Here is a 70,796-nt window from a genome sequence, read left to right on the forward strand (position 1 = left end):
ACACAGTGCGGTTTGGGATCAATTTCTACACACTGAAATCTCAAATCTCCAGTGTGCCCTGGAATTCATCCCCAGCCAGCAGCAGAGCTCAGGCTCCAAAGTCTCTCACAGGAATAATTAAGGGCGTGTGTGGAAAAGACAACAGATACCAGAAAATGATACACAGTAGATTTGGTCATAGTCTGTGAATCAAAAAGAAAATGTAAAGAACTCTCCTGTATGGAAGAAGCATAAACCAGTCACATACCAGGAACAGCCTGGACCCTGACGTACAGATAAGTCACCTGGAAGGGCAATTCCAACTCAGGTGCAGTAATTGGCAGTTAAATTCCCATGCCCCCCAAACAACTCAGCGCACAGGAAATTCATCCTTTTATAAACTTCATTATTTTTTTAAATGTGCAAATAGAAAAGCATCACACATCGAAATTAACCAGACAACCTTCCTCCACACTCTGAAGCTGTGTTGCTCAATACAAGTGTGGGATTATTAGAACAATCAGAGCCACACCTACCAAAATTAGGGGCGATGCTCCTTCGGGAGAGACGCAGTGGGGAGATTTAGGGGGTCCCCTCTAGCTCTTCCTATCCCTGAAGCCTAACTTGACTTTCTCAATTTAATTTCACTGTGTGGTTAAAATATATATATCGAAATGCCACAAGTCGTGGCAGGTAGGAGTCATTTTATAATAAAGCCGAAAGGAAATCAGTAACACAGAGGCCATAATTGTCTAACATAGATTGCAGTTTCTTTTCAGTTAAAAAAACAAAAACAAAAAAACAAAAACAAAAAAAACATTGTAACTTTAAGGAACACCAATTTCATGTGCAGATAAAATTGGATAGAGAATCAGCAAATATTCAAGTCGTAAGAATAAAAGAACTGTCTTAAAGTTTGGGAATATAAACTCAAATGTTATCTTTTTAACTCTAAGAGGAATAAATTTACTATAACCAATAACTTTTTAAAATAGTATTTTCCATCTTGCTTTCCCTTAATAGTCACTATTCATTTGAATACAAGTTTTCTAAATCGTATTGGCTACCATCTAAATCAATATTTTATATGTTTCTTTGATCACTTGTAAATAAAACCACTTACAGATTTCACAATATTAATACTTAATTTTATTTTAGCTTTGGTCAGAAAAATGCACTAGACCTACATGCCTGTCAGCATGGAACTGACCATCTCTCATATTCAATTTGAGTCACCATAATTGAATAAGTAAATGAATGAATGGATTAAGTATTTGAATTATTGATGGCCAGGATATGTGTGAAATGTTTTATATAGTACGAAGATGTTTTTGTTCTAAATTGATGCATTGCATTAAGATATTTCTACATCAAACTAAACAAATCAGAAGATTTTATTTCTAAATTAATTTATAGCAATTAAGCACTTTTGAATTCATCATCACAGACTATGGATTTTAGCTTCAATTAATTCTCCAACCCAAACAAATATTATCCATGACAAGCATAGACTAGCAAAAGCAAAGGCTGGAAATACATTGTTACTCTGTCTTCTCCAAATCACTGTAGATGTAGACTAGCTCAGGGTCTGAAGCCTTCACATGTACAGTTTGGAAGATGTTGAAACTTGTGTGTGTGTGAGAGAGAGGTGATCGTTTTACTTTAAATTAAAATAATCTGAAGAAACAGTGAAGTGCCAGTGGATGTGGTGGCACATGCTTTTGTGTGCAGCACTCAGGAAGCAGAGGCAGGCAGATCTCTTTGAGCTGAAGACCAGCCTGGTCCACACAGTGCCAGCCAAGGCTACGTAGTGAGACCCTGTCTCAAGAAAGAACCATAAGAAAAAAAGAAAGGAAAGAAGAAAAAGAAACAGCGTTTTATACGGGTAATCAAGTTACCTGTAAGAACTCAAAATACAAAGTATACTTGGTTAGCCGCATATCCAAATAAGCCAAAATGTACAGGTCACCCATTCCATTCATCTTCATGTCCAGGAAACTTAATGAGAGATTTTGAAGGGGATCACACCTGTTGTGTTGCTAATTAGATAACAAGAGTAAACTAAAAAAAAAAAAAAAATTCAGATCTGTTAATTAAGATCTAGTCTGATCCCTGAGGGGAGGGGTTGAGAGAGTAATTTTCTTCTGTATCAATTACATGTACTTAACTTTTAAGCCTTCTTGCACTCTGTGGAACAGACTAGTTTTAAACATATTACCCTTTACATTTCAGAGTGATTGTCTTTAACCTGTCTGCTGCTTTTTGTGTGTGCCTACATTGAATCTAGAATGTGGTTTATATTAAATTCTCTTTTGCTCTGAACTGTAACCCAATAGAAAGAAGAATTCTGCCTAGAGATAGATTAAAAAAAAAAAAAAGATATTCAAGGAGGGTCTAGCCACCAGCCTTTTTTTCGACCTAAACACAATTAAACCAAACAAAAATGATCTTAGGAAGGTTTCAAGAAACAGAAGTGGATATTGGATGTATTCCCAGAATGCAAGCCAGTTCACTGAGTTAGCTGCGCCCCCTCTTCTGGAGTGACACCTCCTGAAGAAATATTAAAACTGTCATGTCTTTTCTTAATTTGCACTCCTGATCTCATCCATCAGTTTTATTTGCCCCAGAAACTGATTCCCTACAAATTGTACAATTGTCAATAACTACAGGAATGTAAAAATTAATGAGCCAGGTTAAAAGCCAAGGCTAAGGAAAGTTTATTAATTATTTGTCACATATTTATTTTGCTATGTCTAAATGCAAGAAAATCTACAGAATGTGGTTTAGAAGGGGATCTAAGCTGATTTTAGATATTCGCAAGGTGTTTTTCTCTTTCTGCTAGAGTATTTGGCATTTATAAAAGAAAATGTTCAGATCCAGGAACCTCGGAAATCAGAGAACTTCCCAAGTCCCAATAGATTTGTGAGACTTCAAGACTCTTTTCACTGGCTAGGCTCAGTCAGAATCCTCAGTATCCCAAGCCCCCGCCAAAAACTACTGAGTTAGGCAAGGGTCCCTCCCAATATTGTCCGCAATCCTCTTTCCCCTTCACCACTCGGATCTTTGATTTAAAGGAAAAAAAAAAAAAAAGTCACTTATGATGGTGTTTCTCTACCCATGTGACCAAACTGTTCGCTCTTCAAACACAAACTTTCCTGCACTGTCAGTTTTATTTCTGGTTCATAGCGACCATTTTTGGAGAGAGAGAGAGAGAGAGAGAGAGAGAGAGAGAGAGAGAGAGAGAGAGAGAGAGAGAGAGCGCTGCACAGTTTCTTTACCCGGCAACTAGCAATCGTCCGACATTAATTTATAGGTTTATTACAAATACCTAAGGTATTTACAAGCCTGCGCTGGGTCGTGTGTGGCAGGGGAACATCTATCTGGTGAATAGGCGGTGTCACACGGTAGCATGCTCCCTTGTCAGGCCTGATTGTGTTTTAGGCAAACATTTGCGCACACATAAAGGCAAAGGTCAAGGACTGTTCGGCCCCAGTGTGCGCCAATTCACCCAGCGAACCAATGCGCAGAAGTTGCATTTTATGCGCTGATCCCGCCAGACTGAGGCGCAGGAGTCCCTGTCGCTACCAAACAAAATAGCCTCCGATCTTTTTCCCTTGTCGATTTTTCCCTTCTTTGGCTGCCTATCCAACTTCTTGGGCTTCCCCGGGAATACAACTGGCAAAGACTTGTTTGTCAATATCTGACTCAACTCTGCCCAACCGCTGGTGCAGCTGTTGTTTGGTCCACATTTCTGGATAAGGAAAACTGACGTTAAACAGAATCCAGCCCGCAGTTAACCTTTGCAGAGAGCTTACTTAAATGAAAGCCCACTCCGAACTTGAATCTGAACTCACAGGCGCTCGTACACACAGCAAACTAACAATCGTATTCAGATCGCAGAACTGACTCTTAAAGCTGTGCACCTTAGGACAGAAGCGCAGACGACTGCGTATTGGTAATGCAGGTCTATGGAATCGAGCAGCGCACTGGAAGCTGCCTTTAGGGCCACTTTGAAAGTAAAGGGCATCTCTTTCCCGTAAAATATGCTTTCCATTCTAACACGCACACACCACCTTCTCACGGATCACGCCTAGTTGGTTTTCCCAGCCCCTAGAAATAGGATACAAATGGTTTTCGAGTGGATGTCAACTTGAGTAAGTTGGAAGAGAAATAGTTTCAGTGTTAAACAGACGGCGAACCCAAGCTCCAACCCACAGGGTTTTGCATCAATAATCATCTGGCGAGAGCCAATGGCTGGTTTTCCAAATAGTCCATTTAAGGGAAGAGACTTTTCCCCTGATAAACCAGAGTCACAGCTGTGCGTGCTCATGAGCAAATAGTTTACACGTGCAAAATTCATTCCTACGAGCCACAGGCTCAGCTGTGGAGCAGTGCTTGCCTGGGGCTAGAGAGTCAGAACTTGTTGCCTCTGTAGACCCTCCAAATACTGGACATTCGGGGCTTGGCGGGCCTCTGGGACTTGTTGACAGGGCTAAAAAAAAAATAAAAGAAAGGGTCACCCACAAAATCCGGGTAAAGTCGCAGCAGACAGTCGCCTCTGAAGGAAGAACCTCATAATGGCTCTCTAATCTCTACAAACAAGGAAACTCTGCCCACGTGCAATTCCACTTCATCTTAAAGCCAAAAGGAATACAGAAGGAAAGGCGACTTACCCCGACCTGCCACAACGCTACATTTTGAGTGTCCTTTAAACACTTTGAGTCTTCCTTTCGGGCTGCAGACTTTCTTTCCTTTTGCCAAAACCAGCTATCAAAATCAAACTAGCTGCTGCTAAAAGAAAAAAGGGAAAAAAAAAAGACAGGAAAAGAAAAAAAAAAAAACTAAAAGAAGAAAAATAAAGCCAGTTTCTATTAACAGAGCAGTTCTAGCTATACTTTGTTTCAAACACTTCTTTCTCCCTTCCCAAATTTCTTCAAACACCACCTGTGAAGCTTCTCAAGCTTAAAGTTTGTGTGGTTTGTGCAAGCAAATCTGCTAGTGTGTGAGAGCGAGTGCGAGTGTGGGAAGTTAACTGCTTTTAAAAAGACACCGTTGCCTGTTCAAGGCCAAGCAATAAAAAACGTGGCCCCCATCTTTGGGTGTGGAAATTTTTACATGCGACTCTCATTTCATTTAACTTTTTTTCCCCCCAGAGCTGAGAAAAGCTGCTAGCTTACTTTCAGCGGACTTTGCTCGTTATTCATCTGTTGAGTCGCCTCAGAGGCACAAAAGCAGATCCAAGGCGTTATGAAAAATGGCCTGAGCTCGGAGAATGTCACAGTGGTCGGCGTATTATTTTAGCCTTCTTAAAAAAAAAAAAAAAACTCAGGGAAAGTTTGCTTTTGATGAATTCAATAAAAGCAAAGCTGCAACGGAAGAGATTTTCAGCTAAAATTATACAGCATGGGGCAAAGCTTAGAGCAGCCAGATGGCCAAAAGTAGAGGGGTCCTCTCGGTTTCAAAACCCAGATCTAGAATTCCCTGGGCTGAGCCTCTTAGTTTATTTAATCCCATGTGTATCTTTAAATTTAAAAAAAGCCCCCCTCGCTCTTTTTCCCACTTTATTTTTTGTTCCCCTCCAGGCTCCCCATGGCATATGTACTGGTGAGACCCCTGCCTTCGAATTTATAGAAGTCACTTTTCAATTCCTCCCTTGATTATGAAGTTAAACTTTTGAGTAGCCAGCCTGAAGCCATGCTAACGCCAGAGGCAACAGGAGGGTTCCTTGAAAGTCCTAGTTAGGGTCTGGGTGTAAATTCCTCCAACACCTGACTTGGCAAAGAAGCTGAGGCTTTTAAATTCCATGAACAATATGTTCATCACAAAAACCTTTCCCCGGGCATGGAAGTGCTTTACCTTTCTGTACTACACTCGGGAGCCTCTCCTTAGAGCTATTTTCTGGGTGAATTTATTTGTATCCGCCTCCCTCCAACTTTCCTAAGGATGAGACGTACAGACTAGAGTAACTGCAGTGGCCACGCTGACCTCAGAACTGGGCTGTAGAGTTCGAGTCTAGCCAGGCCCCTCCCCCTCCGGAAAAAATATGAGGCGTGGGGTGGTGGTTCAGTGAAGTGGAAGAGTCAGTGTTTGCTTTGGAGTTGAAACAGAAGGCCGGACACAGCCCTCGAGGCTTTTCTTCTAGGGGTGCGACCGCCCAAAGTCAAGCGCCAAGCACCCTCCCACTCCCAGCACACAGTGTGAGGAGGTTTAACGACGAATTGACAGTTTAGCTTCCACCTCCAGGAAGGCATCCCAGCCTGACTGTATTCTTCAGGCTAAGTCTGTCAAGGGGCAGGCATTGAGAGGGGAATGGTCAGCCCAGGCCTGAGTCCAGGGAATCACCATCCACTCTGTTAAGGCCAAATCGAAAGAAGGGGCTGCCAAGGCGAGGACAGAGCAACAGAAAGAGGAATGTCAGTTGGGGAACGGGAGGGAGCACTGGGCTTTCCAGAGCCTGGGAGGTGAAATGGAAGCCGTCCCTGAGCCTCAGTCTTCCCTCGGGAGAAAGAGCAGTGGGTCGCACACTTGGCTCTGCTCTGCTGCGGGGTCCTGCTCTGCCACTTACACACTGAGTGACCCCTAGCCGTGTCCCACTACTCACCCCTCCATTCCCTCTGCTGTAACTGCAATGTATATGGATATAAAATGGGTGTGATATATAATCTGCATCAAGTGGGTGGGAATGTGCGTTTGACTTCTTTTAAAGGAAACTGTGAGGAAGGTGTATTCAGAGAGCACACTAAGCACTTCCTTGGCTGTTAGGGGGTATGGATTCCGTTATTTTGTTACAAATGGTGGTTAAGTTTTACTGCAACTGAGCTGGGAAACCTACAGACTCCGCAGCTTCCCCTGTACAGGTTCAAACTCCAGTAGCCCAACAGAGGTTTCTCCCACCTTGTGGACCCCTACTCCCACTCCCTCACCCCCGCGAGCTGCAAGGCTCGGTCCCTGCAGGCAGGACCCGCTCACTCCCCACTTTTCCTTCCCAAGTACTAACAGCCAGGAGACTTGAGCTACCCCTATTTTTTGTCCTTAATCGTTGAACAAACACTGAGAGAGACCTCCAAAAGGGGGCGGGGTGGGGGGAGGACTGAGCGATCTCTTTTCGAATTTTGGGAAGTAAAGTAACCAGCCTCTGGCTGGAATCCCCTGAGGAAGAAGAGGACGCAGCTGAAAGCGAGCTCCGGTTCACATCTTGACACCATCTCTACCCCACCTCCCCACCCCACCCCCCACCCCTGCCCAAGCACCGTTTCTTTGTTTTGTAGTAGTTCTGGGGATGAAACCCAGGGCTCTGCCGGTGCTGAGCAAGCACTCAACCTTTAAGCTGCCCCCAGCTCTTCTCTCCACCCCACCCCGCCCCCAGAGGATGCTGGGAGAAAATCTCTTCCCCTGAGAAGAGCTGCCCTCGGTATGTTGGGTGCAGGCCTGTGCCATCAACGAGCCTTACAGGTCTTGGCCGCGGTACTCTCCATAGTACTGTGATGGACAGCCTCATTTACACAGAGCCGCTAAATCACTGAGCTACTACCTGACCGGATTTATGGAGTTCTGGGTCTCTTATCCGATCTGAAGAGGACTACGCTTTATCAACGTTTTCATTCCTGGGTCCACACAAAGATCCCAGGGCAGCTTGGTCATCAGACTCCTAAACCGAGCTTTGGAAGCGGAACATGAACCCTGGTCCCCAAAGGAAGCAGAACAAAGAGTCTAACCTCAGCTCAAGCTAGCTCTGGCACGTGCCTAGGCGGTGGAGTAAAGTGCTGCTGGGTTTAGATTCAGCCAGCGTCTCCCCATCACAGCCTTCCCTACTGCCCAGACTCTGGACACTTCCAGAAACAGTTTTTCTAGAGGCTCTCACCTGTAATACTTCAACATCAATGGAGTGGGACAGAGAGAAAACCCCACATAGACCATTCTTGGTTATATGTAGTTAAGGAAAAAACGCAGGTAACTATGAAGTTATCTTGTAGTTTAAGTTCAGAAAACCAAACTAGGGAAACCAAGCTACGGAAATATTTGTTGGAGTGGGATGGAACTGACTTGAATCTCTGTCCCGACAAATCTTTGACTTACTGAGCTGAAGATTTCTCAGGATTATTGCAACTGGGTCCTTTCTGCACGACACAGTGTTAAAGAAACTAAAGGAAGCTCTTTCTGTTTAGCAACAGCACCAGTTTCGGGAGCAGCGTGCAAGGCAGTTGATTTGTCTCAACTTTTGCAGCACCCCATTTTACAGCGCTACTGGCCCCCAATAATTTATCCAGGACAAATATTAGCCCCTACTCCCAAGCAGCTGCCTGGCTCTTTTCATTTGCTGCTAGTTTTCTGTCTTAGGGAGCATCAATCACAAAGAACTTGGGTGTTGGGGGGTGAAGTTCCCACCTAAGGTGGGCCCCTGGCATTAATTGTCCCAATAAACCGAGATATAGTGTGCATAATGCAATGGTGCAATATGGCATAGTCCACGTGTGTGACTTAATTAAGCCATTTGCAGCTTGATGCTGCAAGTCAACGGGTGTGCAAGTGGATTAACAATTGCTGGCTCCCTTATCCTCAGGATGGCGCATAATTACTTTACTAGGAGTACATATCAATTTTTGATGATTGCAGAAGCCATGCTTGCTTCACCAAGAAGTTTCTTAAATAACTCTCCATAGCATGTTTTTTAAAAGTGGTGCCGGGAACTATTTTAAAGTCATTCCCAACATTTTCATAGGTTTTAGCTGTCACTTTTAAATAAACCATTGAATCTCTCGTACATTATTTTACAAAGAAGCCAAGGCAAAATTTTAATTCCCTGCTTGATGAGGAAATTGACAAGATTCTCCACCCCTACTTGTCATTCACCTGGACAGTGCTTTGTTGAAAGCAGAGCTGAAATAAAATAAAGAAAGCACCCCTTATAAGGAAAGTCTTGTGGGTGGAGGGGGCGGCCACTTTGAGAATGCACTTTTTGCACCCCTCACTTCGCAAACACATCTACATAACTTGTTCCCTCTAAATATAATTGGAAAGGACTGTGAATGCCCTGCAGTCCTGAATCACTTCCCCACCTATGCCAACACCCAAGATGTCCGGAGTGACGCACAGTTCTCATGGACCAGTCTAAGGAAAGCACGGTGTCAGGTGGCCCAGTGGGAGTCGTGTGTGCTAACATGGGTTGATGAAGTGTGAGAGGACTAATAAAATCATGCAACCTAATGACAAAGATACTGACACTCCTACTTCCCAGACTCCTGTCCTTTGTTGAGAGTCAGATGGCATTAAAGCCCCATCTCTCCTCCATGCTGGCTGGGATGGGTGGCAATGATATGCATTTGTTCCATGTGATTTACTACTTGAATCTTAAGTCAAAGCTGATCGTTTGACCTCTCTGGATTGAAGTAAATTCATCATCAATAATTTTATTAAAAAGCTGAATGACCATCAATCATAATGAGAGCATGGTGAGGCAACATTTTTTCCAGAGAAGCATGTTAACTTCATGGACATATGATTTTGCTATGGTCTTTTTTTTCCTGCTCTGTGCTAAGCCGACACATACCTGGAACTTCCTCTGAGGTTTCAAGATCACTGCATTACCAGTGGTTAGTGCCATTTAACTAGATCCAGAACAGGGTGAGATGGTCTCTTTATTTAAGCACAGTTCTAAGTGATGCCTTTTTGATTCAAGAAATGGAGTGACAAATGACAAACTGTATCTCAGCCTATCTAAAGTAGATTTTACAAAATCCTGAAAAGTGAAATTGGATTAGGCCTTCTCTCCCCAATTTCTAAACATGTCCTGTAGGTCATGTGACACCACTGCTCTTTGGAGACTCCCTGTGTCATAGCATTGTGAAGTAGCAAAACAAGAGTAAGTCATGCCTCATTAGAACATTTAGGGAAGGTAAAATTTCCCCCATAGTATTTGAAATTGAACTTGACCTTAATTCTTTAAAATTAAGGCTGAAGGGTCTCTGTTTTGAAGGGTCCCTTATCATAGTAGATTTGTTCTCCTACCTGAAGCAGGTGATGTTTCTGCAAAGACATCTGAATGACAGCGGGAGTGGAGGACAAATCTAATAAAGCCTAATAAAGCATGAGCATTGAAATGTCATTAAACTTACAAAGATGAGACTCAAAATCACCAAAAAGGTAAATGTCTTCATTAGTCTGATCTCTGAAGACTGTCGAACATTTCATTAATTTATAATTTATGATTGTTTGACAAATATTGAAAAGTATGTAAATATGAGTGGGATAATGTCTTTTCTGCGGGAGATGAGGAAATGACCCAAACTGTACGTGCCTGCAAGATTACACACAGGACCCAGCTCTCTGCTGTCAAACTGTGCCGCCCCTTCAGCCAACATATTGTGCAAGTGACAAGTGAAATAGTGCAGATAAACCAATGGCTTAAAACGTAATAAAGACAACAGCCATTTGCATTTTTTACATTTTATTACAAAGGTAATTTACTATGACACATTTCTGAATGTAATTTATGAAAACATGTTAAAGCAATTACATCGTGTATACAGCTCTCAGAGCTACAGACTTCAGATAAATAATGACATTATAGATCTTCAGAGATTTTCACTATTAAAAACATATCATAAAAGAGAATCCTTTATTTCAAAAACAGATTCTACATAAGAAGATAATGTCATTAAAATTTAAACTTAAGAATAAAATCTTGAAAAACAATATAAATAGATGAATAATATTCTTTGCTGGAGTTGTAAAATTAAATCTTCATGGTGACAACTTGCTCATTTTATAGGGTTTATTATCACTGTACATTTTCTTTCCTGGAGCCAGTATGAAGTGCAAAGTATTAAAGACTTCTTCAGTGAGAGATTCAAGAGGAATGTGGTATTTCTTTCTCAAGACTCTGAGATCATCATTTCTCTGCATGTCTCTGCTGTAAGTCATAGAACTGTTTCAGCTTTGAAAAGTAAAAGAAAACATAATATCCTGATGGCTAGTACTGCCTGAATCAATTCTTCCAGCGCAGCAACCTGTCAGCAGTTATCAGAATGACAGAAATTTCCATGAAGGGAAAGACAAGAAAAGTTTATATAATAAAGCATAAAAATAAAAACTAGAACTATTTCCTTCCGTCTCTTACTCCTCATACATTAATTTATCTTGTGGTGTCATCATTATATATTCTAAGCCTTGAGGTGATGATTAGTTATTTTATATTCAGCCTCCAACTGTTTTTTGCTGTGTTGTGGTTTATTGACTTTTTGAGGGGTCCTCCTTTTTTTTTGTATAGGTACATAACTTTCTTTAAATATGTTATCTTCAAAATGTATTCATAATGCAAGTCTGAAATGGATCTTGCTCTTGCTTATGAGAAAATGTCCTGGATTTATTCCACAATCATCAAACAATTTGCAAGGTTAAGGCTGCTTCTTCACTTGAACTATCTCCAAAGGGGACTTAACTACTGTGACAAGTTCATAGCCACAATTTGCAGATAGTCAAACAAAGCAAACAGACCCCAGACATAGCTTAGGTCCCACCATGTGATCTGAAACAGGCCATGGCTGTTCCCAGGGTTATCCTTCAACTCAGAGGTCCTGGTAATGCACACATACTGGCCTCCAAAGCTTCAACCTCCTTCCCAGTTTGAACACCCTCAAGGAGACTTTGAAGGGTTTCTACAGAGTCCAAATTCAACTGTCATAAGTTTGACTGTTACTAAATATGGTACAGAGTCTGCCTTCTGAGGAGGCCGGCATTTTCTGAACGTAGGGAACAATAAACAGGTACTTGTTCCATTTGGCTTCTGAACAGATATTTCATGACAGTCAAAGTGAATAATACACTGACACTCCTATCACCTTCAAACAAAGATAGCAGTTCTATCCCCCCAAAGACTGTGTATGCCAACCTTGGGTAGACAGACAGCTCTAGATTAGGATATTAACACTAGCCTCACATTTTAGGAGTAGGGATGCCCTTCGACCTAAATTGAATAGATTCCCACTTTACCACCAAGGACTGCCCCTGCCTCCACTACACCTCTCTGCTAGCCTAACTCCTGTGGGAAATTGGTCTTAGAGGTCTGTCCTTAGCCTCCAGTCCTGGACTAGGCAGGAGGATGGGGCTGTTAGTTTTCACCCTGGTTAAGTCAGCCCTTTGCTCTAGCCTTTTGTCTCCCTTGGAATGTTTAGGGGTTGCATATGCTTTTGTGTTGCAAACAGCAAGGGGGGTCCCCAGGAGTCTTCCATCCCATGCCTGGTTGTGAGTTCTGGTTTCCCTAGACAACTGTGGTCAGCAGGAGGACTCCTTCCCAGCTCCAGCCTGGTACAGAGGGGAGTTGAAACACTCCAGGGCTCAAGCAAAGCTTCCTACTTTTTGAGGAAGAAGGGAAAAGACTGAGGAAGGTGAAGAAAGAATAGGTTTAATTATTCATTTCACAAATGGTAAACTACTTGTATGTGAGGACTATGAAAAAGAGAACATGTAATGGGGAAGAGAGAGAAAGAAGATAACCATTGATTTGTCAGTTCCGATGTGCAAGCACACGCTCCCCCAACCCCCAAACAAGAAGGAAACCACAAAGCCTCAAAGTGGTTGTCACTCAGTTCTCTGAACACACATGGGTTTCAATCTGTACAACCATCATTGTAAGGACTTATGTTATATGCAAATATAAACTTTTTCATGTGCTATCTTTTTATTCCTTCTCCTCTGCTCCCTAGACTTTCCTTTCCAGATAGTGAAATGACTTTAAAAGTAGTCAAAGGAGAAGAAAAAACTCAACCGTTGCCACCCAAGAAATGATAAATAGCATCACATAGCTAATCGCTGGCGGGCGTGCTTATCAATTCATAATCATTTATTCTTGGTGATGTATGGCCCTTACTCTTAAATCTGAAAAGCTTCTGTTTGAAGGTGTGAATAGCTTTCCTCCTTTCTTGCAGTAAACCCTCCTACATTAGCGGTGATGGATCTCATGTACAATTCGTCCCAGAGTGCTATTTTACGGGGGGGGGGGGGGAAACACTGGCTTTTGGAGATTAACTGGGGAGTCTGTTACATATTAATGAAGTCTAGAGATATGCTAACGTTTTGGTAATTTAGTTATTTGTGTCTATAGCCATCGTCGTTATTTTCTTTTAGACCCCTGCGGTTGCTATCCATCGAATTAAAAAGTGGTCCTTGGAATTATTTTATCTGCTGGCAACTAAATGCCCTTTAATGTGGAAAACAAATGTTGACTTCTTTCTTGAAGGATTCATGCTTCCTCGCCAGACGGCAATGTATGTTAAACTGTATTAGTGGGAGATGTTAGTTTGCATTCTGGGAGACTGCACTAAAGAAATAACTGACGAAAAAAAAAAGAAAGAAAGAAAAAGAAAGGAAGCCAAAATTCTTTACTCTCACACACACTGACACACAAAATAATCTCGATAAGAGGGGTAAGTAAAACTCCTGATAGAAAATGTATTTGAGCCAGAGGTTTCTTCAGGGAGTTTGGAAACCTAAGCTGGACCAGTGTTGGTGTGGGGCTGGAGAGGGAGGAGCAAAGCAGTTTTCCACTGATTTGCAGTGTAACAATTAATATGCCACCAAATGGGACGTCAACATCATTAAAGCCTGTGTGCTCCCTTATATATGTTGAATGAATTCCACTCCCAAAGAGAAGCAGCATCTTACAAGGAGATTGCTTTGTGACGCAGTATAAAACACTAATCTGTTCTTCCTGTTAAAATTTTTCTGGGGGCCTTTCCTAGACTGCTTTCTGGATTTCCCGCAAAATATTTAGGATTTGTCCGTGGACGGGGGACAGGAAGCCTTTTCCCAGTGTCTCCCGGGTCCCGAGGCTCTGCGGAGGCAGAATGGCAGCTGAGTGCAGGAAAGGGCCAGAAGGGCAGAAGGAGTTATGAAACCAGCTCTCGGAGAGGAGTGAATGCCCGCCCATGCCTGCTTTAAGAGAGGAAAAATGAACTGCTCCTTTCCATTTCTACAAGTCTAAGAACCCTACTGAGTTAGGAAAGACCCAGAACACCTGGGGAGGAAAGTCAGCCCCGGGGCTCAAGCAAAGGAGCTTTGGGTGGATGGCCTTCACTCCTGGCCCGTCCACTCTGGGTCCTCCTCTTCCCCCTCTCCCTCCTTGTGGTCCTCCTCCTCCTCCCTCCCTGCTCCCTTCCAAAAAGCCCAAAGCCCAGAACTGGAGCTTTGGACCACTGGGGCCTTCCAGCAATTGCAAGAACCTGCCAGGAAGCACTGAAGAGAGACAGCGACAGACTGGGCGCGCCCCTTTTGTTTTCGGGGCGCGATTTATGTTCTTTATAAAGATGGGGTTTGGAAAAATAGAAAGGGCCTTGAAAACGTTGTTACAATGAAAAAGGGACAAATTAGAAGACATTTTCGGTGATCAAAGGCGAGAGGGAGAGCGCGCATGGGCATTGACAAAGCTTGACTTATTCACTCCCCTCTTTTGCAAGCAGGGGCAACAAGCGTGTCCCCCATTGACAAGAAGCCCTATTCAGACTGCAGGTGCGAAGTGGGCCAGCGCGCCCGGCCACATTATGTCAAGGTTGTTGGAGATTAGTGTTCGGCCTTAATAACTAAAGCGCTTGATTTACATTGGAAAAAAGCCCCTTCAGCCGTGAAAACAAAATCGTTGAACGCGTGATCATTGCGAGGGCAGCTGATATCCTAATACTCGCATTGTTCTCGGTAGAGCCCAGGAGCGTCCTGGCCTCCTTCGGAAGGGCAAGGCCTGAGCTGCTGGCCCTGGACCAGGTCTCCAGTCAGAGCTCCTGCTTGGGCAGGCCAGGAGAAAAGGCCCGTGTGACGTTTCACCGAGGCCAGAGGAAGGGAGTCAACGTGTGGGCTGTGGACTTTGGTAAAGCTGAGTACAAACTGCAGCCTGTGACGTAAGTCAGGGCCTTAAATAGTCTAGAGTCCTAAAAGGCTGGGAAGGCTCGAGCTTCCCTGTCAGGAGAGGCCGGAAGAACTTCCCTTGAAGTCCCTTAGCAAGAACATTTTTATTCACAGGTGAGATTCGCTTTGTGGTAACTGGGACCGAAGGACCCAGGCACACCCACCGAGAAGGCTATGAAGTTTCCTGCAGACTTGCCTTTCTGCGAGAAAAACCGACTGTAGAAAGCCCTGCAGCTGCAGACAGGGCTTCTGCAACCTTCTTTTGTCGTCCCCCCCGCCCCCAGGATGGAGGAGGAGTCCACCTTGGCCATGGCACTGGTGCCCTCTGCGGTTATTTCAAGGCAGATTCCATTGCCCCACCTACTCTCCGTGCCTCCCACAGACCCTCCTCCCCCACCCATGAGAAGGGTTCCAGAGAACAAGAGACCTGCAGTAAGGACCCAAGAGCAGGCATTTCACTCTAGACATATATCCATTCTAACTGCCTATCTTTTGTGGAAGTCAAGCTACTTATGGCAATTTCCATAAGATCTGTCTGTGGGGACAAGGTGAGAAAGCTGTTAACTATTGTCTGGCCTTGAAAAGGTCGTAAGTCAGGGCCTCCGTGGCTGACCTGCCAGAGGAAGGTATAAAGGCTTTATTCATGCAGCCGTGGCAATGCTCTCGGCTCTCACAAAAGTGTTTTTATGATTCGATTTTTCTTACCTCTTTTCTTAATTAAAAAGCTGAACCATTAGAACAGCACCTGCATCACGTCCTGACAGTGCCTGCATACTAATCCCGGAGCCTTTACAAGCAGTAATTATAACATAAAATCAGAGGTTGAATAAAACAGAAGGATTTTGCTCCCAAAGCCCCGCTAATCCCCTTTTAAAAGGGTCTGGTGAAATAATTCAGAACAGTTTCCGGAAGTTGGATTACCACTCCTTTTAAACAAAAAACAAAAAACTTTTTACAATGAAATGATATTTCACACTTAAAGGAGGCTGATTTTCCACAACAGTATTTTAGTTGAAAGAAAGTTGGCAGCTTTTGGGGGCGAGAGGAAACATTTCACTACTGATTTCTTACTCATTAGACACAGCAGCAGAAAACGTAGGGGAGGTTGTTTTTTTTTTTGTTGTTGTTGTTTTTTTTAAACATTTGAACCATCTTTGTCAGGTGAAAATGTCCACAGTGTGAACAGCAATTGCTTAGATGCATCAGGGAACTCCACTTGTTTTGTCTTTATCTTAGAGAAAATAAAACAGTCAGGCACACTTTTTATGGCTTACAAATACATGTTACATAAATAATAATATAAGTAAATATATAAACATATATATATTTGGGCAAAACAGTTTTAACCAAAGTTCTGGTGCTATTTTTTTTTCCAAGTTTTAATTAATACATTGATGAGTACAAACGCTGGATGGCTATTAAACACTGAGTAAACCCTTGGAAAGGACAAACAAGGGCATTTACACTGTCTGTAGTTTCTCACTGGTTTTGGAAAACACTGCCATGTCCATCATCTGAGAGAAAATTCACCCATCCTTCTGATCTGTTATAGATATCTGGTGATGTTGTGGTGGATCAGCTTTCTCTCTGCTCTGTCATTGTTCTACAATAGTAGGGCAGAGCCATGTAGTTACCAAATTCTGTGGTTTCCTTCCACAGAGTTCTCCTAAGGCTGGCTATCCATTGTAAGGTCAGAGCCATGTATGTCCCTGGTTACTTTATTTTGAATTGATCCATATTGTTACTTTGCATTATGGTTCTTATAAATGACAAAAAAAAGTAGGTGATACAAGTTTCAATTCTATTTTACTGGACATATTTAGATTACATTAGATTGCACCGTGAGGTACTTTTCTTTCTAATTTATTTTTCAAAAAGCTGCTTTGGCTATTTGGAAAACTACTGGGCTATTAAGACAGGCAAAACTTTGGATACGCCTTCCTCCAATTATCAAGTGAATTTCTCTTTTCTTGGGTAGTTCTGGAGCCTGAGCTCAATAACTTTCTGAGAAAGTTCTCCTTTATTCCCTTCATCAGTGATATTTGGGTGAAAAGGCCAGGCTGTCTGGACAACACGATAAGAGGCCAATGACAAGCAGAAAGTAGTGCTTTAGAACAACTGGTCACTGGGTGGCTGAGAAGTTACTCATTTTTCCTGCAATGAAGATTTAGTAAAATGAAACCATGACTGATAAAAAAAGGCGCTCTCACTTTCCTGGAAATAATACATTTGTGTCTGACTTCTGTCTCCAACTGACCTGTCTTCAGCTGGCTCTCACTTCCCACTTGCATTTTCCCTGCCCTTTACAAAGTCTTGAGAAGCCCACATGGGATGCACAATGACCTGCAGAGACTTACAATTTAAAAATCAACACCTGGGTGCATGGGGCCATGGAGTTCAGTACAATGTCAAAGTCTTAACAAGGCATAAGACTGACATTAAAGCTATCATGTTCTTCAGATTCTTTTCTATAGTAAAATAAAAAGCCATTCTCATTAATTTTTCTTAGTCTTTTAAAAGATTATGCCTCTGCTTCAGTGCTGGGCTATATTAGGATCTAAAATTCTCAGAAAAGCAAAATTAAAGTAGCCCCAGAATTCTAATCAATTCTCAGGGATGCCTAAGTATAGCACACAGTTCCATGAAGCTTAGAATAGTGCTAAGACTTCCACATCGTGTAGAAAAGTCCCCAAATAGCTATCTAATTCCATGAGGAGCTATGGGGCACTTCTGAAAAATGGAGTTAAAAAAAAAGCAACAGTTATAAGTAGCATTTATCTCCAAATGTTTCCGAGACTAGCTTATTTAACACTCAAGCTTACTAAAGATGACACAGTATTAAAACAAACAAACAAACAAACAAAAACTACTGAGATGTTGGTCTGATTGTAAAGATACAGGAATTGAATCACAGTGAATTTGTATCATTCATAAGGACATGGGGCTGGCAAGCCACAGACAGACTGCTGCTTCCCTTCTAACATCACTATGTTGCCAGCAGAATTTGTGCCTGGTGCTCTCCCATGGACTAACAAGAGAGAAGGCTGAGCTGATGCAGAGAGGGTTGTCATAAGCAGAATGTGTCCCTGAGCTGCCTCAGCCCTAGAAAATAAATGAAGTAGTTTCTAACGTGAGGCTTGCCATAGACACTTGGAGCCCAGAGAGTTCAATCTTTGGAAAGAGGTTGTAACATTTTACTCTTTGTGAAAAAGATAGATAGATAGATAGATAGATAGATAGATAGATAGATAGATAGATAGATAGACAGACTTTAACAAAGCTAAAAGGAAGTGGTTAATTCTCCCAATGGCTTGGAGCTAAGTTCCCCTTTCCTCAGCTCCTACCAACAGTTCTTTTGCTGAGACCAGAAAGTTTCAAAGGCAGAATTTTTTCTTCTTCAAAAGCCTACTGGAGGATGTCAATGCAGCCACTTTCCAAACATCCTTCTTTCTTTCCACCCTGTGAGGTGGCTCTGGCACAGAATAGGCAGTGCTTTACCAGTTTGCCATTAGCCTGGAAAGGATAGGAAAGTATAGGTTGGATGGGTTAGGATCTCCTCTCCAGTCCTGGCTGGGCAACCCTAGAGTCTGGGAGGACTCTAACCAAAACACAGTAGAGTCAGGACCTAAGAGAGCCTCCGTGGGGGTGTGGTTTCATCACTAGCCACTTTCTACACTATTCCCTGTACAGACTGTGCTGCAGAAAGAGCTTTCTTGGGTGCTCTTTCCCAAAGAGGCCAGGGAGCCAAAGCATCAGCAGATATCCTTGTGATCTGCCCTAAACCAATGGGCTGAGAGGTTGCTGAGCAGAAACCAGAGGACCCGATGCCCAACCACCTCACCCTTTCCACTGCCTGCCTATTCTACAAAGCCTTATTCTCCCAGAGGCTACCCTTTCACCTTTCACAAATGCTTGTCTTCTTCCTTTTTAGTTCTGGATCCCTCTCCCTCTAGGAATACAGTCTTTGAGCTAGTTGTGGAAGGAAGAAATAATCTAAGGAGACGTGCCATTCTCACCCCAGTATTTGTCATTCCCCCACTGTACCCAATTCTTCACCCTAGCCAGGATCATAAGACCCAACTCTCAGCCATTAGAGAGGAGCCAGACACACATCTCCAAGATGTGTCATCTGTGAAGGGTTTGAAGTCCAGAAAGAGCACTGGCTTCTGTAAGCAGAGACCACAGTGGGTTGATCTGGTGATTAAGATGATTCTGATACATCTGGGAAAGGTTCTCTAGTGGCAAGCCAGAAAAAGACACATGGAGTGTGCTAAAACTCCCCAAAGATCCTGAAAGCAGTTGAAGAAACAGCCACTCATTGGACTGTAGCCTTTCAGCCTTAAAGTTGAGAACTTTCACAAACCCCTTAGGAGATCTCAGACTATCTGAGATCCCTCAGGGAAACCTCAGTGAGATCTCTTCATGCCTAAGGGATTTCATCAGTTTGGGCTGGCTTTTGGAGCCAATTCACTCTTTTTTTTTTCCTGCTTCTTCTTCTAAGTTTGTTCACTTCTTACCAGTTCCCAGCCAGCCAGGAATCAGAGGTGGTTCATCAGAGTGCTAAGACCTGCAGGAAGGCATCCTTAACAAACAGACCACTGAGCATCCATTTATCTTTTTTCTCTGAAATGTAAATCAGTTGCTGCCACTGGTGTCATTGGGGTTAGACTGTAGCCACAGAGATCTCTTCTCTGATCATTGTTTTGTCAGGTCCCTTATTTTGCTACCTCAAGTAGCTAGGCCCCAAAGATAATCCTGCCAAACCATGAAGAAAGATAGGGAAGAGGAAGGGGTAGGAGCTGTAAGAGAGCCCCCAATTCTCTCCTAATATTACAAAGTAATAACTGGGCACTGGGATTCCAAGGAGAAAGGAAAGCATCAAATCATTTATTTCCAAATAACACAGCAAAAAGAAGGCACAAGTACACAAAGTCTTTTGGAGGGGAAAAACTTACTTTATTTAACTTACACATACATATTTTTAAGAAGAGTATGCCTCTGCTTTCAACTTTGTTTTTATTCAACAATCACTGTCAAATACACACAACTTTTTTCTTTCAACTTATTTCATAATTTAACGGCTGTTAAAGGGGGGAGATTCTTAAATCACAGTGTAGATAGACAAGATACCAATAATCTAAGGGTCGACTCAAGCTGGTGTGTAAGTTAGTCGTGGTTATAAGAGAGTTGCCTGACTGTATAATTCAGTTTCTTTGCAGTCACTATATTTCCCCATAAGCTAGCAATACCAACAGACATATGGAGAGTCCAGTAAACAAACAACATCAATATAAGAGACTTTTGCCACAACTATAACCGATTACATGGGTTACAATTTGGGGAATGTTCTTCACAACTCATCTAGTTAACACACAGGGTCGGGTGATGGGCATATCCTTATTTATTTAAATCACCTTTAAAACTACTGTAGGAGGTTGAGAAAACCTGAACAGGGGCATTTTTTTTTTTTGTGTGTGTGTGTGTGTGCTTTTGTTTGTTTGGTTTTTTTTTTGTTTTTGTTTTTGTTTTTTTTTTTTTTCTAGGCACACTATAAAATGAGGAAATGCACACAGGGGAAGGGGTTGGCACGTGCATGCACCTTTTGGTCACTATCTTGTAAACCAAACCTTCAGGACTCCAAGATAATCAAGAAAAAACAATGGAAATATTGAAATGCTTCTCTCCCTTATGCTACCATCCTTTAGATTAACGACAGAAATGGAGTGTTGATTGCTGCCAGTGGTGAGAGTCTATTTATACCAGAAGTTTCTCTGAAGAAAGGAAAACTTTAACAGTACTTGTTTTCAGGGGTTAAGTTCCAAGAATCCCAGGCAGGAATATTTGGAGCCTGAGTGATGTCCAGGAGAATCCATCCCGTTAGTAAACCTGGGCAGATGGAATGCAGGCCTGGATAGATAGCACAACCACAGGAGCATAGACTAGGGATTCATACCCTCTGCCTCTACCTTTCCTGCATTACCTAATGTACCAGTTTTGATGCAAAGAGTCCTTCAACATCTGCACGCATCACCAGGACTGAAACGACACAATGCTTTTCTGTTTTCTTTTCCCCTTAGCAAAAACTTATTCCTAAAGTTATCTACTGGTGGAGTGTAGGGATTTGCTGTTGTTGTTTTATTTTAAGAAACTTGATTTTATCTCTTTAGCAATGGTTTGAAACCAATAGGGCAAAGTGAGTTTGACAGAGAGGAGAACAAATCGCTGACAAAGAACCTTTTACATTTCACCAGCGTTGTTAGGACGACAAGCAGGAATGTCTCAGATAATAACTCCCACTTCAAAGATTTCTCAGCTCAATAGAAGGCAGACCATCCTTTTTATTCAACCACAAGGACAGGCACTAAAGAAGACTCTACTGTTTGATTTTTTTTCCACCGTGTTTATTTTTCCCCTATTCACTAGGGTACTTGGATAAAATAAACAACAAGACAATTAAGGGAACATGGACTTCTAACTTTGCTGCCATCTTCCCCATCCCCTTGGCCTTGGGCTTTTCAGTGTGTACCCAGACCTAAGGATACCACACAGTGACACATCAGAGAAAAAGTTTAAGGGACTGAGAGACTTCTAGGGCGAGGAGGCAGTGGGGCACCTCTGGGAAACACAGTGAAACGAAGTGTCCCTGAGGCATAGTGGTTAACAGCTCCCATACTTTCCCAGGTTGGCCACCTTCATCTTAAGTCCCCGTTCGACTCTGTGTCGCAGACAACTGAGCTCGGGGTGCTCCTTTGGTAAACTTCTCGGGGATGCCCTAGTCATTTATTCTGACTCTGGAGCCTTTGGGCGCCTTCAAGATTCTCGGAGTCCGGCTCCTCCTCCCTTTCTTGATAGAGTGCCGGGTGCCAAACCCCGCTACATCAGGGTGCAGAGTGAACCCCTAAACACTGGCAAGACAGGTCCTGGGAGGAAGTATATACTGGAGAGCACAGTGACAGTATTAAATGGCGTGAAAGCAAAGGTCAGCGCAAATGTATCTTAATAGAGTGTCCGCAGTGAAGTGTGCCGCCTTTGAAGAGGCCGCTCCCCGCGCGCTTTTCCATGGCGAGCCTAACGCGGCATGCTGATGCTCCGTCAAACTCACACTTTCAACCCCAAAACGCGACTCTTTGAACAACCCGAGCTTGATTGGACCTTTCTCCTTTTCTTTTCCTTCTTACAAACCATTTCCTCGCCTTTAGAAACTCGCCATCAAACCCAAATACGCCCTCTGATCACCGCAGAAAGCAGAAACAAAGAGGGCTGAGCGGCGATTCAAGCGGCCCTTTTCTTCCCTCGCATTATTATCCATTTTTATTATGATCGGGAACAAGTGCCCATTCGCGTGGGTTTTGTTTACCGGAAATTAAATGAAAATGATTTAGTCCGCGTCAAACAAAAATATATACTTGTATACACAAGAAAAAAGGCCTGTTAGACGTAAATATTATGTCCTTAATGAAAAGCCTGGACGGGCTCCAGGCTCGGCCTTTCAGGATTTCAGTGAGACTTGCCCATTGCCATAGAAATCCTAACTTACCATGAAGATGCACCGTGGCGAAGAAACACTGCTTTGTGAGAGAGCCCTTTGATGTCGCAGGCGCAAGATGCGGGCGCTCAGCTGCGCAGGGCAAGATTACCTTGAAAGCAACATCTGTAACAAGCAAATGAAAAATTAAAGGCGATTAATGATCGGCCAAACATTTTTATTTCATTTCGTTATTTTGGACTGGGGAGGAAGGCAAAACGAGGTGTTTCGAAACAGAAGAAAAAGAAAGGAGTCTCGTGTGAGGAGGGACAGTTTTAAAATATTAGCAGAGGTGTCCAGTCCCCCCTCAAATGTTCTATGCACCATGGGGAGAGGTTAGTGTTTGCCCATGGGAACAAGTTCCTTGCTTCCCAACTGTCCCTGGGGGCCAGGCTGCCTCTGCGCCACGTTATGACTCAACAGCGCGTTCACTGGAGATGCGTAACAGAGATCTCTCTTTTATCAGTAAAGTAGTAAGGAAAACAACCCCATTCGGGCCAAAATGGTACTTTATTGGATAGAAGTTGTGGGGTCTGGGGAGGAACATGAGTGAGACTTTTCTACCGAATTCTGGGAACGGGGGGGGGGGGGCTAGAAGACAATGCAGCAAGAGTTGCTGGTCCAGCTTTTATTGTATTCAATATGTCTTTTTTTTTTTTTTTTTTTGGTGGCCTCGGGGATCATCAGAGAGCTTCATGGGAAGTGGACTAGACTCTACCTCACAGCTACATCCCCCACCCCGGCCTCAGGGCTCAGGTTGTAAAATCGAGTTCCTAGGGGCTTCCTTCTAGGCATTGCCCTCCTCCACATGTTTATTTCAGATTTTTTTTTTTTTTTTTTTTTTGAGAACTGGACAAGCCTGGCGATACCTCCCCTTTCTCTCTTTGACTGCCACGCTATTTCCTTTGCTGTTTTTTTCTTTCTTTAAAATCTCAGCTAGGATTTTGAGGCAGCTCCCCCTTCCCTACAGAGAGTGGCAGGCTAGGAGGAAGGCCCCGTGTGCTTCTCCCCCTTGCTCTCCACCCCCACTAATATCTGGATCCCCCTCCCCTGCCAACACACACACCTCCGAGGACTTCATAACCGGCACATCAAATACTCTCAACTCTTCAGACCTATTAGGTGTTTGCCTGCATAATAGTTGTCATTGTGCTTCATTTCTCACATGCCCACAAACTTTTTTTTTTTTTTTTTAAAGAAGGCTAACATTGTGTTAGCTAACAAAAGCTATTGGAGAACGGATGGTGTTCTCTAAGGCACATCCTGGACTGCGGAGACCTTGGTTCAATGCTGACATCAGCCAGCTCCGGGTCCCCTGCTTGAGCACCTATGAGGCTCTATAGCGGTGCCTAAACAGATGGGGGTGGGAAAAGGAAGGCTGGGAGCTTCACAACTCAGAATCCTTAAAAAGCCTTTTAGCTCTCCTTTGTCTCTGCTTCCTATTGTTTTGGACCCACTCCCCACTGCAAGTATAAAATGTAAATGGAGTTTGAAGCCCAACAGAGCAGACCTATCTGTGTCCTCTGCTAGGCACTGGGGTTGAAGGTATGTAGCATCCCAAGAGAGAAGGGGAGAGAGTCCCCCTACTTCTCTCCCTTATAAAAGTGGTTGAACAACGCAGGACTTCTGGTTTCTTTGTCGTTGTTATTCGCTTATTTTGTTGTTGTTTTTCAGGATTAGCTATGGAAAGGGAGAGTGTATGGAGGCAAAGAAGAAGATAAATGGGCTGCAAGAAAATGGTTGTGGAATTCTGTCCACCACCTCCTGGGCTCTGAACGCCTCTGTTTGCGATTGATGGGCGAGGGGGAGGGAAGGAAAAGGAGTCCGAGACTGGGATCTGGGGAGGCAATGGCCCAGCCTCAGGAAAATCTTTTCCACCCTTCCACACCTACAGGGAAAATTTATGGCTTTACTTGTGACACCTGCATTTGCCAGAATTGTTAATAAATTCTAATAAGTTTTGTTTTGTTTTGTTTTGGTCTGTCTCCTTATCCCCGGACATTGGTTTCATGGGCAAAGGGCGGTACAGGATGTGACTGTGGCATGACCACATTTATGTTTTCCTATAAGGATCTAGTATCAGTATATTCAGTAACTTTTAATGGCGGTCTAGCTACTTGCCGGCCCTTCTACTCTCCCTCCCTTCGTTCCTTGCCTACTCCTTGAAGCTTCGGTGGCCAGGCCTAGACTCGAAGTCCACACGCTGGGCAAGTAGTGGCCCTGATACTGGAGGCGGCGGCAGTGGCTGCGGCTGGGCCCAGAGGTGTCGTTAGCCTGGGGTGGGGGCGCTGCAGAGTCGGCCACCGCTGGGCCAGGCGACCGAACACACGTACCATTCGCTCACGTCTGCGCCACGCACCACCGCCGCAGAGCAGGCTCCCGGGGGCTCCCGGCCGCTTTCTAAGGAGGGCGACGCGAGAGCGGACGGTAGAGCCGAGTCGTAGCCGGAGCTGGGCGGCGGCGAACGGCCGTGAACTTTCATGTGCTTTCGCAGAGAGCTGGGGTGCGTGTAGCACTTGTCACAGCCGCGCACCTTGCACATATAAGGCTTGTCGCTCGTGTGCACGTGTGAATGCTTCTTGCGGTCGCTGCTGTTGGCGAAACGCCGTTCGCAGCCCTCGAACTCGCATCGGAAGGGCTTCTCGCCTGGGGGGGGTGGGGAGGAGGTAACGCAGAGACGTTAGTAAGGTGTGGGCTGCGTTCCAATCCCCTTGCTCTTTTGTTTTCAGCAAAAGGCCCACAAAAGAGTTTTTTAGAAATTACTTTTCCTCCGTGCTTTAGGTTTGATCCCCCTCCCCCAGCCCGCGAGGAGGTGAAGCCCTCCTAAAGGCTGCCACTCCTCCCCCTGTCAGTTCTGGGCCTAGGGGTGGGGGTGGGGTGGGGGCCGTGGGAGGTGGAGCGACCGTGACTCCACCACAGTCATTTCCATTCTCCAGAATTCTTATCCGGGCGCGTTGTTGTCCTCCAACTTTCTATCTGTGTGGAGGCAGAAGCACCTTTGCCCAAAGAATGGAGTTGCTTGAGTTGCCTTTTCTTTTTTTTTCCTTTCCTTTTCTGTATTTGAAGTAACTGCCCCAGCCATCTGTCTCTGCCCTAGTGAGCCATGCCCAGCAATCCGCCGGACACATACTGCATCCTCGTCCAAAGTGTTTTCTGAAGTAGGTTTTTGTGCAAGTGCCAAAGCAATGAGAGGATCTAAGAGAATGGGTGGCGGATGGTTCTTGCGTGTGCCTAGTGTGGGGAAACATTCTGAGCAGGGATCCATCCCGAGGGCTATTTTCCCCAGGAAATAGAGCCCTCTCTCCTTTCCACTTCACCCGCCGACGACAAATATACTGCAACATTATTCGTGTCTTGACTAATCTATCCGAAATTCCTCGAGACTGTGTTCGTTCGCCGACTGTAATATTTTATTATACGGATCCAGCAGCGCAGCGGAGACCTTGTCGAGTGTAGCGCGGGCCCTCTCAGCCCAAACTGACAATTTCAGGTCCATGATCCTCCCAAGACAATTCCCCGCCCGCCTGTTCCACCTTGCAGGCCAGAGGAGGCCCAGAGGCAGATGGGGGAGAAAGTCAGCTCAGGCCTGGCGGTGTTAAGTCTGTTGAAATCGCGGCCCTGAGTGTGGCAAGCTTCGGGTGAGTGCCTGGTAGTGGCAGGCCGGGTCCGGCTCCACGGACCGCGGGGTGTAGCGAAGGTCTTAGAAGAGCAGGAAGGGCGTGCGCATATCTGGCTGGGACTATCCGCCCGGCCAAGCCTCATTCCAGGGGTTTCTGCTGCTGTGTGGGAGAGGAAAGGACCCCCACCCACCCCCTCAGAACCCAGATTTCCAAGTCTCTGGCACAGCTGAGGTTGTTTCGAAAAGGAATTGGGGGGGAGGGTCTCCGCTCTAAGGTCTCTGCTCTAAGGTCTCCGCTCTAAGCAACTGGAGGTCCTGGGTGTGATCGGGGGTGCTAGGACCTCCCTAGCATCTGATTCAAGAGCAAGATGCTCCGCCGCTGGCTCTGACATCGCTTCTTCCGCGGTTTACACGGGAGACTCCCCGATAAGCCCCACAAAGCCCCCATCGCGCTGCGCGGCGTCGGAGAGCTCAGGTTGGGACAACCTGCCTTTGGCTTGGGCAAAAGCGGGCGAATCGGTCTCTCGCGCCCCGGCCGCAGACCCTTGCTGGATGAGCTGGTACATCAAGATCCCCAGGAAGAGGTTGCCCGCTGCCATTTTCACAGGACAAGGCACGGTCTTACAGAATAAAAAAAAATTGGAGGATATGTATAATGAACAAATCAGTGCCCCTACTCGTCCCCGGATCTCTCTCCCTTGGTTTCACCAGCGTTTTCAAACCCCAAATTCTTCTCCCTCCCTTCCTCCTTCTCTTCTTCATTAAAAACAAAAAAACAAAACAAAAAAAAAAAACTTTTTTTTTTCAGTTGAAGCCTACAAAAGAAACTAAGGGGATTTTTTTTTTTTGGCGGGGGGTGAATAGAATTTGAGATTAGAACTTGAGGCTAAAATTTTTCTAACCGGAGTCGGGGGGGGGGGGGGCGGTGGCGAATTCCGCTTCCACACACTCCATCCCCAGTGTCTGGCCGTGTAAACTAGAAAAGTATTTCGCTCTAGACGAGAAACAGGAGAAGAAAAGAAGCAGGTACGGAAAGGCTTCAGTACCGGGAGGGGGGTGGTGGCGGCGGCGGCGGCGGCTGCGGCGGCGGTGAGCAGGCCCCCGGGAAACCCGGTGCAGCCCGGCCCTAGCCTTCCCTAGCTGCAGGAGGCGCCCTGGTCTCTGCGCTCAAGACGGCCCTCCCTCCCCGCCGCCCTTCCCCATCCCACCCCACCCCACCCCCACGCCCCAGCGCGACTCCCTGGGTGGGAGGGTGGACCCTGCGGCGCCTTGCTGGGCCTGCCTCCTGCGGGACGAGCCGAGTCTTAGGCGGGAGCCGCTGTAGGCCTCGAGCCTCCGGACCCCGATCGGGGGCCCTGGCCCTGGCTCCGGCCCTCGGCTCCGACTCCAGGGTGCCAGCCATGGTCTCCGTCCGCTCCGCCCCAAAGTTGGCCGGCCTAAAGGGGCAGCCGGGCCAGCGCCATCTTCTCGCACTTGTGGCTGGGTCTGTTTTCGCGGTGACTCCGCCCCGAGCGGCCCGGGCGCCGGCCTGTACCCCCATCCCTCCCCCCACCCCCACGACGTCCCCCTCCCCACGAGGGCTGACTGACTGCGGGGAAAAGGTGGGGAGAGCCCGGGGCAGGGGTTCCGGGAGGCGCGCCAGTTTGGGAGGCTGGCCCGGCGTGCGCCCCTGGCCCGCGCCTCCCTCGCCGCCGCCGCACCATTGTTCCCCGGTCTCTGTCACAGTCGCAAAGTGAAAACCTTTCTTCACACGCCGCCTCCAGAGCCTGGCCTGGGAAGTCACAGTCGGGAGAAGCCCAGCTAAGAAATCTGCTCCTGATCGCCGCTTCCGCGACTCGAGGAAATGAAACGCCATTAATATTTGAAAAGGCAATTATTTTCCTGTTGAATCGAAAACTGTCTTCATGAATAATTTGTAGAGAGTTCTATTGCCATTTGAGAAACATTTTGTTGCTGCTTTGCCTCCTCCTTTTCTTGCCATTACTTAGGAGATTTGAGGGTCGGGGAGGGCTCTGTGGTTTTTGTTTTTTTTTTTTTTTTCTTTTTCTCTTTCTTTTCTTTTCTTTCTTTCTTTTAAACCCGAGCTGTAATGAATCAGGACAGAGACCGAAAAGAACGCGCAATATTCTGCCTTGAGTCCATGCAAGCCCGAGAGCCAGCCAAGCACACTTCTGCTTCTCTGATGTAGGTCGATTACGCGAAGAATTTAACCATTTTCTGCTTCACAGACTTCCAACAGTGGGCCGGCAAAGAGCAGTATAAGTTTGTTTGCTTCAAAATCCCTGTCATTAAAGATGAGTTCTTTCTCCAGCCCCGGATTGTGAATCCACCTTCCAGGTGCTGGCAGCCAGCCCCTGGAGCAGCAAGTCTGAGAGCTAGAATCATAGTCTTACTTATCCCTCTGTCCCTGGGGATATAACTGGAGGGAAGAGAGAGAGAGGGGGGCAGATGAATGAGACAGAGTGGGGGGACATCTCAGAACGTGCTCTAGAAAACCATACAAGACGATCGCTGACATGCCAGGGGGCTAAAGAACGAGATCAGCCTATGCCAGTATTCTAACACTACACCTCACGGAAAAGGCAGTTGATGGCAAGATTTAGCAAGCTTCCTCCAAGGTGCTGCAAGTACCGGGGACTGCGACTCTTAGAAAGGTTGCCGTTTAAACAAGGCTGGGTGGAAAGGAAAGATCTAGCCCACAGAACTGGAGCACCAAACTGAAATTCCTCTGGTCTCCGCATCATTCTTCCCTTTTCCCGCCTCCAAGATGGGGGAGGGGAGAAGATTCTGACTTCTTAAACTTCAAGGGGGGGGGAGTAAGGAGAGTCAAACGGTGGCTGCTAAACTAATTAATGTAACTTCACAGGCTGCTCGGAAAGTGTGAAAACTTTCTTCTTGCAATTGTATTAATTAGATGCTTCTGGCCAGAAGAGTTCAGCTCCCAGGCTCCTTCGCTGAGCTCCCGTCCTTTTTGTTAACTGGAGCTAACAGATGTGGTTGACACATGCCCCTGTTTCCCTTACCAGCTCGGTAAATGACGTTTAAGGCACTGGGTCTCCTTGGGTCTCTATCAAAGTAAGAACGAGGCTTACCAAAAAAACGTCCCTTCTGTGGAGCCAACAATACAAAAACAGCTCAAAAGTAGGCCCCCAAGGCTCACAAACCCTAAGGAACGTATTAAGGTTCAGATGACCCCTCAGTCCAGGTTGATGGTGAAGCTAAAGGGGAGAAAAGGTTCCCAAAGTGATCTGTAAATGGGAGGCAATCGTTCCCATTTCCTTTAGGACTTTGGGGGAAAACATGCCGTTTTAAAATATGCCTTAAGACCAGACTCCAGGGACTGGGGATCTACCTCCATGCCCAGGGGTCAGTCTCCAAATCCTAAACCGAATTGAGTCAAATCAAATCTCTGAGCCAGAAGCACCCCTTACCAACCAGGATGACAAAAGTCTGGAGCCACTCTCTCCAGACAGCCTCCGGGAAGCGGTGAGCCTAGTAGCAGAAGCTGTTAATTACCGGTTCATAAGTCTGGCTCAGGGAAACAATACCGAAATACCTCCCTCCTCCCCTCAGTTGGAACTTAAGGAAATCCAGACCCAAGGCTCTCTGCCCCACGGGGCCGCAGGAGGCAGACAGCACTGAGTACTGACCTGTATGTGTTCGTTTGTGTATTTTGAGATTTTCTGATCTAGCAAAGACTTTCCCACACCCTGGGAAAGGACAAGGGAAGGGCTTCTCGCCCGTGTGCACGCGGATGTGATTTACAAGTTTGTATTTGGCTTTGAAGGGCTTGCCCTGCCGCGGACACTCCTCCCAGAAGCAAATATGGTTAGCCTGCTCTGGGCCGCCGACGTGCTCCACGGTGACATGCGTGACCAGCTCGTGCATGGTGCTGAACGTTTTGGAGCAGGGGCGCGGGGACACCGGGCCTTCATCCCCCAGCCACTTGCAGATGAGCTCCTGCTTGATGGGCTGGCGCATGTAGCGGAAAAAGGCTCCAGGGCCATGGGGTGGAGTGAGGTTCATGGTCAGGTTCATGCCACCATAGCCGTGCAGGGCTGTGGCTGCTGCCAGAGTGTCGCCGCGGGCCGTAGGCCCCGGTGCAAAGGGTTCCGACCTCGCGTACATGTCTCCAGGGAGCCCCAGACGCAGGAGTCCGTTCAAAGGACGGCTGTGGGAGGCCGGAGGAGGCTGCTCGTGAAGGCCCGCAAACACCGAGGGGTTCGAAGCCGCGGCCAGCTGGGGCCCATGGTGTCCGCAGCTGCTACCTGTTGAGACAAATAGCGTGTATGAGAACCGGCGGGGCGGGCTCCGCACTTTCCCCGGGCCCCGGGGACAAGCTCTGCCCAGCCGCATCTAGGTTTCTGGCGTCGGTGCTGGGATCTTGAACCAGACGGTGCCCGGTAGTAAACCTGTGGAACCAAGCGAAGCCAAAAAGCCTCCGCCTCCGTCCGGCTGGGCTACAATTCTGCCGAGTCCCCCGCAGCGCCATGAGCCGGAGAAGGGGTAGTGATAATGGAGTAGGTGGGAAAGGAAGCGGGGCTGAGTCTGTGGGTGCCTGGGGGCACGGCCTCTGCCGCAGAGGTGTAAGACCCCTGTATCTCAAGATTACTTTGTCCACCAACACCAAGGGGTGCTCCAGGGCCAAAGACGGGTGTGATAGGAGGGGTCATTTTGGAGGTGGTGAAGTTGGAAGTGGTTAGTGATTTTAAAGCGTCCTAGACGGATATATTAATTTCAGCGTCCCACTGGGCCTGGAAGGGACCGCCTGCTGCACCTCTGCCGGGCGGCCGCCAGTGCTATCGCTGCCTGGCGGTGCAAAGAAAGGGCAACCGAAAAAGAAAAGAAAAGAGAGAAAGAGAGAGAGAGAAAAAAAACTTATGCAAAGTGGTGGGGATTTTTTGTTTGTTTGTTTTGTTTTGTTTTGTTTTTCTTTAAGTTTGGGGCACACCCCCCCCCCTTTTCTCCGTCTTTAATGTCTGTGTGAAATCCCGGGCCCTACAGAGGCGGCAGCAGGGAGCTTAAGGAAATGAATAGATTCGGGGCTGCGGCCCCGGGCCACCGTGAGAACAATCGCCAATGTCGCCCATTGGCCGGTGGTCTGGCCCGACGTCAGTGATGACAGCCTCTCTCTCTCTCTCTCTCTCTCTCTCTCTCTCTCTCCCTCGCCCTCCCTCCCTTTCCCTCTCTCTCTCTCGCCCCCTCCTCCTCCCCTCTCCCTCCCTCCCTCCTTCCCTCTTTTGCACCCTCCCCCAACCCCAATTTCATTTCACGCTTCTACTGCTCATGCGCTCTGACCCAGGCACGGAATCTTTTCTCTTTCATGTAACTCCCTCCGTCCCCCCAACCCCCCCCACCCCCATTCCAGAAAGCCGAGCTTTGCCACCGAGCTCCTGGAAGTCAGTGAGCTGGTGAGTTTATGCGTGTACCCGTGCGGACTCCGGGAGGAGCAGAGTCCCTCGCACAGTTGAGCACTCAAGCCCCTCAAGGTGCATCGGAAGTTTGTCTTTGAGCGCAGAGGAGACTGTCTGGGTCAAGGCAGGAACATAGGCTACCGGCTGCCTGGAGCAGAGAAACTTCTAGGGTAGAGAACCTAGGGCCCAATTTCATTCTCTTTCGTTTCCTGACATTTCTTTTCTCCCATCTCTCTCCCTTCCTCGCTCTGCTCTCATTTTCCCTAAACCTACAGCGTGTGCCTGCCACTCTGCCGGTCTGTGTTCACCCCTCCTTCCTCTTCTTCTCTACTACGCTCTTCTCCAGGAGCCTTGCCTTGGTCTCTTTTCGGTGCCTGGCAGTCCTGAAAGTAGAATCCCTGAGTGACTCAACCAGAGGAGGTCAGAAAGAGGGGAGAAGTCCTGTTTCAGACTCACCCCAGGCTCTCCTGAAAGGGCTCTTTTCATCATACTTCATATTTATCTACTTGAGGGTATTCTGCTAAGAAAATAAATGGATGAACGAATGGCTCTGGACACGCAAATGGGAGGAACAGATCCTTGCTCTGGAGTCTAGGAGCCAGGGCATTAATCTGAGGGTCCTGAACCCTATGCCGCGAAGCCAGAATAATGTTCCAAGAATGGCAACTTGGATTACTTTCGGTCTGTGGCCACTTGTTGCCAAAGCTTTAACCTTAGTGTTTACTAATCTTTAGGACTCTAGAGAATGGATGCCATAACTGGCTGCACCCATGGGCTTCAATCTAAAATTGCCACCACGGCAGGCTGAGGAAGACAAATTCAGGAAGATTTCAATTCTGGTTCAGGAATGTCTGCCCTAGGATTGACTGCTTCCTGAGCCCAGGCCCCTGCTCAAAAATTCCAGCGGAAACTTCTTGGATCTTCCTGACCTCTTTAGGTCTTTTAAAGAAAGTTCTAAATATGGAGAAGAAGAAAGGATAAAACATAGCCCTTTAAGAGAAGGGAGGGTTTGCACAAATTGCATGAAACATTAACAGAATTGATGGAATGGCCCCCTCCCCCATGATGTTACATTCCATGTAATATAAAGGTAATGTAAATAAAGGCCTTTGCTTTGTTTGTTCTGTCTTATTTTGTTTTTGAGACAAGGTCTTCTGTAGCCCAGGATGGTCTAGAGTTTGGATGGTTTTGAACTTCTGCTCCTCCTGACTCCACTTTCAGGAGCTGGGTTTGCAGATGTTGCCACCACATAGGAGCTGATGCCATGCGAGCAAAAAAGGGAACCTAGGATTCAGGGCATGGGTACTGTACTCCACCAAGGGAGCTACTCCAGCCCTACCCCCTAAACAAGGCTTTAAATTTTTTTTTAATAATTGACTTATTTTCTAAAGCTTGGTACTTTCTTCATTCATCCCTGCTTGGGGCAAGGGATTTAGCATGGGATTAACTTCCACAATAATTTCTCTAGCTTTGAATAGTTTGTATCTCTCTGAGATTTGGTGGGCACGCACACACACACACACACACACACACACATACACACACTGAAGAGAAGGAGAGACATTTGAATTCTTTCCAAGAAACCAAAGCCTTTCCTGACGTTTTGAAAACTAGACTCTGAGAACTTTATGCTTCCGGCTTCCCCTCCTTTTGAATGCTTCATTTGCTTTCCCTTGTTAGCCCTTTAATGAGAGGCACTTCTATCTGGTGGGCTTGCTTTTCCCTCTCCCTCCCCTCTCTTTATTTCTGGACAGTTATCAAATTTCAGTGAATTTCAGAGTCTGACCTCCAAGAAAAATGAAGCATGTATTCAGGTGAGTCTGAGCTGAACTCCCCTGTGCCTCAAGGGCTTTCAACACAGCATACACGGTGATAAAAGAAAACAAAGTGTGTCTCTTCTTGCCCAGCTATTTCTATCATCTGAACCTCAGAACTGAGATGGTACACCTGACCAGGAATTAACGTTTCTCTCACCTAAACATAGGCAATTAATTGTTCAGGATGTGTCAAATGCACAATCCATTTTAGCTTTGGTTAATTATTCTATCAGAACCAACATGGGTTTTTCATATGCATACTGTGACCAAATCCCCATTAGAAGTTTTGGATAACAATTCAGAACAGGTTTTGTTGTTGTTGTTTGTTTGTTTTGTTTTGTGTTTTAAGCATTTTCAGAACTATTTGGAAGCCTGGTGAGCATGCAGCACTCCTAACAGTCATGTATTTGCTTCCCATTTTCACAGCAGAAGAAAATGCTAACTTTCTATTAGCAGGTTACAGAGAGAAAGATTTTTTAAAAATCCAAGTTTACAGACCTTCTGAACTGCAAGCACTGACCTGTGTACCCAAAGGTTAGAAACCAAAACCAAAGCCGAAACAAAACAAAACAAAACAAAACAAAACAAAACAAAAAAAAAAACAGAGGATTTTGTAAGCACATCTTGTTAGTATACAGGCTGTCTGACTAACTGTGCCCTTGAAAAGGTATGAACATGTGTATGACTTTTTGTGCCAGCAGCAAAAGGGCAAACACATCTGATTCAGCCAAAATCACTGACAGTAGTCTGGCCCCATGGAGTTCCTTCCCAGATGCAGCCTTCCCTTGAAGCACTAAAAACATCTGGAGCCATCCTGGGTAGACATTTCTTGAGTAGCCAGGGGTCAGTTGACCTGCAGGTCACAGAGGCTGCCTGATCCTTGCAAGGTTCTTGGAGCCATATGGTCTATACCTCGGTTGACTAAACATAACAATGGGACCAGACATTCTTTTAAGGTCTATTTCCCTAGAGACTGAGTTAGAGAGAAAAATATATTTTTGTATCCATTTATATTTACTGATGTAGAACTTTGAGCAATTATGTAAGGGCCTTTAAGGTATATTTCTAAAATAAACTCCAAAACGGTCTCAAGCTAATCAGAAATGACAAGTCATGGAGCACCAATGTTCTAGAGGTGTATTTTAGTATTTCCAGAGATCTTTTTGATGTCCCAGGCTATAAAGATCCCCAGTTTCAGAAACTGTCAGTTGGGCAGAAGTGCTAATCTTCACTGGAGCTCAGTTTGCTTTCAGGTGCTCCCTGTTTGGTTTGCAAAGACAAGGAGTCTAAGAGGTGTTCTTGGCAAATGCAAAGGCAAAGGCAGTAAAGCTTTCATGAGGTCTTATGTGAAGCAGACATCACTAGTCCTTCAACATCTGTCATTCTCTAGATCCTCTGAAAATTAATACCTAGAATCATGGCTTTAGCATTTTTGCTCAGAAAAGACACTAACATAAATGGTGGAAACCAAGGATTTCTAGTTTACTTTCTAGAAATAGGGCAGTTTGTGGCTTTATCATCTATCAGAGCACCTTACATCACTGGCTTAAACATAGGACCTCTCTTCTTGGAAAGGTGAAACAATGGAGACAAGGCATCAGTGGCTGGGCTACCTTTCTTTTTTGATCTTTGAAACAATGCTAAATCATGATTACCTATTCAGTTGAGGGAGTATGGCTCAGAGCCAGGCCAAACAGCTTCTGTTGTCTGAACATTCTGCTTCTAGACCTGCAGCCACTTCCTCAGTTTTGTTTTTACATTTCTGACCATGATGCCACTCAAAATAAGGTGTATAACTCTGAAGAAGCTATTCACTGACTTCAGGATTCCTGCAGTGGGAGGTTTCTCCAAGACTTATGAAAAGAAATCATTTAAGACACCCAAAGCCTGCCATATGTCAAATCCTAAATTATGCAAAGGAGATGAGGGAGGTCTGTCAGGAATTTTTTAAAAGAGGAAAATGTTCCTAATTATGGAAAATTTAGCTTTAATCATTATTAATGGAATGGAGCCTATGGAAAAAATTATGCTTACAAGTAGTTCAGTTTCCAAGAAATGCTTTTGCAAAATGCCATTTATTAAAAGATTGGGAGAAATGGATAAAAGAACTCCCAAGATAGATCAAAACAACTGAATTTATGTAATAATCGCATCCCCCCCCCTTTTTTTTGACTTCTGCTACAAAATCATCCCAAATAATAAAAGAGAGTCATTTCCTAACTTACTTAACTTTTGTTAAGAAGCTTGTCTTGCATACTAATAAGGAGACATCTTTGGAGAAAACATAGAGTTGTATAGTTGAAATGAGAACAAAAAAAATAGATGCCTGAAAAGGGGAGGGGGGGAGCCAACCTTAAATCCTATCCTTATTCTAAATGAAATATGAAATTAAATCCTTCACAATGAAGGTATTTCTGACAGAGTGGCTGTCAGTCACTTTTGGTTCAGACATCACATTGTGGGAACATAGTCACTTCCACATTGCAGAAGCCTGGTGCCCCTGGTAGAGATGATGCGTATCTTGTAAACCCCATCACCAAGATCAAAGTCTGCTTCTTTCATGGAAGCCAATACATGTCAAACCTCATCCCAATCAAATTGTCTGGAAATGAATTCAAGATGAATATGTCATAGAATAATGTGACAGTGGAATTGCAGAAGGTCAAGGGTGGTTGTTTCGATGATCGAGTACTCAAATATTAATTCTAGAACGTCCAGATGAGTAGGCATTGAGGGCTAATCCTCGGGCTGCTGCTGGTGGGACAGTGTGTCATTGATTTGTGTGCAAATGCATCAAACACTAAGGTGTTATTCTAAGTTTCATTTGGACTCTAGAGATGTGCCTAAACTCACATCCCCATATAACGAAAAGAGAAACAATCAAATATGCCTTACGCATAAACACACACACACACACAGAGAGAGAGAGAGAGAGAGAGAGAGAGAGCAATCTTTAGCAAATCTCTATTTATAGTAAGATTTTTTTTAATTACTCACTTGATTCTTTCAGGGTGTTTCTGTAAAGCCGTAACCGTTTCCTCATCACCAAGGAAGTCTTGTATTTCATTTTCTGAGTTTGAGCCTGCTTGAGAAGAAAAGCCCTGAGTAAAACAATACCATACATGTTTCTGTGACCTGAGTGTGTGAAAGAAAGATGTTAGTCTGAAAATAATCCTTTAGCCTTTCTCTGATCGTTTTTAAGTTTGGGAACAAACACACAGAGATTGCTATGGACTATTCACATTTCTTGTAAAATGACATGGCTTGGTAATAAAAAAATTGAAAAATTCTAATTTCACAGCTAGATTTTTTTATCACTCATTGTTCTGACTTTTAGGTGGAAGTGTTCATTCAGTCTTCAAAAATCTGTGGCTTCTAGAATTTGAGATTTTGTTTTTTAAAAAAATCTCATTATTTCTTCAAGTTAGTTATTTACATTTGATGTGGTGTGGTGGGGAGAGCCCTCTATTCTCTAGGGGTGTGCAATCACGCTTAGTTATATTGTTGGAACGAAGAGAATTTCAGATTTTCAAATCCTGTTCTGTCAGTAGTCGTGAATAATCTTTTAACCCCACATGTCCCAACCCTTCCCACCCCACCCCACCCCCGCTCCAAACCCACTTGAGAGCTGTTAATGACTCATTTTTTTCAAAGCTAATATTAAATCCACTAGATTAAAAATGTACCATTTTTTTGTTACTGTTGTTCCTGCTGTTGTTTGGTGCCAAGTTGTCCCCTTTTTTTATAGTTGGAAAGTTTAGAAATCATGCCTCCCTCTCAAGATTGCTTGTCAGTGGCTGGAGCTACTAAGCATTCATTCGGCAACCATAAATCCTTGAAAGCATTCTGAGGATTTCTGCATCTGTCAGACAAGGCTGAAGACAGTGGAGCAGCCAAACAGCAATCCACCTAGTGTTGACCCTAAATTTGGTGAGGAAGGACAAACAGTCATTGAGAAAGGTCTGGGGCTGGACAAACACAGCAAGACCTCAGTCAATGGGACATTTGCCTGTCTTGACACTCTAGCCCAAAGAACAAGTGGCTATTTAACTTGTTGACCCACAGGCTAAATCCAAGTTGGGCTGCAGTGTCATCTGGGGCCCCCACCTCTAACTCAGACCCAAACTACCCGAAGGTTTTCATTCGTTCTTTTTCTTTTCCAGGCGCAGGCCTGACTATACTCACCTTCTCCTAGGGGGAAACTGTTTTCAGTTCTTTCTAACAAAAACAGGATTCTTCCAAAAAAGGTAACCAGCTCCTTCTAGCACAGACCAACAGAGAAAGGGGGCCCAACTTTGTATTCTTACAGAAGGGAAGTGAGCTGGGTGTCCTAGCTCTGAATGTCCTCATGGCAGGATGTCTAGCACCACAGTTTCTGGTTGGTTGGCAATAATAGAATTTACTTGTTTGCTTCTTAGGAAAAGGGGTGTAAGTTTCCCTAGAAACTTCTGTCTACACACAAGGCTGGCACAGCCCAGCTTCTAGGAGGTCTGAATTGCTGGTACCCTCATGCCCTCTGTGTATGTACCTTGTGCACTACAAATGCTTCCACAGGCATGCAAGCAAATGTTTCAGAGGTTGGACCACGCCAGACAAAAGGGTTCTGTACTAACACTATCATTTAGCCTGTGTAGCCAGTGATCTTGCTCAAAGAACAGAATGAGGAAAGAATTTGGGAACTGTCTCTGGGCCCCTGAATAATATATCTGGTCCCCAAGATAATATATCTGAAAAGCTCTTTGATTCCCCCCAAAATCTTGCTCCTGAGGTGTCTTCCCGTGCCAAAGGGCTACCAGCTCAGAAAGGAGCAGCCCCCAGGAGGTATCAGAACCAGCCTTCATCCTGCACCTTGAGAGGAGAGGGTGCCAGGGAGCCTCAGTGATTGATAGTGACAAGAAGATGGGATGGTTGGTAGTGCAAAAGACACACTATTTTTGTTTGAGGAATCACAGAGTCTGTCTGTTGTGAGGCGGATTTAGTCCACACAGGCCTGTCTAAGGTCAGAGGTCAACTAGAGCTGGTGACTCCAGTTCCACACCGATTAACTATCAGGCGTGAATACTTGCCTAAAAGGCGCAACCCTGGCAGGCTCAGAGTTGCCACGCGAAAGATGAAAGCTGCTGCTGGCCTTTGCTTGGAACAATCGCTGCTTGCACGCCTACTGCCCTGGCTACTTTCCACCAGCCCCGAAGCCCCAGGAAACTGGGCTGAACTCCTCGGTTATATACATACGCGCTTTCTTACTCCTGTCCTCCAGAGGGTAGAGATTGGATCCCTCCAGCTCTAGGCCGAAGGCAGGCATCCTAGGGATGCTCAGAGTCAAGCCTATACTAGTGGGGTCACCTGCAGACAATCTGGCTTGGGCACGTAAGCCTTATTTTAAATCCCTGCCCCAAAACACAGGAAGAGAAAAAGCGGTGCACCACAATTAGAGACCGGAGGTCACTGCCAAGCCTTGACATCCAATGGTACTTTCTGGAAGACTCCAGTGAATGCCGGGGACTCTAGAAACAGCCCTCCCATTCCCTCTGAGATTTTTCTAAGATTTCTCTATCTCCCCTTGTCCCCGAGGGCCCAACTTTTCGACTTTGCACCAGGCAGCTCTTTTACACCTCAATCCGTTCCCTTTTCTCTAGCCAGTAATTTGGTATATGTTCCCGGGTTTAGGCTTCAGCCTGTACCCTAAGAACTAGCCACAGCCCCCATTCAACATCCCGGAGAAAGAATGCCAAATCGCGAACCCATAGGCTACGGCGCAGACAGAGCAGATCCTAGAGTTAGAGTCCAGGACCAGGATTAGGGCAGGCAGGCAGCCAGCCGGCCCGAGGCGGACCCAGAAGGCATCCTCAGTGAGTATCCGGAGAAGTTCTGCGGTGTAGCCTCACGTAGCACTAACTTGATTCTTTGACCCCGAGCGAGGGGTAAACCGAAACCCTCCCTTGTGATTCTTGCCGGAGGGAAAAGCAGAAAAGCTGCCCGCAAAGGGACCCCTTCGCGGGCACCCTCTCCGTTTCCGACAAGAACAAGAAGGGCAAACCTTGGTCAGTTTTTGCTCTTCTTGTGCCCACGGTGGGCACACCCAGGCAATTTACAGACGAGAGGAGCGAAGACAAGCGGGCAACAAGCTGTTTTTGGTGCCATTGCCAGTAGGAGCCCCATCTGTCTTTTTTTGCACCCACTCTTCCCGGGAGGAAAGAAAGGACTCATCCTCAATACTGCCCCTCCCCACCCCCCCTTTAGAATCAGTGGGGTGGGGCCTGTATCCACGGTGCCTGTGTGTGTGTGTGTGTGTGTGTGTGTGCGCGCGAAGGTATAGATGAAGAAAAAAAAGTCTGACTAGGCCTATTCTCCCAATGGGGTTTGGGTGCCTAAGGCCCCCGTAAGGACATTTGCTACAAGGCCACTGGGGATACAGGTCTTCCCCGCCTGACCCCCCTGGTTTCCAGCACTTACCCTGCTCCACCTGTTGCCCGGATCACCTCATTTCTGCACATCACTTTGGGGTGGATGAGGGGGGACCAGAAACCCCTCTAAGCCTCTTTTGTGGTTCCACCGAGGCGGTCATCCTTCATTTCTCCTTCTCCAGCTTTCGGGGGAAGCAGTTAGGGAATGTATGATGAAGCAGAAATGAGCCGTCAGGATGATATTTTAATGGCTTATATGTCACGTTGGTGCATGTGGCTTTGAACTGGAGCCGCTCGCGTGTCCTGCAGAGAGCGCCGCAAATCCCACTTGATAACTTCTGCAACCCGCAACTTTTTCCCCCCTTTACGTTTACTCTTACCTTGTATACTTGGATGGGTTTCCTAACAATACCCTCTGTCAACGCCCCCGGTGGGTTTTCCACAGACTGGAGGAGAGAAGCCTGACTTTCTTTTTTGAAGAATTATTTTCCCTCCCCTCTCCCAACAGCCACCCTTCCCTCAGGTCCCCTCCCTAATTTTTTTTTTAAAGCACTCAAGGTGGGTTCAATATTTGTTCTCCCTAGTGAAAGAGCAGCACAGCCTCTAAGGAAAACACCTCCCAGATTAAACGATTTTCATAATTCTAGGGGCCACCTTCCCTTTGTAGGAGCAAAAAGCACTGAATGGTCTGTTATATCTTTTTCCCCAACTAAATAAATGATGGGTTAAAAATAAAGAAGCTCCTAGAACCACCTGCTCTGGCTCTTTCTGTCACTCTTTACACTCGGAGTCCACTCAGATTAGGGGAGCCGTGCTGGACTGCTGTACTGCTGGACTTGTTGCTGGGGGCAGAGTGCTCATCATTTCCTCTTTCCCTAGCATTTCTATTTTCTAGCTCTATAAGCACAGATGCTCAGCACAGTCTCAGGAACAGGGAAACCATGCCTACTCACAGCCTGACTTCAGAGCCAGAAGAGTGTGTGTGTGTGTGTGTGTGTGTGTGTGTGTGTGAAGGGCAGTGCAGTTCTAGTTCACTGTACCCAAACCAGAATGTAGTTGGGGGGTGGGGAAGGAAGGGCTGAAGACAACAAAACAAAACAAAATAGGAAGGAGGCTAGAAGTAGCCAGTGCAGATCATCACTCCTCCAGCTCTAGAAAGCTAGCTGGCAAACGAAAGAGACAGAGAGAGAGAGAGAGAGAGAGAGAGAGAGAGAGAGAGATTTTTATTTTCCTTTTGCGTGGAGAATTGGTAAGTTTTCTAACTGGACATCACGTGAAGGATGAGTTGAAGGTCCCTTTGTCTGGAAAAGAGTTTAGAGCCTTGGTTCAGCTGCAAGGAAGCCAAATGAAGTTAGAAACAAAGGGCAAATTGAAGGATTCCGACTCTTGGCTTTTTGTGTTTTCTTTACTAGAAAATAATTAGACCTAATGAATATGCAGGCGCTAAGGCTAAATCCTGGGCCAAGCTGATGGGCTTAAAACTGAGCTAAGTAGAGACGCAACCTCCATCGCCCCCGGCTGCACATCCGCGTGCATTTTTTGAAACGTATAAATGTCCCTCGGTTTAATTGATGGAGTCACAGGGATTTCCCCCCTGCTTTTAAGCGCCATACTCCTCTACCTTTTAACAATCATTTTAATATATAGTCAATGGTTCTTTGTGGATGGGACAAAAAGCGACTACGCACTGTCGTTGAATAGACTTTGCGCTGGGCAAAGACAGGTTAATCGAGGGCCGCATCACGAAAACAGGCGAGTGTTGTATGTTTGCACGGAATCCAAATGTCTGCATTTTCCTAACTAAATCAAAGGGAGTGTTATTTCTTTTTCTGCTCACTCATCTGAAGGTAAGTAAATTTTCTCTGGCGATCAAAAGCCTGGTCGGCAACAAAGACCGCGCCCGCTTTTTCCACCGTCTTGTTGTGGCAAGTTGCGGAATTTCAATAACTGTGACAAGGGTGACTGATTTGTGAACTGGAAAAGGTTTGAATGTCACAAAATTTACATTGGTCCTATCTACCGGGGGATTTAAATGCCAAAAAGTACTCCGGGATCTCTAGGGAGCTTAGAGAGATCCAGAGGAACAATGGCTCGTTGGGAAATTTACAGTTTTACCTGAATGAAAGGGGCCGGGGATGGGAATCGGAGGGCAGAGTGAGCGGGCTGGGGGTGGGGGGGCAGACGACGGACCGGACCGAGAAGAGAGAACAAGCGAGGGGAGAGGGAGCCCGGCAACTACATTTCCAAACTTCCATTAAAAACAAAACCAAAAAAACAAACAAACAAAACCCAACCCGACAAACCTCAGGAACCGGGAAAAGTTTAAGAGTCCATCCACCTGTGTTTTGGTGTGAGTGTGCACGCAGGAAGGAAGTCTGGTAAACTAAGGCTAGGGGAGGCTCCAAGAAATCACGTTTCTAGGAAAGAGAGTGGCGTGCCCTCGCGCGCTCCCGAATCTTAAATTATAAACAGGAGAGAGGCCGGTCAAAAAGGAAGCAAACTTCAAAAGGAGCAAATAACAAAAGCTTCTTTTGCTGCCCTTGAAAGGGGGGTGGGGGGAGAATGGGAGGGAAGGAGAAAAGAAAGTTGCTGAATCGGGACATTCTGGAAGTGCCTTTGGGGTGTTTCTCGGCTGCTCCCGGTGCTGCTCTCCGAGAAGCTGGGGGTCTTGGGTCTCCAGAGGCTCAGTGGAGGTTTGAAGGAGAGTAGCAGAGGGAAGAGGAGGGAAAGAGGGAGAGGAGAGGAGGGGAGAGGAGAGGAGGAGGAGGAGAGAGAGAGAGAGAGAGAGAGAGAGAGAGAGAGAGAGAGAGAGAGGAGGGGGAGGGAAAGAGAGAGAGTGGGAGAGAGTGAGACATTAGAAAGATGGAAAAAAGCGGGGGGGGGAACGTAGAAGAGGGGGGAACTGGGAGAGGGAGGGGTAGGAGACAGAGCGAGAGGAGGGAAGGGGAAGGAGGGGACAGGGAAGGGAGGAAGAGAAAGAGAGAGAGAGAGAGAGAGAGAGAGAGAGAGAGAGAGAATGGACTATGGGAGGGAAAAGGAATCGTGGCATGTATATATTTTTTTCTTCCGTGAGAAGAGGGGGAAAAATTTGCCGGGGTGGGGGGGGAAGTTGCTACTCCTGGCAGCCCCGTTAGTCAAAAGGGGCTGTCAAGCGCTTTACAATACCTGGGATTGATGAGGCGGGCGGGCCAATGAGCAGCGCGCGGCGCCACCGCGCGCCCTTCGCTGGCGCGGCGGCCCCAGGCGGGGTGTGTGGAGGGACGGCCGCCTCGCCAATCGTCGCCCGCGTCGGTCGCACGTGACGCCTCCCCCTGCTCCCATTCATCGGGGGGGGGGGGGGACGACGGTGTCGTCCTTTCAATTCATTTATCTGCAGGAATGATTGCTGCTATCAGTCTCGCGCTCACCGCCCGGCTGAGGAGGTGAAAGTTTCTCCCCAGGAAGATAAACCGCAAAAGACAATATTGTGCATGATTTGCGCCTTTTCTTTGCTTTTTTTTTCTCCTCCCCCCCCCTTTTTTTTTCAAAAAAAAAAAAAAAAACAGAGGGGGAAAAAAAGGGAGAGTGAAGGAGCGAGGAGAGCCTGAGAGAAACAGAGGAGAGAGAGAGAGAGAGAGAGAGAGAGAGAGAGAGAGAAGAGAGAGGGAGAGAGAGAGAGAGGAGACAGAGAGACAGAGAGTCTAGTGGAGAAGTGAGGAGGGGCTCGCTGCGCGAGGAGACAGGGCGAGCGGCGGCGGCTCCTCGCGCTCACATTCCTCTATGCCACAAATCCGGGAAGAAGTTTTATTGGGGGGCTGAGATGTTCTATGCCTTTCCCCGGGCAGCCTTGACTCGAGGCCCTCTCGGCAGAGACTGAGCGGCGAGAAAGTGCGAGCCCCGGCCGGCGCGGTTCGAGCGGCAGGCGCCGGAGCCCGCCTTCCACCGGCCGGCAGTCACCCCGCTTTGCCTGCCCGGGGCCGGGCGGGCGCCGGCTCGCTCCCGGCCGCTGCCTGCTGGCTAAGACTTCGTTAGGTGGGTCGATCTCCCCCTCCCTCCTCCTCTTCTTCCTCCTCTTCCTCCGCCTCCCAGTCCTCCTCCTCCTCCTCCTCCTCCTCCTCCTGATCTTCCCTCCTTGGCGGGCGAGGGTGGGGGGGGGCGGGGGAGGCCGGGGCTCGCCCCGCGCAGCCACGATGCTCCTGGACGCCGGCCCCCAGTATCCCGCGATCGGCGTGACCACCTTTGGCGCATCCCGGCACCACTCGGCGGGCGACGTGGCCGAGCGAGACGTGGGCCTAGGCATCAACCCGTTCGCCGACGGCATGGGCGCCTTCAAGCTCAACCCCAGTTCGCACGAACTGGCCTCGGCCGGCCAGACAGCTTTCACGTCGCAGGCTCCCGGCTACGCGGCTGCCGCGGCCCTGGGCCACCATCACCACCCGGGCCACGTCGGCTCCTACTCCAGCGCCGCTTTCAATTCCACGCGGGACTTTCTGTTCCGCAACCGGGGCTTCGGCGACGCGGCGGCGGCCGCTAGCGCGCAGCACAGCCTCTTCGCGGCTTCGGCCGGCGGCTTCGGGGGCCCACACGGCCACACGGACGCCGCGGGCCACCTCCTCTTCTCCGGGCTCCACGAGCAGGCTGCGGGCCACGCTTCGCCCAACGTAGTCAACGGGCAGATGAGGCTCGGTTTCTCCGGGGACATGTACCCGAGGCCGGAGCAGTACGGCCAGGTGACGAGCCCGCGATCCGAGCACTATGCCGCGCCGCAGCTCCACGGCTACGGGCCCATGAACGTGAACATGGCTGCTCATCACGGGGCCGGCGCCTTCTTCCGCTACATGCGCCAGCCCATCAAGCAGGAGCTCATCTGTAAATGGATCGAGCCGGAGCAGCTGGCCAACCCCAAAAAGTCGTGCAACAAAACTTTCAGCACCATGCACGAGCTGGTCACGCACGTCACGGTGGAGCACGTCGGCGGCCCGGAGCAGAGCAACCACATCTGCTTCTGGGAGGAGTGCCCGCGCGAAGGCAAGCCCTTCAAAGCCAAATACAAACTGGTCAACCACATCCGCGTGCACACGGGCGAGAAGCCTTTCCCCTGCCCGTTCCCCGGCTGCGGCAAGGTTTTCGCGCGCTCGGAGAACCTCAAGATCCACAAAAGAACGCACACAGGTATGGAAACTGACCTAGGACGCTCTACCTCCCACCCGGGCTTGAGATTCGAAAGTTGGGGGGGGGGGCGGCTGAGAGGCACAAGCCTTAACATCGGTCGGGTCTGGGCCTCAGATTCCGGGAACCAGGCAGATCTGATTTGTTTTTTTTTTTTAAGTGTTTAGAGTATAAGGAAACAGAGAGCGCGGACAAGAAGGATCTGAGCGTACAGATATTTTTTAAAAACAAGGAATAAAAAAAAAAAAAAAAAAAAAAAAAAAAAAAGAGTTGAAAACTGGGATGCCGAGTCTGGCTTGGGCCAGCGCTCGACAAGCTGGAATCCCAGCCGCGGAGGCGCCAGTAGCTTCCTCGACCAACGAATCTTAAAACTCTTCCTGTTGGCTATCCTCCCCGGGACTTTGTTGAGTTTCCTTTCTGCTGGGAAAAGGTGGGAGAAGTTGAGGATGAGTTAAAGGATGTAGAAGTAAAATAAAAAGGAAGAGGCGGTAGGTTCAGTCGGGGTAGGAGCTGTAATTGGGATCTGAGGAGGACGTTAGGTTTATGGACATTTGAAGAAGAGATTGAATTTGACCAATAACGGGTTGGAACTGAGGAGTGAGGACAGTCGGTGGAAGGTGCAGATAATCCTGCCAATTACACTGTAAAGGGACTGTTCTTAAAATGCGGGGTTCCCGGTTGGCCTTTAAAAATACTGACCGGCCGGAAGCTTAAAGAAACAGCAGCAACCATAACAAAACAAACCCCAGGCAGTTTAGGGCTTCGTGTTGGGTGATGGGGGTGGGGGCAGGTTGGAAATTATGGGCCACTTGGGGTTAAGAGTCAGTGCATCTGACCGCCCTCCGCATTTGGGCATTGTCTGGTGGAGGAGAACCCGACTTGAACTCTGGTTTAATGGTCCAGTCAGGTGAGAACTTTGGGCATGGAAGCCCCCTCCCCCCCTTCTAGCAGACGCCATAAAATGTGATGTGTGTAGGGGGTGGGGTAGAGTTGGGTGGATGAGGTTCGAACTTGGTGTGCAGAGCATCTGGGAGGGGAAAGAAGGGAGGAGAAAAGAGGAAAGCGGGAGGTGAATCAGCCCGGTCCTGAAAACTAGAAAAGAATTGCCAAGTAGAAGCCGCTAGGTGACCTCTGTCAAGAGCCGGGCAACAAAACCAGTATCTAGAGCTGTTGCTCTTCTGGATTGAAACAAACAAAAACAAACAAACCAGAAACTGCTCCTGCTACTTCTATGGCTACCACCACCACCAACTGCAAAGTAAAAATTAAATGTAGATACAATCGTCTCGGGGCCTTAAAACAGAGTTAAGTTATTCATAGTTTCCCCTCCAGATGCGTGAATTTATCAAAACTCCACACTTTAAGCTCGAAAGCGCTGCCCTCGGGCAGCCAGCGTTTTAATCTACTCAGTAATTTTATTTACTAAACTCTGCCAACGGCTACCGACCCGTTTCGAACGAGACCCATCTCTCTCTCTTTCTCTCCCTCTCTCTCAACTTCCACCTCAGGGGAGAAGCCCTTCAAGTGCGAGTTCGAGGGCTGCGACCGGCGCTTCGCCAACAGCAGCGACCGCAAGAAGCACATGCACGTGCACACGAGCGACAAGCCCTACCTTTGCAAGATGTGCGACAAGTCCTACACGCACCCCAGCTCTCTGCGCAAACACATGAAGGTAAAGACCGCCGCGCCTTGGCCGCTAGCGCGCCCTGGCCGCTGGCGCGCGCTGGCGCGAGCCCCTCTCTGCGCTCCGGCTCCCGGGCCAGCCACCCTGGAGCGGCCTCTGGGAGGCCGCAGGAGCCCCAGAGGCCAACGGTTTGGTTCGGTTGAGTGGAACCGGGGCGGAGGGAGTAGGGGTGGGAAGGATAGCGGCACCACGGGCCCTTTAAACTCGCTGCTTCGTAACGAAAGTAAACACAAGTGAGGTGGCTCCGAGGCCGCGCTAAGCTGGGCCATAGCTCCCGGCAGCCAAGGGCCAGGCGGGCGAGGTGCGGCCCAGTGCCCGGCTCTCAGTATCTGCTCTCCCTCCAAGTGGCCAGGCAAACTTTAGGAAGCCCAACTTTCCTAGACTCCGGCCTCCAAAGCAACCTCCTCCTTCCCAGCTCCCCTCCCCCTTTTCTTTTGTGAGTCCTCCGGGCAGAGTCTCCCTCCTGGAGCGTGGCTGTGCCGGGCCAGGCCGGGGAGAACCCAGCCCGGAGTCCCATTGGTCCTGCGGGACGAGAGAGTCTGGGAGATCCCCGGCTTTGAAAGAAGCGGGGAGGGGGAGGGGAAGGGGGTGCACCGCGGGGGAGGGGGAGCACAGCCTTCCCAGCCTTCCCAGCCACGGCCCGCTCTTCATCTTCATTAAAAAGGCAACTTTCTTCTCTCAGGTCCACGAGTCCTCTTCTCAGGGCTCACAGCCTTCGCCCGCCGCCAGCTCCGGGTACGAGTCGTCCACGCCACCCACCATCGTCTCTCCCACTACAGACAACCCGACCACCAGTTCCATGTCACCCTCCTCCTCCGCGGTCCACCACACAGCCGGCCACAGCGCGCTCTCTTCCAATTTTAACGAATGGTACGTTTAAAATCAGAAACAAAAAAACATGGCAAACCTATTTAAGAGACTGAGCACTCGTATACCCAATTATTGAAAGAATCCTGAGAGTCGAGAAACCCCTCGTCCCGATCCCGCAAACGTTGTTTTTGTTTTGTTTTGTTTTGTTTTGTTTTTAATCTGCCGGTAAATCCAGGACTGAGAAAAACAGAGGAAACAGCAAGCCTCTAATTTTTTTTCAATTTTCTATTCCCTTTCTTTCTTTCTTTCTTTCTTTCTTTCTTTCTTTCTTTCTTTCTCTTTCTTTCTTCCTTTTTTTTTTCTTTCTCTCTTTGGAAAAGGCTTGGTAGCTGAAGGGCGGGAGGGGGTGGAAGGGAAGGCGGCTGCCAGACAGAACACGGCCAAAGGCCCTGAGGGCCAATTTCTTGTTGGATCAGAACAAGCTCTCTGGGGCTGCAGCTTTTCTCTTTATCTTCTTGTTTTGCTTTCTTGTAAATACAGAATTATTAGCTTAAATCTGTTCTGTTGGATTCTGTATATAGCTACACCTCGGTTGGAGTGGGTGGGTGGGATCGTGGCGTGGTGGTCTTTGCATTGGGGAGGGGAGGGCCGGCGGGAGGGGGGAGGGGAGGGGGGGGTGGGCGGCCGAAAGCCAACTGTTTGTACTGAATGGCGAGAATGTTCTAGTAAATGTGTACCAAAATGTGAACTACTTTGTACGATTTCAGTCTCCACGTCGACCTAACAGAATATTATTGATATTAATGTGCTTTTTTTGTATAAAGTGCAAACATTTCGTCCCAAAGTCTGAGTACTTTAGTGCAGTAAAATGTTGTTTCATGTCCTGTCAATAATTCGTATAGTACGAGCCTTGGATCTACGTGTCAAACTGTTCCATTTGTTTATGTAAAGTGATATTAAAAAAAGATATAAACTATAGCTGTCCATTGCTTTTGGCAAAATATACAACCACACAATGTATATAATTCCTAGTTTCCATATTTATCCGCATGTAAAGGGCCCGGTTTATCCATGTTACAGCTATTCAGTATTTATGGCTAGAAAAAAAAAAAAAAAACTCGTATGTACACTTTAGTTTCCAGAACTGTTTGGTAACCTTTCGTACCTTATTAAAGATTCTTAAATCTCGGTGATTGTGGTAGGAATTTCTTCTTCGCATCCCCTTCCCCCAGCAACCTGTGCCAGCCTTAGCGGATCTTCGGGAAAGCTCTCCAGCCTCCCTTGCCTTCTTTTCTGTCATTGCAGGTCATATAAACGTGATAAATGAACGCTACCCTGCTGGCTCTCCGAGAGGGTGTAATTAGTATTTATATCAAAATTTATGAAACAAATTTTCGGCCTCAGTATAATTTAAATGACCTTTGCAGACATAGAATAACAACCATAAAAATAACGGAAATAGATTGCACAGGCAGCATCAATATTAATGCGAGCGAACTGTGAGAAGCTCAGGGGCTCTCTCTGTAGCCTTGCAAATGAACTTGCAGTCATTCAAGGGTTCAGCTGCACCCCCCTTAAATCCCCTGGTCTGAAACTGGATTGTAGATTTACAATATTATATTTTAAACTGCTGTCTTCAATTAAACTATTATGGTCATAACTAATTTTCAGGATGCCGATGCATGCTTTTCCAGACCTTCCATCTTTGTACAAAAGTAAATGTCCATAAAGCGTTTCACTTATATATTTTTTCAAACATGATGCTAATTTAAATTAATTACTTCCTATGATATATTATTATTTCTATAATTTTGGTACTGCCATTAGTTCTCTCAAAAATACATCTAGGAAAGAGAATTATTTTATGTAATGTGATTATCTTTCTATCTCTTTTATTTATTTCTCATTTACTTAAGAAATTCGTTCCATTGGCTGGCGTTGATACAGTAAATTTGTAAATGAGGAGACAATATAAAAAAATCTAAATTACTTGTGCTTAATGACTGTGGCAGAACGCCTTTTCTCTAAATCAGATTGTCTTTCTTGCAGTTTAGTTTGATAGATTTGCAAGCTATGCTGCCTCGGCGAAGTTAGGTTCTCTGGTAGGGACGCTGGTTTCTTTGTCTCTGGTTGTGGCTTGCATGATCGCCCCATTAGGCAGACTACGTAGCTAGAACTCACAAATCAGGCCCTTGGCTATGGCTGCGAGGGTGTGGATGTGTTAGAAGTCCGGGGAGGCATGGTTCTGCTTCTCTACCATCCTATGTAGGTCCTGGAAGTTACAGGCCTAAGAAGGAGAACCTTCTATGAGATTCACATGTCTTTCACAGCAATAGCAACTTAAGAAATTATACCACTGGCTAATCATAAAATAAAAATGTTATCCTCTTTAAAGCAACCTCTTGTATTTCTCATGTTTATCAACAAAGTCTTGTTTATGGATATAAGACTTTGCTGTATTTACTTTATCGCATTTGGGGGGTTAACTGTAAAAAAAAGTTCTGTTTATAACAGCAATATTGGCCTTTCATAAAAAGAGCGCCACCTTGCAAATTTTGTTGAGATTTAAAAAAGTTCAATGCCTGAGCAAGAGTTGCTGTTACTTCTAAAAATCTGTGAAATTAAAATCCTGATCTGAGTAGGTTTGGGGATTTAACACTGAGCAACAGTGTGGTATTTCAAGTGATAGCTCAACATTGAGCCAAACTCTAAACACAGAAAAGGAATAGAGGAGAGTTCATTTTTCTAAGAATAACAACAGATCCATTAATAATCTTTACCCCTTTTTATTAGAGATGAGGTTTTCAGGAGAACCTGGTATGAATACAAGGATAGATTTAAGAGCACTTTTGTGGTTTTGTCAGAGCTTTTAAGAAGACAGCATAGGAGTCTATCTTTGATTTGACTATTTCTAAATCAAGTTTACTTCAAATGTGAAATTCTGTTGGATTATTATGTACCCAATGCCCTTTTGCTTTAATATCATAGTGTAATTACTAAATATCACACTATGGCATAAGATTCATATAAACTATTTAAAAATACATCTTAGCAGTAAGTATTTTTTTTCAAATTTCTAATATTCATGTAGATTTTTAAGGTCAAATAATTTTATTACCATTTGAGAAGCCCTCTGTATGTATTTATGAATAATCTCACAGCAAAAAAACTTTTATAATAGAAGAAACCATTTATGTCAATTTCCTTTTAGCATTGTTTTCTCCAATGCCCACCACAAAGAAAAAGTCATTAATGATGTAAGTCACCAAAATAATGCTTTAAACTTAAATGTAGTCTATTATTTTGCTGGCACCTTTAATGTCTGCTTCTTGAGATGTATTCTTTATACTTTTCTTCATGGGCTATTAGGTTTTGAAATTCATGAATGTGAACAGAGAAATATATTCTTAGACTCTATTTAGCAGGAGCTGAAGATGTTGCAAATGGCTGGTTTCTATGTGTAGTTGTGGATTTTGATCTAGGCAGAAGGCCGTATTGGTTCATAGTGCATACTGCATTGTATTCTGGATACTACCAAATGATTAGGACAGCTAACAAGTTATTAAAATGTTATTTTGTGTCAACAGAAAATGCCTGAGTACAAGCAATCATTTGAGAAATGAAGAGAAATGAGTTTGGTGTGTGTGTGTGTGTGTGTGTGTGTGTGTATACATGCATTCAAAGAGCAAGCATAGAAACACACAAGCACTGTTTATTTGGGGGCTGAGTAATTCTCAAATATTGCAGATCCTTTGTTTTCTTCTTCAAAAGCTACCCCCAACTGCTTTAAGCATTTGCAGCTGATGATTTTGATTTTTTAAAGTCAAGCATTCAAGTTAACCTTTAAGAAGCAAACCACCTCTAAAAGAAAGATGTAACCTTTCAATTGCCTTATATTTATTTATTTATTTATTCATATATTTTTTTTATTTAGCTTTAACTGACAATGAAAATAGCACTAACCTTCTTTCCTGATGGGCTTGGCATTTAGATATTTTTATTTGTTGATTGTGAAGTTTTCTCCAAACTTTGAAAGGCTTGTCAACAGCAGTATCCTGTTTAACATCTCACCCTCCTCCCCAAATGTTCTTCAGCACCAATTTTGAGGCCAGGGTAGAATTAGTGCCCAGGCCACTAATGAGTCATTGCTGATAGACTTGGTACCTGAGCACATTACTCTCCAAGAAGAGTCTTGGAGAAAACCTTGGATCTTAAAGATGGATTCAGGATAAGCCTTTCTGAGGGGTGACTGCATGGGGTCTGGCATACTTAGAAGGAAGGCCCTGGGTTCATTCCCTTAGCTATTGTTGGTCTAGATGTGAAAACATTAGATTTTATATCTTTCAGCTTCTACTTATCTCATTCCTCCAATTTAAAATGCTAATCACTCCTTTTTAGGTACAGAGACCTAGACTCCCAGTAACAGCAACTGCAGTTCTCAGAACTGAGCATTCAAGCCAAGAAGAAAAGCTGTTTTTATAAAGATGGTCAGAGTTGATATCATTCTTTCCTTTCAAATTCTTGAAACTAGAGTAGCAAATGGAAAGACTGATCTAGTTTTGCTCTCCCAGCGACTTAAAGGCCTGGCTAACCTATAATATTTTTCTCTTAATTTTTAAAGAACCCCACTGGCTGTAACATGTACCCATTTAAAATAGCTATAGAATGTAAGATTTTTTTTCCCCCGGGGTGTGTGTGTGATTATATAGAAATCTCATTTTCCAATGATAGTTACTAATTTGAGGCAAGCAATAAAAATGTTAACTAATAGCATGTATTCAAACTTTTAAAGTCTACTGAAAATATGTTACCCTATGCACAAAATGTGGACAATGTTGCTCTTCAGTCTAGGAGCAGTTGCGTGGTTTAGTTTCTCTGCAATAGGAAATATACCATGCCAACGAGGGACTGTTATAGCCTACAAGGTGAACTCATCATCAGCTCCGCACCGGGGTGTCCATAGGATAAATTTAGAGTTTTTTTTTTTTTTTTTTACAAATAAGTGGGAATTTAGCCATCTAGCGTGGAAACTATGTTGGCCAGTGGTGATGCCAAGAGACCCGTGACTGTACCCTGAATCATTCTGATAGCCTTCAGTAGCCAAGGGCTTTCTCTGTAGCAGGCTCAGGAGAACACAACAGGATGGGAAAGTTCCGCAGAGAAGCACCCACAGCACCAGACAGCTCCCGAACGGGAGCGAGAACACACTGAAACCTTGCCTCCAACAACAGCAGACTCGCTACGTGGCCTCACCACTGGGCAGACTTAGAAATCCAAAAGCTATCGCTTGCTTATTTGTGCAACTCTTTCCACTGTAAGCTTCAGGGGAAAAAAAAAATCTGGACATAAACGCTGAGAAAGGCTCAGATCCCCGATTCTTTACTTTTTGTAATTTTCTTTTTCTTCTCCCTTCCGGGGATATTTTTTTTTAAGCCTCTGACAAAGAAACTGAAGTTGTAGAAGAGGAGAAAAGCAAGATTAAAAGATGGGATAGAGTTTGCTGATGGAGACTTTTTTATTTTTATTTATTTTTTAATGCCTAGATATTTTGAAAGTAGGGAATCGGGCCTGAGCAGTGAGTAGAGACGACCCTCTAGGCAGCTAGCCTTCCAGCCCCTGCCTGGGAGGGGTGACCACACAGGGCTGCGCGGGGAACCGAAGGAGCCGGCCGCGGCTCCGCCAGCTGGGACGTCTTTCCAGGTCCCCCCTAAAGCCTGCCGCGGGACCAGCGGCGCGCATGCGCGGCAGGCCGCCCAGGGCTCCACGTGCTAATGAATATGCATGGCGCCCCCGCCCCCGGCGGAGCGGAGGAGGGAATCGCGGAAGCTCCAGCCTGTGAAAGTCTCTGGCCTGACTCCCAAAATAGTGCGGCGGGGGAAGCCGCACGTGTTTGTTTTCAAACCGCGCTGGTTTAAGTGAGTTCACAATGCCAGCGGAGGCTCGGGCAACCTGCGTCCGCCCCTGCGAGGGCCGGGTGGCGGGAGCGGGGCCGGGGTCTCCCCGCTCTCAAGGGCTGGGCTGCTGGATGGCTTGGCTCCAGCCGGCCACACCGTCTGGCTTGCTCCTGGTCCACTCAGGCTAACCGCGCGTCCTCTTCCTTCTAAAGCGGGTTCTGTCACCCAGGCGGTTCGCAAACGCACACCATCTCCGCAGACACAGCATCCCGAGGACGCAACTGGTCCTCGGGTCCAGGCCCGGCGATGGGAGGTCTCCTGGGGGCTTCCCTTATTGAGAGCCCAATCCCGACGTATGTCTGTCTGTCCCTGCGTCGCCCTCTGACCTTCCTCTACCCCCGCCCCCGGCCCTCCTCCGAGTACCCACCTTTACTGCCCTAGACGCTGCTTGCTTGCTTGCACAACCACCCTAGGGTATTTTGCGGATCCCTCCCAAATACTAGTCAGTTTGCTGCTGGCCGGCCCGGGACAGCCGGGCTCACACACGCTCTATTCGAGGATTAGTGCCCCGAGCTGCCTTGACCCAGAGGCCGGGAAGTGTGGACCTCAGATACCGGAGTCACGGTTTTCTCTCCCCCTGGCCTTCGTGGATTTCTCTACGGTGTGTCGTAGGTTGAGGCCTGGGAGTTGTTTTCAGAGCAATTGTGTAACCTGCCCGACAGAGTGGAAGTCTCTGAGGCGACTCTATCCTTTTAGGGACTTGGAGAATTACTTCCTTTAGGTGTTTCAATGAAAGCCCCGTCCAGGGATGGCAGCAACGGCCTGCATCCCCTGCAGCCTTCCTCTGAAACCATCCTTTCAGCTGAACAGGTAGAGCCGTTTCGTAGCGCTCACGCACTGTCAGCAGCCAGAGCCCCAGCCACGCACTGTCCGGTTCACACTGAAGTCTGCCTTAGGGCCAGCACAGCCAGCCTGCCGGTTCTTTCACCTGGCTGCCATCAAAGACAAACCCTCTCAGGCCTCAGACTCGAGGTTTTGTACACTTCGGTACCGGAACAAGGCCTTTCTTCCTAGCTGGCGTGGTAGCTCACTGTACCAGTCTCGCAGCTCCGTAAAGGAGGTTGCATTTGCTGTGGGCTCTTTCCAGGCCTCGCCATTCCTTGCCCCCCTGAGGGTTAGGCCCGTGGAGAAGCCTGCTCAAAGTCACTCACCCTGAACACTCAGACATAGTGGTTAGAACATAAAGGTTCGGTTGGTTCTTTTGGAGGTGCTCACAGCTTCTGGTTAGCGCAGAATCCTCGAAACAGAGACCATCCATGGCTCGAGATTTGGGCCTTTCTGAGTTTGAAAACCAGGGGACCAGGACCCCGGGACTCTAGATAGTGATGAGTTCTGTGAGGGGGTCGGTGGGCAGAAAGCTCAAAGCCAGCGTGTGTTCCCGCGTCTTTCCTCAAAGACCAAGGCCCAAAGAACCCTTCTCATTTGGCGCAGGCTGAAGGAAGGGAGGGAAGGGGCGGGATGGAGTTGGGGGGGGGGGTCGGCACACTGCGGGGGGTGGCGGGAGGCTCAGTCGACAGCGCGACTCAACTCGGCCTCCGCCTGGGAGCGGACACAGTGGCTGTGCTCTCCCGGCCGAGGAGCAGGGGCGTCAGAGCCAAAGCCCCAGAGACTCAGGTTCGAGAGGGGCCGGCGGCTCCATGCTCGGTCAAGTTCAGTCTACACTGGCGGCAGCTTGCGGGTGCGGGAGCTAGGAAGAGGGAGCCCCGACCGACCTGCCTGCTGCTTTCTTTTCCCCCACATTTGCGCCTTAGCCCCTTCCCAAATTGCTTGTCTCCGGTAGGAATGACTCTATTCACTCCGCTGCCATCAGCTGCCAAACCTGTCCGAAATCTAGACCCCAGACCTGGTAAGTCCAGTTCTTCCTGAGCCCCCAAGCCACATTCCCAGCCACGTGGGTTTCAAGCCTGCGTGTGCGCGCGTGACCCGAGGAGCGCGCCAAGTGGGGCTGTTTGGAGCAGCCTTGGCCCACCGCTGGCCTGTACCCCCATAGTAACCCCAAGGGTACTGGCTTCCTTAGTGAGGCGAGAGATGCAAATGCCAGCTTCACGATCCGGGATCCTCTTTGGTCCTGTAGTCACCATGGCTATCTTTGAAAAAAATAAAAGAGAAAGAAAAGAAAGAAAGAGAGAGAGAGAGAGAGAGAGAGAGAGAGAGAGAGAAGGAAGGAAAGAGAAAAAAGAGAGAAAGAAAGAAAAAAGAAAACAATAGAGAAAAAAAGAAAAGAAAAGCAAACAAGCAAGCTTTTCCCGGGGTGGGGGTTGGGTAAGGCAGGAGACTTGCCTGACTTTCCCTAGGCAGTTTTTAATCACAAAGGTGTCCAACAAAATTTACTCATATTTTTACTGGGACTCTATGAAATTATCATCATTACTGGTTTAACATTTAACATGTGCGTCACTCATAGCTTCTCAAGTATACATGCCTCTTGGGGACAGTTTAACAATTGCTTTGTCCGCCAATACGGGTCCTTTCCTAGGAGGAATAAAAACTCATAATTTTAAAAATCAGCTGCATTAGGACACATCGTTTACTAACGTGAAGAACGAGGTGGGGGGGATAGAGGGAAAACAGTCATGGTATTTCTAGCTGAATGTCCTGCGTGCACTATTATTGAAATGTGAGAGATGGATGGGGGGGGGGGTCGATCAGGGCGCTGGATGGAAGAAGGCTTTTGAACTACGCTGCCCTGTTGCACAGGCCTGACCTTTGGCTGACACGGCCACGGAGCAGGCCGTTCGTTAACGAGGATTTGATACATTAGACATTCCAGCTGGGCGTGTAAACCCACGCTCTGAATCCAGATTTCGCTTAAATTAGTGTTCTAGGAAATGATCTTTCTAAGTCCTGAGGCTTAACCGAGCGTCAGGCCCAGGGCCCTGAAAAGGGCAGCGATGGATACTGGAGAAAAGGCACATTCCTGGCTCTTTAAATAAATAAATAACAAGAAGTAAAAACAAAACAAAAACATTTTGAATATTTCCTGGACTCCTCCAGGGGTCCACTTTGAGGCAACGGCTTAGAAAGAAGGCTGATCTCATGTATTCGATCTGAGACATCTGACCAGGCAACGCTGTGAAAACAGTTACAGGGTGGATACCCATAAGAGACGAACATCCTAGGAGATGCTACAGTGTAACCATATATTCTCAGGAGATACTAGAGTTTTTAACCTAGGCAGCTAGACACAAAAGGAGAAGAAGAAGAAAACAAACAAACAAACAAAAAACAAAACAAAACAACAACAACAACAAAAAAAAAAACAAAAACGTGATCACAACTTCTGCGGAGACTTTGGAACCCAGATAGGGCTGACAACCTTGTGCCCGAACAGATTGAGCCTGCAGCTGGAGAGGTCTCAGGCAGGGCTACTTGCGTGGTGGGCGCCAAGGAGCTCTGGCAATATACAGAACAGTGCGACCAAGGTACCCTTTCGTTTCGCTGGAGTCTCATCAAAACTCTGTTGGGAGATGCCTGTCCAGGAAACGCTTTTTTTCTCCCCCTTTCCATCAACAGATCCCGCTAGCGGATAGCCATAGCGGGGTGGGGGTGGGGGATTCTCCTCTGCCACAGTTCAAGTACGAGAAGGTGGAAGACGGTTGAGCTTGGGAAATGAAGTGGCAGAGCTAGCAGACCTCCAACCCACCGGGCTTCTACGGCCGAAAGCCCTGCCGAGCAGCTCAGGGCCAGCCCCCCGCAACCGGAGCGCGGTCGTTTTCCAGGCGAGTTTTCCTAGAGCAGGGCGAGGCTGGTTCCAGGGACCCGAATTTACTATCGGAGAGAACTACGATAAGCACTGTTCGGAATCATGCCTCTTCAAGAGAATCTCTACCTCTGTTCCTCCAGTCCTCTGGGTGTAAATGGAAAGATGGAAATTAAACGAGAAAGGCAACTACTATCATTAAATATAAAACAAACAAAAACTTTGAAAGCAAGGACCCCTGGGAAAGAAACTCTTCTTTCAAAAATGTGAGTTAAGAAATCCAGTCAGGACCGGCCACTGATAGATTCAGTTTGTTTCGGCCCCAATTCTGCGGACTCAGACATCCCTCTTGGATGTCTCTCAACATTTGGGTCCTCTATACCAGGAAGACCAAAGTTCTTGTGGACAAAACAAGTTTTTCTATATATTTTTTAAGAAGTTTTCAGTTTTGGTGTCTCATAAAATCTGGCCTAAAGATCAGGCTGGCGAGGAAGTACGAAAGCCCCCGGCTAGTTAGGTCGGAAGCTGAGTTCATTTCCCCCAGAGGCGGTTCCCAGCCACTTTACAGTTTGCGACTCTAGCCCGAAATGCACCTTCGAGTTCTTTCCTTTTTAGGCCCTTGTTTTTGAAGTCAATACAAGCCAATGCTGACCTCCGGTGAGAGTGGAAGGGAGTTGCCTCCATCCTGGCTGGGTTTTCTAAGCTCCTCATCCCCTGTGGCCTGAGAGGCTACCCTCACTGGTTATGTTTTCAGACAAGGTCGCAGACTGGTAGCGGCTTGTAGTCCCTGGAGTAGCCAAACTCAACTCTAACTTTTCTGGGGAACGGCAAGCTAAGCCCCCTTTCCTCCCTCCGGGGGAGGTTAAAGGGGCCTTTGCCCAGGGCTCCCAGTAAAAGCCAGTCCCCCCTCCTTGAGGGAGGGTGCAGGAAGGTGCTGCTGGAGACCTGACGCAGACAGTGTGGCCACTGACGTCAGGGGCTGTTGGCCGCAGGACCCTAGCCTGGCCGCAGGCGCCGTGCTGGGGCCTCGTTAATTTTCCTCCCCGCCCTGGGCGTAGGGAAGAAAGCGCAGGCAGCTCTGGCGGGCAGGTACTCTCTATCTACCTTTTCCTTGGGGAATGTAGCAGGAAAGGAAAGAGAAAGAGATTCGGTTTTTCAAAGCCTCGAAACTTAACTTCTCACTTTCCGCCACAAGTAAGTATGGAACTCACTTTCTACCTTGTCTGAGGGGACACTGGTCTTTGTAAAGGTGGAGACCATTTCGCGAGAAACCCAACGTCTGGGACTTCAGCACCCCAGTAAACCCAAGCTCTCTGCTGCTTCGTTTTGGGTCCAGCTTTAGCGGGAGCTCCTACACTGTTATGGTTGATCAATAAAAAGAATAACCACTCCCTCCCATTCCTCCAGAGACACAGCCAAGATAAACAGGAGAGCCTTGCAGAACTTTTGTTTGTTACACCCAAGGCAGTTTTCCTCTGTAAAAGCGTTTATAGTAACTAGGATAACAAAGAATTCTACACATTAAGCAGCAGCTTCAAAAATTTCACCCTTTCTGGTCCCAGTACCTATGCTTTTTCAGCTTTTCAGAGCCGGTCACGGAGAAGGGGATTTTCTCTTTCCTCGGGTGGGCAGGGGAAAGAAATCATGCAGTTCCACAGGTGACAGTTAAGTGAGTTTCTGGAGAAACAACTAACTGAAATTAGAATAAAATATAAAATCACACACACACACACACACACCAAAAGAAGCAATTTACAAATCCAAATGATTTTAATATCATTTTCCATAACGCATTTCTTTGAAACTAGATAACTGAAGAAAAAACAAAAACCCTCATTCGGCACCTTACACGAATCTTCATGTATTGTTGAAAAATAGACGTTCTTGATAATACAGAATCACCATCATAATGAAGACTGTAAGATGTATTCATCCAGTACCCACAGGGCCAGAATGCAAAGCCACTGTAGTTACAGCAATGCCCAGAAAAGTTCTATACAAGGCAAGTCATTCTAACACAGAGAAGTCAGTGGTCTGGGTAGTAATATTGTTGTGAAACTTTTGCAACAGTGTAGACTGCTTTTCTTTCAACATTTTGATTATTTTTATTAGGAAATTAATAAGTTACTTAGCCAATAATTATATGGCAAACACATACATTGATCTACAAAAATCTGCTCAATTATTATTTTATAAAAATGAGCAGAACAGAACATTTATAAGATTTATACATTTTTTTTGAGGGAGAATTTTGGCAAGTTTAAGTGGTCACACTAGTAAATATACAAGGTTCTGCAAGCACCAAAAGAAACAGTGTCTGGAACTGTGTATTTGAAATGTCAAAAAAGGTTTGGAAGAAACTTTATTTAGGGCAAATAAAAATAATTGAGCAAAAGATCAAGATCAAAACTGTTTTCAGTGATCATTTTATAGTTTGCAATATTTAATACTTAGACTTTTACTTAAAATTCCAAAGCCATGTTAACAGGATTGGGAAATACTTGAAGATGAGGACAGTAGTTCATCAGCATTCAGTAACTTCAGTGCCGTGTTGCTATTTTATGTACTTCTTTTATGTTCCATAAGTCTTTCCAAAGGCCTTCGCTATTTTTAGTGCAGTGGGCTGAAATTTATGGGCCTATTATATATTCCAGACTATGTGTGTAACATTATAGCTTGAGGGAAAAGAAAACTATGCTAAAAGTCACCTAATATTATTATGGTTTTAATCAATAAGTATTACAAATATAAATTTGTAAAAGTGATAAATTTCAAAGTCATTTTTTTTTTTTTTTTTGTGCTCGTTGCTGTCTCCAAATAAGCAAGTGATCTATATACAGCTTGGAGCTTAGTCTCTGGGGCCATGTGACTTTGGCTCCTTCTCAGTTAAGGCTTTACTTTCTGACCTGGCAAAGCCAGTTGGCTCAGAGTTTTCTTTGTGAACTTCAGTACCCTGGACAAGATGCCCTCTACATTTTTATATCTCCCTCAAAACAGTGAGTTGGTTTAATATTGCTAATTGAGTTAGAAAAAAATGTTTAAAGATAGAATTTGATTTATGAAACAAATTAAATCAAGATAAATGCTTAATTGATTTGAACACAAATTTGGTGGAGTGGCATTTCCACGTCACATGCCATTTGTTCAAATCCTTTTCTGAGAGTCACTTTTCAGAGACATGGACACCATTCAACATTAAAAGAAAAAAAATTACTTTGCAGTTGGAAGATAAAATACATTTTCAAAACGTTTTGTCAACATAAACTATAAAGTATACTTTTTTAAACCAGGGGCATGAATAGAAGGGATATTAAAACTCAGAACCTCAGGGGAGCCTATTGGCTAGAGCATCCATATGAAAATGGATGTAAGATATATTAATACACCCACTGAAGTCTATATAAATCCTGCTTTATAAACAGAGAGAGAGAGAGAGAGAGAGAGAGAGAGAGAGAGAGACTAGCACAACAGTTTTTCTACAGACTCTCTCATTTCTGAGTTAGTGTGAAGAGCTACATATATTGACTCTATTATTTAGTTTACTCTATTTAGATCCTGAAAACATTTCTTGTTACCTTCCTATCAGCTGATTGCACCTGAGTGGATCAGTCCATCGATTAATTAATGGAACAAACAAGCTTTAAAGATAAATACAGTCAAAATGATAGTGACTATAACATCTCAAAAAAAAAATCCAAACACTTCTTTTCTCTAGAAATAGGTTAAAAGTATGGTGTTTTCCATAAGGAAAACATAAATAAAAACTTTATTCTCTTTGAGAGATGATGGGTATCATCTGTTCTTGTAGATAAAAAAAGAAAATGTGTCACAGCTATTTTTCTTTTCTTCCCTTTGCTCACCTCTACCTCCCTTGCCTTTATTCTCATCTCCACCTCTGTCTCTGTTCCTCACATTTGCTCTGGAACGAGGCAATATGCACTTTTGAGAAGACTCTTCTTAGGAGGGTGGCAATGGCACAGTCAGCTCGCCACTTGAATCTTAGCCAAGATATTGTCTATTGGGAGCAAGTTTAGTTGGTGTGCTCAGGTGCAGTGGGCTAACACAAGCTCCCATGGATGGACTTAGACATTATGAATGTTAGACTCTGGGATGCTCTAAGGCTTTCAGATCCTTAAATTCTATTTTCATGGTTGGGTCAAACCAACTAAAAACCCAGTTTTGACAATTGTCAGTGAATGCTTGTGAAAGGATACACATCAGTCACCAGGATATCTCTATTTGCAGAACTATGCAGAATTGTGGAGAATTTTTTCCTTCTGCTTCTGTTTTTATATCTAAATACAGGTTCTTTTGTTACTAACAACAATCCACTTTCTTGTTTTTATTATTGGTTTGTATTCATTTTAAAGTGTTTCCTGTAAAAGTGTCAGCATACTGACTTATGTTTTTATGTGTCTGTGAATTTCCAATCTGCTCTGATTATTATTAAGATATGATTTTCATTTTTCCTGGGAGTGATTTGATTCCTTGGCAGAGTTTCCTAGAAAAATTTTAAGCTCTTCTTATGACATCTAATAGTCACCCCATGAGACCAAGAAATAATTTATGCTCTTTGAAGCTGGCTGTACTTAATTTCTATGAAGTTCTGCATAGCACTCACCTATTCCTAATGCAAGAAACAGAGAAAAACAGTTTACATATTATCCAGATTCTTGTTTTCCTTTCTCTGTTGTATTCTGGATTCACTGGAGAGAGCTGCAGCCTAGATCAGTCTGATCTCTATTGACAGACAGCTCTTTGAATAAGAGACTTCTGGTAGGTGTGCAGTGCTTTTTGATTTTTGTGTGTGTTTTTAATTATTTACATGTTATGTGACTTTTCACGTTTATTTATTTTTAAAATGTGTTTATGTATTTAATTTTATATGCATGGAATGTGTTTTCCTGCATGTAGCTCTGTGAACCACATGTGTGCCTTTTCCTACCGGACTGGATTTAAAAATGGTTGTGAGCTACTGTGGTGGTGCTGGGAATTGAATCCAGGTCTTCACTGGCAAGAACAGCCAGTGATCCTAACCCCAGAACCATTTCTCCATTTTGTCTTCTCCTCCACACACACACACACACACACACACACACAAATGGAAGGATATATATATATATATATATATATATATATATATATATATATATGCAGAAGGATATATATATATATTCTGAACAAATTCCAACATATATGAAAGTAGAATAATGTAACAATCACTCATTGGTAATATTTACCAACTTCTGCTTCATATAATAGTGTTTATACTTCTACTTGAAGATTATTTTGAATTATATCATCTTAAATATCATATGGTTAAAATATAAATATTTACTACTTACCTAAATAGGTAGTTCATGTAAAACAGAGTGTTTTTGTGAAGGCAGCTTGTGTGTTTTTCAGAAACATTCTCATTTTGAGCTTATGGATGGTTATTCTCATTCTTTTTAAACAAAAAACTATTTTCAGTACTAGAGATCTTGTTGGCTACTGGAATCAAGAATCACTGCGGTGTTTCAAAGGAAAAGAATGATTCAGTTGGTTATCATCATAACCAGCAGAAATGGAAGCATAAGGTAGAAACGCTTGTAATACTCAGGGTCCAATAGTCATAAGGTCAGAATTGTTCACCCAGAAATTTTTGAGTTTGAGACATGATTATTAAGATTTTTTTTTTGAGAAAAAAAATAATGAACATGTATCGATGTACAAAGAACTATTGTATCTGGAAAAACTCACTAAAGAAATGCTGGATTTCAGCATCGAAATGTCTGGATTTCAGTTGACATGGCAATCTGTCAACTCCCAATAAAATGATAAACATGAGTTCATGTGATTCACGTATAAATTTTAATATGATATGTAATTTTTTGCTTATTTATTTCTGTGCACATTGCCATGTGCAGGCCACAGCACATACATGTAGACATCAGAGGACAACTTGTGAGAGTTGGTTTTATCTTTCTAACGCACGGAACTGAGAACTGAACTCAGGTCCTGTGCTTGGCAGCAAGGACCCTTACCTGCTGAGCTGACTTGCTGTCCTAAATGTTACATTTTCTTAGCTCACTAAGTTATCTAAAGCTGCGTATTATGGCTAATCTTTAGAAAGAGAATATGTGATAGCTGTTTGATTAAAATTAGAAAAGGTGGGTCATTCACTTTTTGGGTGTGAAAGGTAGACTTTGGAAGTTCTGATAATTCTTTTAAATTCTTTTTATTTACTTTTTGAACTTATTTTTAATTTATATATTCACTTTACATCCTGATTGTAGCCCCCTCCCTTCTCTCCTCCTGGTCTCACCCTTCCACACTCTTTCTCCTGTCCCCCCCTCCTTCTCCTCAGAAAGGGAACCCCCTCCATCAGCCCACCCTAGAGCATCAAGTTGTGATGCTTGATGAGGATGACTGAGCTCATCCTCATCTACTGAGGCCAGGCAAAGCAGCCCCACTAGGGGGAAGTGACCGAAAAGCTGGCAACAGAGTCCATGTCATAAACAGCACCCACTCAACTTACTGGAGACAGGAAGCTCAAGCTTGTCAGGTACATAGGTGAAGGAGATCTGGGTCCAGTCCATGCACGCTCTTTGGATGGTGCCTCCACCATCTCTTTAAGCCCCATGGGCTTAGGTTCCTTCTTCTGTAACCAAGCTGCCCCTCAGACTTCTTTTAGAGCACCTTCCTGGTGGCATATGAAAATGCATTAATCTTTTCAGCTACAATTAATTATACATTTTGGAATCAAAGTACATTTCAGTCTTGGAATTTTGTCATTGTTAGGTAATTAAAAAAAAAAACATTTTAACACTGAAGTGTGTGTGTATGTGTGTGTGTGTGTGTGTACATCACAGTGCAACTTTTAGAAGTAAATGATTTTCTTTCCTCATGCAGGTTCCAGGTATTGAACTCACACCATCCTATTTGGCAGCAGTCACCTTTATCAGCTGAGCCATCTAATTAGCCCCTTGTTTACTTTTCTTGAGAGTTTCACCATGTATTTTAGGGTAGCCTTGGAACACTCTAATCGAGGTTGCCTTGATCTCACAACCGCAGGGATTACAGGTGTGTACCCCCATGCCCAGTTTATCACAGACTTTGAGTTTTAATAGTGAGCTTCAATGTTTAGTTTATGATACTCCTCTCCTCTTCCATCTGGCTCTGAAATATTAGGAATGAGAATTTAAATCATTTAAAATAGCAAAGTTATCTTCTCAAGCTTTGTCCTACTCACAACACTGAATCCTGTCTTAGTTGTCATCCCTACACTGAAACCATGTTTTCCTGCCTGGGACACTCATCTTTGCTGGAGAATACACTGTCCCTGAGTTCCTCCTTGAGACCTGGAAGCATCTTAGTTTTTTAATTCATTGAAATCAGATTCTGGGACTGGAGATAAAGCCCAGTGGTTAAGAGCACTGGCTATTCTTCTGGTTGACACAGGTTCAATTCCCAGCACCCAGATAGCAGCTCAGCACTGTCTGTAACTCACTTTACAGTGGATCTGACTCCCTTACACAGATATACATAAGGCCAAACACCAATGCACATTAAAAATAAATAAATAGCCACCAGCACTCTGGAGGCAAAGGCAAGTGGATCCCTGAATTTAATGCCAGCCTGGTCTACAGAGTGAGTTCCAAGACAGACAGGACTATACAGAGAAACCCTGTCTTGAAAAACAAAAACAAATAAACAAAACAAACCCCAAGGCTCTGATCCCCTCCCCCACAACCTGCTTCTTTTTATGTACTCAGAGACTAGGCTTATCTTTTCTCGGCACTGTGCCTGCTATCTCGAAATTTTGACACCAAGTTATACATGAGCATACTAAAATTTGAAGGTATATGTAAGCTGACTGACCTTTGTAGTCAATGTGGGCTCCTTTTAGGTCTGAGTTTCTTAGACTACTTATATCAGAAGCAAGCTAGGGGCGAGCAGGGGGAGAATGTTAAACATTCATGCTCCTGGGTATTACTTCAAGTGTAGTGAATTGGAACCTTCAAGTTAGGGATAGTAATTAGGGCTCTGCATTCTTAGCATAGTGAAATTTGAAAAACATTGACTAAGTCCCAATGCGCTCTTAGATTTGAGTTTATCTTTTCTTCCCAAGCCCCGTTACTGTAACATAAAGCTGCTGATTCATATTTCTCACATCTGGAATTCTTAACGGTTCAGAAAAGTAACCAGCCAATCAATCAAAGAGCCAAAGGAACATTTTTTTAAAAAAGCAAATAAAGCTGCATTTCAAATACATTACTGAGGTTAGTACTTCGTTATAATGAAACAATCTTCTGGATTTGGCATTAGAAAGGAACACGTTCAGGATATTAGCAACAATACTGTAGATGAAAATAAATTTCAAAATCTTAAAAAAATGAATTCATAGTCTAGGTTACAGCAGTGTACAGCTTGCTTCCTGAATGTAGTAGGACAAGGAAATTGAGGAACGTATTTCCAAAGGATGCCCATATTGTGGGTAACAGGAACACAGAACATTACAGAAAAACAACTGGGAAAATGTACCTGATTCAAATATGCTTTCTAAGTTATGTAATTCTGAGTGAGAGTTAGAGTATCTGTTTAATCATGTTTCCATCATTGCATCTTTTGATGAATCTATGGCTGACTACATATTCAACTATCCTCTGTCTACTAATCACCACCTTTGTATTTATCTGTCTTTAATATGCAAATTTGATAAAATTAGAATGCAAGTTCCATGAGAGTCGAGGACTCTGTCCATTTTATTTATGGATTTGCTGACCTAAAAATGTTTGTTTCTTAATGTATTTTTCATGTATTTGTTGGTTGACTTAATTAGTTGAATACAATTCATCAGAAAATACTTTCAAAAGAACATTAAGTGTAACTTGTCACAGATTGGTTGGAAACTGGTTTGTGGATGCAGATTTCAGAGTTATAATAACTTGTCTTAGTGTTGAATGTTACCATATTTGAAAGTTTTGGTTAGTTTGCTATGGGTCAATCCTTAGCCAGTCATTTTTGGTAATAATTGTGATTTCTCTTAGAGATTTCTTTCTCCTTTAGACATGAGGTTTTTATGAAGTGTAACTTAGACTTGTTTAGAAGTACAGGCATTGGAGGGATTTCTGGATTAGATATTTTCTCCTGTTAGAAATGGTCTCTGCATGTACAAAGGCAAAGACATGTACTGGCAAGTGGTACACATTTGCTGCATTTCAGGAGAGCTTCAATGGTAGCCTGCTCTCTAAATTTGATTTTCCAATCTATGTGAAGAAAATTAATGTACTGAAGATACATCTAGGAATACTTTTGGTAATCGTTTGACATATATTTTCTGTGGAAATATGTTAGCTGTTTGTACATATAACAATGTAATTTATCATCTGTTTCCCAGTACTGAAGAGTGGTGACAGCACGTGAAGTTTTATTTTAACTTTGAAACTTTCAACTTCTTGTTTACTTTGAAAACAGTTATCTATTAATGTTTTCTATGCGGCAGCATCTCTTTTAGGATTGAGAGGGAGTCAATCCTAAAGACAAGAGGAGCTTGTCTTCTACTGAGCACATGGGTGACAGCAATGAACTGTGGAAAGGAACATAAGAAAGCAAACTTTAGCTAGTTACGAGTTCTGTGCAAACACTGAGGACAGCCCTGAGACAGAGAGGAACTTAGGCAGGAATGGGCTGACAGAACTAGCAATGGCTTTTATGAGGGCAGGGTATTTAGCTGGGATTGACTGAATCTGAAGAAACCAGGCAGGAAAAGAGCAAGGAACTAGTGAATCGAACTCCAAGTAAAAGCTAACAACATGTTTCAGTTAAATCATCAATCTATTAACTCAAACAAATGGCTTGCTGAGAGTATTTTGTGGCAGGTGCCATATATTCGAAGATGTTGACAAAACACATATTTTGGGTACCAGATATCATAGGATTCAGATTCTGGTGGTAAAAGAGAGGTTGGAGGTAGAGAAAGAAGAAGAGATGGAGAGAGAGGAAAAAAAGAGCAAAGATGAGGAAACAAGGAAGAATAAAAGAGGTAAAATATTAGACAATGTTAAGTGAATTAATTCTAAGTGCTCAAACAATGTGATAGACATATATGGGTGGGGTGTCTGAGCTTGGACTAGAGAAAGCCTTTCTGATTGATTTACCCATGTTATGATAATAGGATGACAACAGGAGGCTCATGCTTGTGTGACAATCTTTTGATAGTCCTGATTGTGGGCTACAACATAGCGAACTAGACCAAGGAGAACGCGTGGCCATCAGCAGTCTGTGACTTCACTGTTTTCCCTAAACTCATTAATGCAGATGTGAAGGCACAGAACTGTAGTTATTGGAATTTACAAAGAAAGGAAATAACACATTTTATCATCAGTAGCAAATTATATGCAGTTTTTTTCCATCCCAGGTTTGAGATACTGAGACTAAAAACAGCTGTTTTAGTTGGTGGGACTGTCTGGCAGTATTAAGAGCTTTTATTTGATATAGAATGGTTCAAATAGTGATGAATCTTAAAATGAAAGCATGAAGTATGCAAATTAACATGCATTTACGCAATCTCACAATTGTCTTAGATTTTTGTACCTTTTTATTAAAAACATGGATCCATAATGCAGCATATCTTGTGGTATTTTGCAATTAAAAATGTTGAAATATTGGCTTACTTTACACTATGAGAAAATGCTGAGTATTTAAGTCAAGATTCTCATTCTACAAAGAATAGAGCTCTATTTAAAGACATTCAAGTTAAAGGATGTTTCTTGAAAGGAAAGAGCATGGATAAAAAATAGAATATGCTTTCTAGGTGTAAATGGTACTGTCAAGAGAGGTCACATGGATTGCTGTCTCTGCATCTGCTCCTTTGAAACTCCTGCTTTCCTGTCACATAACTTTCTTTCTTATTCATGGTCCCTGCGTCACTTACTGTCAATCATAACTCCCTTATCCTTTCCGTGATCACTACTAAAACTAGACATGATGTTGAGATACATACACACCACATAGAAAGTACATGGTATTTTAAGAATCAATTTCTCTATTTAGTAAATGTTAATTAGATTCATAGAAGATTAAACAATGAATAAAATGGGCAAAATCCTTGCTAATGTAGAAATTATGCTCTAGGGGAACAGATATAAAATTAATTAAGGTACATATAACACGATACCTGGAAAATCATAAAATCTGTGTAGACAATTCGTTGTGAAACTGAACAGAAAATAAACTGGAAGTTGTAGGGCAGCAGTTCTCAATGTGTGGGTCACAAGTCCTTTGAGGGTCAAATGCCTAAGCTCATCAGAAAACACAGATTTTTTTTAAAATAATGATTCATAACAGTAGCAAAATTAGTTACGACTTATTAACAACAATGATTTTATGGTTGGGGGCATCACCAGAATAAGAGGAATTGTGTTAAAAAGTCCCAGTGTTACAAAGGTTGAGAACCACTGCCCTAAGGATGGCTCCATAAATGACTTCAAGATTTCTATGAAGTCATTTAGAACAAGGACTTCTATGCAGAGATATCAACCAATTGTGTGAATCTGAAGCAGAATGAACAAGGGGCAGGTCAAGTCAGAATAATTAAGGGATCTGGGGGTGAAAATGAAATGTGCTACACAGTTTCATGTGTTAGATTCTTGTCTCCCAGATAAGGGCTCTAGTTTAGGAGGTAATTGATGGAAACTTTCAGAAGTGATTTCTTGATGGACAAAACAGGTTACTGGGAGCATGCCTTAATACAGCTGGTCTCTCGTTCCTTCCCCAAGGAACGAGATGCATCCAGGCTAGTATGAATTGAGTAGCTCCTGTCACATGCTTTCCCTACCATGATGTTCTACATTATTACAGGCACAGAATCCACAAAGCAAGGACTATACATGCTGTAATAATGAGCTGTTTATGACAGCCGTTTTTAAAAAAACAAAGAAACATCTGGCTAACAGAGGAAAAGAGTGTTAGACAAGTGAGCACCTAGGTCTTGTTAATGTAGGAACTTAGTGCTTCATTCATAGTGAGGCCAAAGATTCCATAGGGATTTGAACAAAGCAACTTAATCTGTCCTGTTTTTAATGGGCTCATCATGGCTTCTGTATTGAGATGAGTCTGAGAGGCGTGATAACAGGCAAGTGTTATTCTCTACTTTTCAGCTAGTTGTGGTTTTGTGTTAATTATCATCTACTGTAAATAGAAGCTTCTCTGAGGAATGTTGAGGGATATGTTAATCCATGGTTATAGCAAGTTGTTAGGAGTCAGTTTCATATTACATCCGTTTATTAGAATAATAGTTGTAGGTTTTTCTCTAGGGCCTATGACCTGTCTAGCCATGAATTCTTGGTCCAGCAATGTTGTGGAAAGGGGCTGAAATCCAATAGAAAAAAAATGATTGTTTACTCCTATAATATTCAAGTCACTGTTGTACCACTGGGACTGTCTTGCCAGGCCATTAGTCATGTATCTCTCAGAGTTCACAGCTGGGTAAGACTGATGATTAATTTTTCCCCTCCAGTAGTGTGTATAGCACCTTCCAGCACCATGAAAGCTAGCCAGCAGGGATAAAGCTTCAGGTTAGCACCAGCTTAATGTGCTCATGCTCTATGACTCAAGTACACAGAGTCTTCAGCAACAGTGTCTCAGCATCAATTATGGAGGGTAACCAGGAGCCCTGACAGTAATCTCTGTGTTTGGCTTTTATAGAACTCACAGTCAACAACTCCAGAAGAGGGAATCCATTCTTGGCACTGAGCTTTTTACTTGTTAGCCCATGGCGTCTAGAAGAGATGTCATTGTCCCATTATAGTGTAACTACATAACATTTTATTTTGGATTTGTTCATTTTGTGTGGAGGGGTGTTTTGCTTGTACGTGTGTACGGGTGCTATGTGTGTATCCAGTGCCCAGAGAAATTACAACAGGGTACCAGAACCCCTGAAACTGGAGTTACAGATTGATGTGAGCTGCTGCTATGTGGGTGCTGTGAATTCAACATTGTCTTTTGTAAAAGCAACATGTGTTCTTAACCACTGAGCAATTTTTCCATAACCTAAGTAATTTCATTAACATCTATTATATATAATAGATATTAGTGTAGCTACAGATCTATCTATCTCTCTATATCTATGTATCTATCTATGTATCTATCATCTATATATCTATCTATGTATCTATGTATCTATCTATGTATCTATCTATCTATCTATCTATCTATCTATCTATCTATCTATCTATCATCCATCTCTATATCAGAAGCTTCTATTTGAAGCCTTCTGCTTCCATTCCCCTTACTAATTTCCTGAACTCTATAGGTATTATAAAGAAACATACTGATCTGAAGATTCAAAGCTAACATCCACAAATGAGAGAAAAAATTCTACTTTTATCTTGCTGGGTCCGTGTTGCCTCACTCAGAATGATTGCTCTTAGTTCCATCTATTTACCTGAGGATGTCATAATTTTGTTTTTTTTCTTGATAGCTGAGTAACATTCCATTGTGTACATGCACTCTGTTTTCATTGTCCATTCACTGTTGATGAACCTCTAGGCTGTTTTCATGTCCTAGTTATTATTAACAGAACAATAATAGACAGATGTCTCTTTAGCAGAACCATAGAGTCTTTTGGGTACATGCTCCCAAATGGTAGAGCTGTATCAGATAGAGGAATTTTAATCTAGCAACATGGCTACTCTAGCAAGTGATCGCATCCAAAGATCCATGTCTGTATGATCCAGCTGGAATACAAACAAGCTCATATCATATACCTTTAATCCCTCTTACTGGAATACACACCTTTAAGCCCTCTGGCAGGAATACAGACATGCCTGTAGTATACATCTTTAATTCCAAACAGTGACTTCTAA

General features: G+C 45.0%; 2 protein-coding genes across 7 annotated transcripts; one reads left to right on the forward strand and one right to left on the reverse strand.

The window, feature by feature from the left end:
- Positions 1-19,815: 19,815 nt before the first annotated feature.
- On the reverse strand, positions 19,816-40,141 carry Zic4 (Zic family member 4). Of its 6 annotated transcripts, none has more exons than XM_060385534.1 (6): positions 39,700-40,019; positions 36,933-37,167; positions 36,244-36,328; positions 29,666-30,283; positions 24,730-25,042; positions 19,816-22,522 (listed from the first exon to the last, which is right to left on the reverse strand). In XM_060385534.1, coding segments are annotated over exons 2-6 (1,020 nt in total). In that variant the 5' UTR covers positions 36,936-37,167; positions 39,700-40,019; the 3' UTR covers positions 19,816-22,521. The 6 variants fall into 6 exon arrangements, with proteins under 6 accessions (XP_060241517.1, XP_060241514.1, XP_060241513.1 ...); XM_060385531.1 differs by lacking the exon at positions 19,816-22,522 and adding an exon at positions 40,031-40,141 and having other exon boundaries at positions 23,208-25,042; positions 39,700-39,832; XM_060385530.1 differs by lacking the exon at positions 19,816-22,522 and adding an exon at positions 40,031-40,141 and having other exon boundaries at positions 23,208-25,042; positions 39,700-39,953.
- A 2,829-nt stretch (positions 40,142-42,970) lies between these two features.
- Zic1 (Zic family member 1) lies at positions 42,971-50,883 on the forward strand. Its single transcript, XM_060385535.1, has 4 exons — positions 42,971-43,072; positions 43,475-44,801; positions 46,307-46,470; positions 47,165-50,883. Exons 2-4 carry the CDS (start codon positions 43,820-43,822, stop codon positions 47,360-47,362), a joined length of 1,344 nt encoding a protein of 447 aa, XP_060241518.1. The 5' UTR covers positions 42,971-43,072; positions 43,475-43,819; the 3' UTR covers positions 47,363-50,883.
- The last annotated feature ends 19,913 nt before the right edge of the window (positions 50,884-70,796 follow it).

The sequence above is a fragment of the Meriones unguiculatus genome, chromosome 6 (genome assembly GCF_030254825.1).
Source record: "Meriones unguiculatus strain TT.TT164.6M chromosome 6, Bangor_MerUng_6.1, whole genome shotgun sequence".
NCBI lineage: Eukaryota > Metazoa > Chordata > Mammalia > Rodentia > Muridae > Meriones > Meriones unguiculatus.

Excerpts from the sequence above, each read along its gene's own strand:
- Zic1 (XM_060385535.1), top strand. The coding sequence starts at position 43,820 with ATGCTCCTGGACGCCGGCCCCCAGTATCCCGCGATCGGCGTGACCACC. Across the intron at positions 44,802-46,306 it reads CCACAAAAGAACGCACACAG|GGGAGAAGCCCTTCAAGTGC; the intron begins GTATGGAAACTG and ends CTTCCACCTCAG. Across the intron at positions 46,471-47,164 it reads CTCTGCGCAAACACATGAAG|GTCCACGAGTCCTCTTCTCA; the intron begins GTAAAGACCGCC and ends TTCTTCTCTCAG.
- Zic4 (XM_060385531.1), bottom strand. Across the intron at positions 30,284-36,243 it reads AAACACCCTGAAAGAATCAA|GTAGCAGCTGCGGACACCAT; the intron begins GTGAGTAATTAA and ends TTGTCTCAACAG. Across the intron at positions 25,043-29,665 it reads ACACAAACGAACACATACAG|GCGAGAAGCCCTTCCGATGC; the intron begins GTCAGTACTCAG and ends CACCCCCCCCAG.